Source organism: Papaver somniferum, chromosome 11, assembly GCF_003573695.1.
Source record: "Papaver somniferum cultivar HN1 chromosome 11, ASM357369v1, whole genome shotgun sequence".
NCBI lineage: Eukaryota > Viridiplantae > Streptophyta > Magnoliopsida > Ranunculales > Papaveraceae > Papaver > Papaver somniferum.
In genome coordinates this window covers 108,204,907-108,276,995 of record NC_039368.1, presented here as the reverse complement: position 1 = coordinate 108,276,995, position 72,089 = coordinate 108,204,907, and the positions used below count along the sequence as shown (strand labels likewise).

General features: G+C 35.4%; 5 protein-coding genes and 1 long non-coding RNA gene across 6 annotated transcripts; 2 read left to right on the top strand and 4 right to left on the bottom strand.

The window, feature by feature from the left end:
• Positions 1–21,120: 21,120 nt before the first annotated feature.
• On the bottom strand, positions 21,121–22,428 carry LOC113324887 (epidermis-specific secreted glycoprotein EP1-like). The gene has a single exon (XM_026573168.1). The coding sequence runs from the start codon at positions 22,426–22,428 to the stop codon at positions 21,121–21,123; it is 1,308 nt and encodes a 435-aa protein (XP_026428953.1).
• A 10,612-nt stretch (positions 22,429–33,040) lies between these two features.
• LOC113324886 lies at positions 33,041–35,105 on the top strand. The gene is made up of 4 exons (XM_026573167.1): positions 33,041–33,371; positions 33,551–33,775; positions 33,872–34,042; positions 34,252–35,105. The coding sequence occupies exons 1-4, from the start codon at positions 33,041–33,043 to the stop codon at positions 35,103–35,105; spliced, it is 1,581 nt and encodes a 526-aa protein (XP_026428952.1).
• Positions 35,106–48,947: 13,842 nt separating this feature from the next.
• Positions 48,948–50,198, bottom strand: LOC113324885. The gene is made up of 2 exons (XM_026573165.1): positions 50,151–50,198; positions 48,948–49,417 (listed from the first exon to the last, which is right to left on the bottom strand). Exon 2 carries the CDS (start codon positions 49,380–49,382, stop codon positions 48,948–48,950), a length of 435 nt encoding a protein of 144 aa, XP_026428950.1. The 5' UTR covers positions 49,383–49,417; positions 50,151–50,198.
• A 424-nt stretch (positions 50,199–50,622) lies between these two features.
• Positions 50,623–52,033, bottom strand: LOC113324884. Its single transcript, XM_026573164.1, has 4 exons — positions 51,995–52,033; positions 51,558–51,893; positions 50,700–50,996; positions 50,623–50,655 (listed from the first exon to the last, which is right to left on the bottom strand). Exons 1-4 carry the CDS (start codon positions 52,031–52,033, stop codon positions 50,623–50,625), a joined length of 705 nt encoding a protein of 234 aa, XP_026428949.1.
• Positions 52,034–53,212: 1,179 nt separating this feature from the next.
• Positions 53,213–54,612, bottom strand: LOC113320842. The gene is made up of 3 exons (XR_003346313.1): positions 54,362–54,612; positions 54,219–54,263; positions 53,213–53,784 (listed from the first exon to the last, which is right to left on the bottom strand). It is a non-coding gene; the product is annotated as an uncharacterized LOC113320842 (long non-coding RNA).
• Positions 54,613–56,987: 2,375 nt separating this feature from the next.
• On the top strand, positions 56,988–61,581 carry LOC113320149. Its single transcript, XM_026568088.1, has 3 exons — positions 56,988–57,293; positions 58,210–61,024; positions 61,112–61,581. The coding sequence occupies exons 2-3, from the start codon at positions 58,346–58,348 to the stop codon at positions 61,307–61,309; spliced, it is 2,877 nt and encodes a 958-aa protein (XP_026423873.1). The 5' UTR covers positions 56,988–57,293; positions 58,210–58,345; the 3' UTR covers positions 61,310–61,581.
• Positions 61,582–72,089: the final 10,508 nt, after the last annotated feature.

Sequence of the window (72,089 nt, the reverse complement as noted above, 5' to 3'; positions counted from 1 at the left end):
TTCGGCTTATTCGAAAGTATTAGTTTTGCGCCGAACCTATACATATGACAGTTTATTCGTTAGTAATATTAATGATATGCCCTTCATTACAAGATTGTGCAGAATATACCCTTTTCATTCATGAACGTTAATATGATTCGGCTTAGATCTCCAAATTAATATGCGCCGAACCTGTTAGAAGTTTTAAAAATTGAAATGCAAGCCGTTACTTTTACAAATTCGGCTTATGTTCATAACCTTATTATGAGCCGAACATTGTCCTATAGGTTCGGCTTATTCGATAGTATTAGTTTTGCGCCGAACCTATAAATATGACAGTTTATTCGTTAGTAATATTAATGATATGCCCTTCATTACAAGGTTGTGCAGAATATACCCTTTTCATTCATGAACGTTAATATGATTCGGCTTAGATCTCCAAATTAATATGCGCCGAACCTATTAGAAGTTTCAAAATTTGAAATTCTAGCCGTTATTTAAACAGATTCGGCTTATATTCTAGACCTTATTATGAGCCGAACATGATCCTGTATTTGCACAAAAATCTATGAACGACTCTCGTTTGAAATATATAGCCGTTGGAACCTGTATTATATATAGACATACATGAGTAGGATGTATCTTCAGAGCATATACCTAAAAAAATGGCACCCCCAACTCATGAGTTTACTTTAGAAGAAGATTTGTCTCTTTGCACTAATTACGTAGCATACTATCCAAAGAAGGGTGAATAACGACGAGTGAAGGGTTTGATGAGTATGTACTACTTAGTTAGAATTCATGAAGCCTTCAGCACCGAAACGGGTAATCCTCACAACCGGGATAATGCGGCCTTGTTTTTCCGAATTGAAACTATTAAAAAGACGATCAAAGACTTTATGGCTTTAGTTCGGATTGTGAGTCATATCGTCTCAAGGGTGAAACAAACTCTGAGATCGAAGATCGAGATCTACAGGAATCATGACCGGCATCATGTTGTCCCAAAAGATTTGTTTTTGAGCTCGGAACATCTTCCTATACATCTCCGCCAACTTTTTCCCATTTATCGTGTCCCAAATTTCTAGATCATCCTCGTCGTCTTCCGTTGGGAGAGGATCGAAGCTTAATTGTTTCCAAAAATGATCAATATCCTCTAATGGTATAATACCATCCTTGTTCCGAAGTATGTCGTGGCGGCATGGAAGTCCCATATATGTTTTCATTTTACAAACACATTCTTCCTTCAAGTTGGCGCCTAACATCTCAATCAACTTTACTTCTTTCATCAATTTGTCAATGCATAGATGGGAGACTCTATGACTTAATCCCCATATCCATTTACTATTATAATTCTTGTGTTTGAACATAAGGTTATGTTCGAAATCCGCTTTAGTTCTAACAACATCACTTTTGAAATATTCATCAATTGCGTTAAATACCGTGGCAAACGTGTCAACACATCCAAAAAGGTTCTTCTTCAACCGATAATGAGCCGACTCCACCGTACTTGTGGCTTGGTTGTCGAAGTGTTTGTGTCGATTTGTGAAACAAGACACAAACCTTTCTTTATTAGGTTCCAACACATCTTTCAGCAAGTAAGTAATGACGTCAGGGTAGTCGGTCCTCTAATGGTTAATAAGCATTTTTACATTTTCTTCCTAAACATCCTCGGTGATTGACCATACCAAAGCGTCCCATTTGCCTTGGAAAGAAGCCCACAACATCTCATTATGTTCATATTGTTCCAAGAATTCCTTCTTTTTCTTTACTCGTGTCTCCACCGGTAGTTTAGCAATAATCTCTAATTCTTTCATCTTAAGTGGTTGAATTAACGGTTGGCATTTTTTCCTAACATTGCACCATATATGAAACGTACAAAGAAAGTTGAATGCTTCCGGAAATACCTTGTTAATAGCATACATCAACGATGAATCTTGATCGGAAACGAACACTTTAGGAAGAGAACCCTCCGGGAAGATTAACTTCAATTGTTCTAACCCCCAAACATAACTTTCTTTCTTTTCGTCTTTCAAGAAACAAAAAGCCACGGTGAACGGTGCCTTTGTCGATGTATGCCCCACAATGTTCAACAACGCCATCTCATATTTGTTAGTCTTATACGTGCAATCCAATATAAGAACTTGTGGGAAGCATAGAGCCAATTGGACGCATTCCGGGTGGGCAAGAAAAAGGTGTGTGACTTGACCAAACTCATCCAAATTCTTTTGGAAAGCATAGTTATGCTTCACCCCTAACCACATCACTTGTTGCATCACCATCCTACCTTGAAAATTAAGTCTTCTAATCTTATTTCTTGCATTGTAGATAGTTTTCATAGTCGACTTGTTATTCTTGTCGTCCACCTTCAATTTACTAAGAATCCTAGACGGTGGAAAACGTGCTTGTGTCATTTTATCCACTTCTAGAATCTCGTTGGGTTTGAGTCGCGCTACTTTTGCATGTCTATGAAGATCACGTGGACGTGGGTGGTTATGACGACAATCCATTTCTTTATTCATAACCCAATATTCATCATCTTCGTTCAAAGACTTATTCTTGTTCTTGAGGTTGAAAACGATCTTGAAAGGGCACCTTGTTTTCTTCGTCTTTGTCCTATTCTTTCTCCCGGTCTTCCCAACATATACAGAACCTGTTTTAGCCTTGCTATCGCCAGTTCCACTTCGTTCACAAATAAATTCAAACTGATTCCCTCCGCTTTGTCGTCCTTTAACTAGTACGCAATTTATCTTCATCGCGTGTTCCTCAGCCCAAGCCAGAGCTTCGGGTTTAGTTTTTCATCTCTACATTCATTCAAAAACAAATAATTAGTAAGAAAAACTTCGGAATATTCCTACAACATTAAGGTAAACACAAAGTTCTTACATACCAAATCATTTTGGAAGTGATCCTTGGTATCCTCGTGAATTATCTCTACTGGAACAGGTTGATTTTCCATGGTTACAGGTCCGGCAAGCGCGATCTACAAAGAATATCACAAGGTTAAATACTAGAGAAGGAATATAATATCAATGTTCGGCTCATTCGACAATCATATTCTGTGCCGAACCATGAACATTTAAAGGTTTCGGCTTATTCGACATTTTGAATATGTGCCGAACATGGAACAAAATTTTAACCCAACAAATAACAAATTAATGTTCGGCTCATAGAATAACAATATTATGTGCCGAACCTTGAACATTAGGAGGTTTCGGCTTATACGAAGTTCTCCATATATGTCGAACCAATAAAATTATTTTTAACCCAAAAATTTACAAGATCATGTTCGGCTTATAAGATTTTGAATATATAAGCCGAACTTGTAATAATTTTTATTCCGGGTTGTTCAGGATGTTGTTCGGCTTACTATGAAACTTTCATATAAGCCGAACTAGTGTCTAGCAAAAGGGTTGGAATTGAAAATTATAGGTTCGGCGCATGTTGTAAACAGATTCAGTGAGCCGAACCGTTCATCATTTGGGTTGAAAGTGGAAAATATAGGTTCCGCGCATGCTGTAACCACATTCAATGAGCCGAACCGTTCAACATTTGGTTGATTCGGCTGATAGATGTCAGCCGAACCTGATCCTGGTTCGTCGAACCATGAAGCAAAAATCCAAACTTTTGATAATTTGGAGCTATAGAAGTGAGATTGAGCATAAGATAGAAGTGTACCTGTGTATTAGAAGCATTGGGTTCCTCATATATGTACTCGTTTGGCTCATAAAAATTATCACCTTGAGTTTGTTCTTGAGTTTGAGTTTGAGTTTGTGTAAAATCATTCTCATAATATAAGAAATGAGCCATTTGGGAATCATTGTTGTAGTTGATGTGTATTTTCCTAGGTTTTTTTGGTGAAGATTGACCCTCCTCATCCATTGAATCAAAATACAAGCTTTTTTCTCACTTACCCCTTCCCCTCCAAAAAAAACCTAACTTTTTTTTTCTTCCTCAAAAGTTTTCATCTACTCAAACATATATAACTAAATTATCTTAATCATTAATCATTAATCATTACTCATTAATCAGAATTATTATAACTAATCATTAGTTAACACTAATCCTAAAAGTGCAGATTTTCCATTACAAAAAATATTTGGCTAAGGGGTTATTGAATTTGATATTTACATCCCTATTTTGTCTTCATTCAGTATGCCCTAAAAGATTTATGTATGCCCTAAAACAGCCTTCAAAAAGATGGTTCAAAAATTAAATGGGCTGAACTCTGTAGTACTGTTGCCTGGCATATATGGAAGGCCAGATGTAACAAAGTTCTAAAAAAAAAGAACAAAATAACTAAACTACGGCCATGAAAATTTTCAAATACATAAACTCCACCTTGACTGTCGACCAAAAGAACTATAATATTACTCATAACCTATACTATAATCCTCTCCAAGATACCTCTCTCCACATCACCAAACTCCCTTTATGGAAGAAACCAGGTTTTATGAACTGTATGATTAATATTGCAATATCAATGCTTCCTGACGTTAGTGATTCTGCTTTTGCACTGACACTAATTGATGATGCAGGAAACTATAAGGAGGCAGGAGGAGAATCATCAGGATGGAGGACTAAAGATTTGCTAGAACTAAACGGTGATGAGGCGACTTTCCAGTGAGCATTGGAGTTAAGCGGTCACAACATCGAACTCCAATGCGATTCCGAACCAATTATGCTGCTGCTCATTGGAATGTATGCCACGTCCAAAACTGAAAGATTCAAAAACAACAATTTCTTTTGAGATTCTACCTATAAACTCTCAAATTTTAAAGCAACTTCGTTTATTTTAGTAAACAGAATTCGGAACACTACTACTGCAAACATTTCAGTGTTCTGTAATAAGTCAATTACTATAGGAAGATGGGAAGGGACTCATGTAATACAACTGATTAATCATCTCAGCATGAGAAATGATTTAATTACAGAACTGTACAAGCATTATACTTCTGGTTAGAAGTATGTTTCCTTTTAGCAATATATTTTCTTATAAAAAAAGTGGACAACATATAGTATCATTAAGGGGCAGACACTTTCTTCTTTCTTCCTATTTCCCCTCTCCTCTCTCTTCTCTCTCACTCCTTCTTCTTCTGTAACAAAACCATCAAAAACAACCCTTTTCTACTAAGATCTAGTCCAGTTTTTGACTAGATCTGAGCAGATTTCTTCATTATTCTTTGCTTTCTAGGATAGTTAGTAGATTAGTTTAGTTTTTATTACGTTTTCAACTTATCTATACCGTTTTGGTGGATTTATCTACTCTTTTGAGGTTTATCTTCGCTTTAATGGTGATTCTGGGTTATTGGGTTGGGTTTAAGATCAATAGTGATGCTCTCCAACGACGAAATCTCCATCTTTGTTATCTTCGGCGACGAACTCTTCATCTGAATCTTCATCATCAACTTATCCGGCGACGAAATCTTCATTGATGGTCTTTTTGACGGCGGAAGCGTCATCACTAGTTACAAGAGATTTGAGTAAATCACTCCTACTTTGGAAGCATTTCTTTCTAAAGAAGAAAAACAAACTAAATGGTTGGAATTTAATTTCGAGAAAAACCATCCTTCTTCCGATTTAATCGGATCTTATTCGCACTTGTATTTTTCTTACTCCGGTAATCCTTCTCTTTCTCTTGTCGGATTTCTCGGTATTGTACACTTAAAATATGTTCTTGTTACTTTGTATTCTCTTATTTCCGATCTTAAACTCATTGTAACCTTGAAATCTCATTAATGAAAAGGTTCCTTGTTTATCAAAAAAAAAAAAAAAAGACTCACAAAATGGTTGAGCTAAAAATACATAATAAATGAAACAAAACCTAAGTACAACTCTTATACGAAAATAAACCCTGAAAAAGAAATATAAAAAAGATCTAATGCATTATCGCATCCCAATTATACAATGTGGTATTCAAAGTGATTCCCTCGAAAAATTTTGTTTCAATTATCGCATCTCAATTATTCCTAGAAGGAATATTTCAGGCCTATTGTTTTCTTCTTCAACCTAGAGAGGAGATATGACGTGTTTAAAGTGTAGGAGTATACTACACTATCCTCTAAATTAACCTTAATAATTCTACTTATCTAAAGAAAACACAAAAACATAATTCATTCATAATAATAATCTTTAATCAAAATATTGAAAGTTAATTTTTGTTTCAGTTTCCATGAAAATCAAAAACTAAAACATCATTTTGAAAACAATTCAATTTTCCTTTCTTTAGTTACAAACAATATTTTCGGTGAAAAACATTCGAGTATTGAGTTAAATCCCTTGAATTTTTTCCTTTAAAAGGATTCATCAATATATGAACTATGAAAATCAATCAAAAAAGGTTTATGTAGATCTACTACATATAACAATTGTGGTTAATTTGCATCAAACACGAAAAACATTGCCCATAATTGGTAGACAGAGTACACACATCAACCGATTCCGGTTTGATGTTCTTCGTGTATCATGAACGTCAACAACAAGTGGTATAAAATACGAGTTCAAATTCGTAATTTTTTACCTGATATAAAAAAATGAAAACACGAGTTCAACACAAAAATGAATGAGATCATTCCGACATCTGACGAAGAAGTTTATGAGAAAAACAGTCGAAGAAATTAAAATCAGTTGATAAGGGCATTTATATAAACTGATTCTAGCAAGAAAATTTTGCAGAAAACTTTTGAATTTTCGTTTTTTTACAATCGGTACACCTAGACTATATCCACCGATTATAGACATATTTTTGTGTAAAGATTTATCATTTTTGAGTTTTCTTTTTTTTCTAAAATGGCACTTGTGGGGGATTGTATCAACAGACTGGCGATCAATCGACCATAAAATAAAAATATATGTTAATTCTAGGTTGATATTCTTCACGGATCAAGAACATTCAGAACAATCGGCCATAAAAATGACGAACATACACCGATTATTCTTGAACCCAAAATTTTAATAACTTTCAAATAAAAAAAATTAAAATTTTCATGTTTTAATGATCAATCAACACTAATTAATTGACAAATGGTCTATGTAATAGGTTATGTACACCGAATCCTCGTTTTCTTCGTGAATGAAGAACATCAACTCAAAGTCGGTCTATGAGTGCATAAACATTCATGGATTCTAAGTTGATGTTTGATCAAATAAATCAGAAAAAAATTCATGTTTTGATAATGAATTAACATTAATTGATTTCCAAGATAACAAGATTAAACATAAATTAACCACCCGAATTAACACTAATGAATAAAGGGTTTCTTATTTTACTTCATAATGACTCGATTTTATCATCTAGCGATAGGCGTCAAATAATTATTCTAGACCCGAAACTAGCCAGGTTACATAAGTTAACATATTTTGTAAAATGGTTTGTATTTACCAATTGATACTTGTGCTATGGATTCTTCTTCTGGATCCACTTGATTAAGCCATATATATAAAAAATTCACAATACTACTTTCTTCAAATCTTGGGTTCTCACTTGATTGTTTCCCTTTGATTTTATTTTATGTATCTTGTTGTTGATGGTAAAAACGATTTGCTAGTTTTTGAGGAAAAGTAAAGAATTATGCAGCAAGGGGATCCTCAATTAAGCAAATTGCATAAACCTTTAACAGATGCACGACACAAAAGTGCTTTGAGTTTGAGATATCGATCGGTATCCGTCATAAACCAAGACAATGGTCGTCCCAGAGTCAGTTGGGCCATAAAGATGGATGGGGAGTGATCAGTAGAACGAAAGCTAAGAATTGTATGAGATCAATGGTAATTGATGGATTGTGGATGTGTCGAGTTCTACCTGTTGGAGAGTTCTACAAATTTGATAATGAGAGACTGTCAAAAATTGGATTATGGATTGTGGATGTGTTGATTTCTACTTGTTGGTGAGTTCCTATCAGATTGATTGAGTTCTGTTCACTTTAGTCGAGATAAGTTAAATTATCAAGTCATGGGTTGATGAACCTAGATATTTATATTGTAGAAGTAGTTAACACGTTGATCTCTAGTAAGTGCAACGGTTGAAGAGAAGTAGCAGAATGAGGAAGTGAGAAGTCGTGGTTGAACCAGTTCCACATTGCATAGGAGACTTGGTTGATGTTCCATCCATTACTTCACTTACTCCTTCAACTGTCAACATGACTTACTCACATTTCTCATCATGGATGTATTGTTATATCGAACGTATTGTAGGTCGCCTGAACAAAACCATAATGAATATCCCCCATGTGGCATAATTGATGTCTCATGAAGTTTGCAAGGCAAACGTGTATTTAATTGGTAAATTATTGACTTTGCTAGACTTTGAATCTTATCCTTGATGAGTTGAGCATGATTGTCGAGTGTAATATTCTATGTGATTCACCATCATGATGGATTGAGCAATAAGGTATCTGCTGGGACATCAATAGTGCTTAGACGTCGAGTATGATGAATTAAAAGCATATTATTGTGCTAGTAGAGGTATCAATAATACTCAAATGATTTGGATTGACGAACGTTGGTCAAATGAGATTGCTAGATCATGACCCATTATGATATGTCAAGTAAATGAAAATAAGTCAGATATTTCCAAGTTATTATATAATACTATTTCTTGATCTACCATGTCATGAGTCGTCGGAGGAAAAAGTAAGAATTAGAGTATTGGTAAATATTGGATGATCAACCAAGTAGATTTCAATCCAATGAAATATTGGATGATCGACCAAGTAGATGGTCTTCCAATGAAATATTGATTCTTAGAAAATTGAGCAACAAAAATATTAGTAGCATGGACTGAAAATTAAATATTAATTAAAATATTGATAGTTGGATCAATATAAAAATTATTGGTGCTCAGACTAGATCAGAATAAGTTTGAAACCCAAATTTTAGGAAGCTCTAGATCTCCAGAGATGAATGACTGTCCAACATGAGTAGTGAGATCGAACAACCAATGGGTATGAGAACCGGACATTGATGGTGGAGAGACCAAATAGGCCGTGTCTGGAGGATTTTCCAATTGGTGGAAAGAGTATTCACCAAAATATGAAGGATTATCAAAGTGGAGGATTATCTAAAATATGGATTAAAGAATGTGGGAACGGACGGCCATGTGGTGCATGGATCACCATGTCAACGTTCGTCCATTCCTGATAAGTTTGATCAATATTTGTGCAATATTTTGTTAGACATTTGTGCAATATTTTGTATTTATAGATGAGTTTGATCTTGATTGAAACTCTCAATTTTTCTTCAATGAGAAAGTAGGGTTTTGTCCTCAAACGTCCAATATTTGAGAATGTTTTTGATATTTTAATATTTATCGGTGAAAAAAACCAAATGGTTGTGGGACCATTTGGTTTGTAGGCCTTTCGGAGAATTGAGAGATATTTGACAAAATATGGAGAAACAAGAGTTTGCTCGAATGAGGAAACTATGGATTATGGAAATACTAAAATAATAATATGAAATATAAGAAGTGTAGGAACGTCTGGTGGTCCCGGGCCTGCACCTCTTCTCTCTTCCTTTTCTTTTCCTTTTCTTTTTTTTGCTTAGCTCTCAATATCCTCATTCGCCCATATTTTGAGTGTTCGTACTCGCACCATTTTCTCGGGGCATACTCGATGGTGGCTCATATGCCCGAAAGGTGAATATTTATTACTAATCCATGGAATTCAACTAAGAAAAACCGTGAATTGAAGTAATAGAATATTGTGGTTAAAATTAAATATTTTCTAGGAACTCAATTAGATAAGTATACCATGCAAGAATTAATTAATTGATGGCTCTATACTAGCAGATAATTTGTCTATGAACATTATATTTATTCAAGAATCTAGGTATAAGACGGTAGAAGTGTCGTACTCGTTTTAAACATTTATTATGTATAGTCAGGGAACATTGCGACATCCTGAAGATGTTATCGCTCTATACTAGCATTCAATCTGTCTAGGAGCCGTCCAATCATTAAGATTATATACATATGTATTCTATATAGTCAGGAATATTTGCGACATCTTCAAGAAGTTATCGCTATACACTGGTATGTAATCTGTCTAGGAGTCGTTCGATCGTTTTCGATTCTATACATAAGTGTATACTATAATTGAAATTGCTCAGTGTAGCTGAGAGACTTCAATAATTGCATATTCATGCATGATATGAAGAGGCTACACGATCGTTCAAAGATCATCATGACATGAGATTTCATGTCTAGATCATAAAATATGAATTTCATATATTTGTCTGAAGCTATGTCATAAATATACAAAATCATGATTTTATAATTTTAGAAAACCCCACCATCAACACTTGCCTTCCATGTAATTTCCAAACCAATCGCGCATAATTAATTCAATGATAACAATATTGGTTTGTCTATTTAACGCCCCTTTAAAATTTATTTTCAACATATGAACCGGTGGTCGATGTCATATTACATAGTTCGCAAAAACATTAGTTACAGGATGATTAGTGTGATTTGAAAGGTTCTTCCTTGTGCATGTTTCTAATGTAAGATTGATTTTAAAAGCAACTTGTTTGGGGTTTGGATTCGGTCTCTATTTTTATTTTTATTTTGAAAACCTAGGTTTCCAAGTGTGTCATATTAGTTGTGCATATGTTGCTCCTAAATCTTTACATTTCTCCCTATGGATTTTATTTTCCATCTTCACACCTAGTCATTTAGGTTTGGTGGGTTTAAGGAAACAGATTATAAGGAAAATTTAATCGGACACTGCCAGCAAAAGGAAGGTGATTAACATATGCGTTGGAGTTTTCACTGCAGGGCACGTGTTCAGGATCGGTGTTATTTTATCACTTATGAGGCATGTTATTAAGGAATTTATTGACGAATATTTTAACTCTTGGCTCAACATCTAGAGACCACACTACCTCCCATAACCTACTATTGGACGAATTGGTATTCTTAGTGCAAGGATTTGCTTTTGAACTATCCTGTCAAAGTGTGGTTTCATCTTAATATATCCTATCTCCCTAAGTCTGGTTAAATGCATTAAATTTTTGAAATAATATTATGAGGGAATGGCTAAATAGGTTGTTTATAGTGCTGACATACAAATATCCACTGGCATTAAAAATATATTTATCTGTGACTAGTTGGTTTTTATTGTTACAGCCGTCCTACAAAACATGAATGTTATTATTCCCTTTCCTAACTTCCCAAATTGAGTTAGTTTACATGAATGTGACATTTTATGGAGACCTTTTGTTCTTTCTAAGAGTCAGTCATGCATATAAACTCCATTAATGATTTATTCTAGAATCATGAGAAATACACAACATAATATGCTAAAACTAGCAAGTTTGAAGCCATAAGTTGTCCTAAGGGTACTAGAAGATATCCATAATTGAATAAAGTTTTAACTATATTCTCACTAGCTGCATTCCACCTGTGTTGATAAAACACGGGAGGATATCAAATGGACTTGGAGCAGTCAAATATTACATCTGGCAAACCTAGGTAATATCTTCATAGCCAATACCATAGCAAATCCAGAGGTACGCCAAGCGCCATCACCTTGTGGCCAAGGCCGCCAATGCAAAGATCATAGACTACTCATGCCTCTTTCCAAGGTCAGTCGAATTTTTTCCCGGCAATCTATGCATGTATTTCTCTTTTCGATTTTTTATCCTTATATGTCACCATCTCATGCTTACCCCGAAACAGTGCCACTATTACGTGCTAAGCAGGGGACTTAATGTTGATGGTGGTTTTTAGTTAAGGGATAAATTTGTAAAACCATGCATTTAATGTGTTGTCACTCTGCAAAGAAACGGAGCCATGCAAAAGTGATGAGTGTCCAACCTCTCCACTGGCGCATTTATTGTCCACTGGCGCATTTATTGAGCAGCTCAATATATTCACCTGAAATTTATCCAGACTGGTGCATGTAGCAAAAATCCAGAATACTTTGTAAATTTCGGCACCCTGCTTGTATTATTCAAATAATATAACTTTCTTTGAATACTTTCTGTGATATGTTCCCTGGCCGAACCCTTAATATTGATATTGCATGAAAATTTGCGTTCACTCGCAGCAGAGTAGCACGAATTTATAAATATCAAGGTTAAGGTCCTTGCATAAAAGTACTCAATCGAAAAGCATACTGCTCTCTGGCAATAAACTTAAAGAACTCTGTGTTAACACATAGAATTCAATTAATTTTGTGATAATTCACAAGATTCAAATATTAACCTGAATAATTTGCAAATATTAGGGTTTTGCGCTCTCCGCAGTATATTAGACCCCGACGGTCGAAATTAAGCGTAGGAAAACTAGTCAATTGATCTGCCATGAATTAGTAGGTGAAAAATCCTACCAAAAATCAAAAAACAAGGAATAAAAGGAGACGCGGAGTAGGATCTTCAACAAAGGGAGGTGTGACCATGCCATAGGCCAGACGGCGCCACTTGCAAGTGTCCACACCCCATGTTTCCCCACCGGCTCCTATTTCCCGTCGACCAATCAGGTCGTTTTAAACCTGCCATACACATGAGTTGTGGCTGGGCCCATACTTGCCGGCTCTATTCCCCATCGACCAATCAGGTCACTTTAAACCTGTCACACGCACCGGAAGTGTGGTCGCGCCCATGCTTGGCCGTCCCCTTTTTATCGACCAATCAGGTGGCTCTAAACCTGTCACAGTATTAAAAGAGGCAAAATTACGTCAGATGGTCACAATGGAAAATTGACACTCCAAAACCGCGCTGACGTGCCAATGGCATGCCAAACGTACCATCCCGCTCCACATGCTAATGGCATGTCAAACATGCCATGCCGCGTCAATACACTAAACGTGCATGCCAAACGTGCCACTTTACCACAGCAGCATACTGAACGTTCCAACGTGCCATAAATAGTGCGCATACGTGCTAACTCACCTTCTGTTCGTGGCCAACGCCATAACGTACTCCAATTAGGGTATCCTAATCAGAAAAATGACCTTGATTTAGTGGCGTTAGTCGAAACCCTAATTTCCAGTCGTAGCCCAAATTACGCCACTTCGGGACCCACAACATTCCACGAGCCATGTGGAACCCAAGAGACCCTAAAAGTGGCTCCATGCTATGTCCACTCATAGCCACCCTTGTTCCTGTGGCCATCCCCATGTTATGGCTCTGTCATAATTCCTTTGGCGTGGCCATGGCTCCGTTTGCACAAAAAACGTCACCATGTCGCCAAACCATCGCCAAATCCTAGCTTGGCCATGCTGTCGAGCCCTAATTTTGGCCACGGCGCCAAATCCTAGCTTGGCCATGCCGTCAAGCCCTAGTTTTGGCCACGACTCCAAATTCTAGCCTTGGCCATGCGCCAAGCCCTAATTTTGGCCACGACGCCAAATCCTAGCTTGGCCATGCCACCAAACCCTAAGTTTGGCCACATCGCCAAATCCTAGCTTGGCCATGCCGCCAAGCCCTAATTTTGGCCACGACGCCAAATCCTAGCCTGGCCATGCCGCCAAGCCCTAATTTTGGACACGACGCTAAATTCTAGCCTTGGCCATGCCGCCAAGCCCTAACTTTGGCCACGACGCCAAATCCTAGTTTTGGTCATGCCACCATGTCACTGGCATGTGCCAATGGCTCCACTATGCTATTAAAATATGCCAATATAATGTGGCCATAATCAGTGGCCATCCTTTCTCATGAGTTACAATCTCAGCCGTCCAAATTCGCTACCGAATTGACAGGCATGTGGCAAGTCTTAGGCGACCAACCAAGGCAAGCCTAAATAGCATCACGTGTTATTTTCCTACGGCAAGTCTTCTGACTTTGACATGCCATACATAGAAATCTGCTACACGTTTTCCACGAAAACACTCGAGACATCAAACATGTCACAAACTGGGGGATGCTCATCGGGGTATTGGTCTGGCGGTTTACAGCGTGCAACACGCCCATAATAAAAAAGTGTCATAAAGCATGGCAGTTGGTGGCGGCAAGAAGTAGTGGGTGAAAACTAACCCGGCTCCTTCATAGTGGGAACATGGTTTCTGGCTTTTACACATGACCCCAGTTCTCCATCACTCCGTCATTCCCACTTTCTACGAGATCAAGCGCGTTTAATATGACTTGTATAAATAGGTTTTACCTATTTCAACCAGACAACAAGTTTTGGTTAGAACAACAACACAGTGTCCAGAAAATACCAAAGAACTGATAGCTTACATTCCGCAAGATAGTTCCATATTCTGATACAAGTCATAAAATAGCCACACCTTCAAAATTAACCATTCTGTTCTCAACACCTTCTTCGCAAGACCAACCCTTCTCCTTCACTTTGTGACTGAAGCAAGACTAGAACGACCATTTCTTGATTTAGTCCAGGATTGTACATATTGATCTCTCGAATCGAAAGTACTCCTGTGCAGTGCATTTGTTTTAGGTTTAGATTCGTTTCTCATCCAACACACCCAAATTTACCAAAACTAGCAGAAACAATTTTTACCCATAAACACCCGTATGCGTATTGACGTAAAGTTCATGTCCGGAAATTCAACTGAGTTTGGAAGGTATGCATACCCGTTCACATACTAGCGAACCCAAACATAGTACGACCACTTAGGTATGTGTACCCCTTTGCATACTTGAGTAGGTGTTGATGGTGGTTTTTCAGCAAGGGCTAAAATCGTAAAATCATGACACTGCATGTTTCTGGCCCGCCTTCAGGAATGTATGTGACAATTCATATTATATGATCTATGAACCATTTCACGATCTCTAACCGAGTGAACGTTCCTCTCAGAGCTATGATGAATATGTTTATCGAAAGGCCTTTCAGCTGAGCTTTCGATGCTTCACACATTTCATCATCAGTTCTACATAGAATCAAAATGATTAGGCGGCTCCTAGACATATTTCATGTTAGTATAGAGCCTAACGCCTTCAGGACATACGTCACGCTGCTCGTTGTTCCCTGACTACGTAGAGATGCCGTGTATAGAATCTCTTAATAATTGGGCAGCTCCTAGACATATTGTATGATAGTATAGAGCCTAACTCCTTCGGGATGTCATGTTATTCATTACTCCGTTTCTTGGCTAATCCTCAACTGGATTCCATGGATTAGTAATAGATACTCAACTCATTTACTCTGTTTCATGAATTATTCTCAGCTGAATTTCGTGAATTAGTAATAAATACTCAAATAATTATTACTCTGTTTCATGAATGATTCTCAGCTGAATTTCATGAATTAGTAATAAATGTTCACCAATCGGGCACTGGGCCACCACCGAGTAAGCCCCGAGAAAATGGGGCGAGTGTATTTAGCAATAATGCACAAAGAACACCCGAATGCACGAACGATTATGCAAAAGGAATTGTAAGGTGTGGGACCGGTCATGGCTAGGGCATGGTCGGACGGCTAGGTGGCCCGATCCCGTGACACCTTTTCCTATTTTTTTACTATTTTTTCATAGTTTAAAGGAAAATACGGAGAAACTAAGAGTTTTGCTCAAACCAAAGAGTTTTCACAAATGAACGAGTCTTCATGAGATGAGGAAAAATAACAAAATAATATAAAATAATGGAAAGAGGTGCGGGACCGGCCACGACGGCATGACCAGCCGGTGGGCCCGGTCCCCTTAGGCGCCTCTTATTATTTTATTGATATTATTTTCCTCCCTATTTTGCACAGGTTTCCTCGTTTGTCCATATTTTTGAATAGGAAAAATTAGGCTAAGGCTAGACCCATGGGTTACCCATAATACCAAGCCCATAATTGAAAGAAGTTTAAATCTAGGCTCCGAAATATTTAAAGACCTTGATACCCTTATGCATATTGTCAAGCCCATAATTAAATAAAATTTAAATTTAGGCCCAAAATTATTAAAATATAGTGTGATGACCAACCACCTCCGCCCACAACATCCACCGCCAACCACCTCCGACCACCACCCTCACTAACCACCACCTCCGACCACCACTGTCACCAACCCCCTCCGACCACCACCACCAACCACCTTCAAGTACCACCACCACCCTCCAGCCAACCACCACCTCCACCCACCTCCACCTACTACCGCCATCCACCACCCGACGTCGCCGCTAACCACCATCAACAAATTGATGTGTACACAGAAGTTACAAATGCTTATGGCATGTGTATCCATAAGTTTCACATTCATATGACATGTGTAATGCAAAGTTACACATACATATGGATATGTAGTCATTAATTATATGCATGTGTAATGATAATTTACACATGCATATGCCATGTGTAGTCCACATTTACACATGCCATAACAGTTGCACATCAAAAGAAACATACAAAAGTTACATGTATTATCCTTAATATTTATTTACAATAGTTTCTCCGTCTATCAATTACAGTAATCAGTTATTATTGATAACAATACACGAGTTAAAGCACTTGATATGCAAAACAAAAATCCTAGAAATGAGCCACCACATCCTATAATAGAACTATTCTCATCCATTCTTGCCTTCCTCAATACCAAAATGCTTGCATATCTGCAACAAAATAAACATTTGTGGGATTAGGTTAGATGAATGAAAAGAAAGAGACAAAATTATAGAACAATTTAAAAGCGAATAAAAAGATCATAGAAAAGAATCTAATAACTCATCTTAGCATGTGTAAGTTACACATGCACCTGTCAAGTGTAAGTTACACATGCACCTGTCTAGTGTAATTAGGAGTTATATATGCATCTGTCTAGTGTATCTAGGAGTTACAATGCATACGACTAGTGTACCTGGCATGTAAACTATGTTAACTATGTAATATTCAATCACAAACCAAAAAACATGAATCACATACTCCAACAACACTACGATTACCAACGTGCCAATACGCATACAAAATACGTGTGTAATCTGCTGGTACATATGCAAAATACACGTGTAACCATCAGTTACACATGCATCTGACTAGTGTCACCAGGAGTTACACATGCGTATATCTTATGTAATCAGGATTTACACATGCATTTATCTTGTGTACTCTGCAGTTACACATCCACGAACAATCTATCATAGGATGAAGCCAAACAAAAATCCAAGGAGAACCACAACCAAAAGAATTAACAAAAAAAATTGATTAACTCGATTGCTTACCCTGTCAGAGTGAGGCAGAGTCTTGTAAGACTATCTATCGTATAAGGAGTTCTAACAGCACTACGAGGTTGAGGACAAAGAACTTACCTTCACCTTGTACTGGTTGGCGTGTTACTGCATGTTAATTTTTCTTCATGTCCAAATCACAAGATTTAGCACTTCTCAATGAAACCTAAATGGACCTCCTTGCATCCATTTACATCTTTAATAGCTCCTACACATATTAAAATGACTCATAATATAAAGACAACATATTAACAAAAGTAATTTGTTTACAATCAAACTATTCTTAATGTAACAGTGCTCCTTCAGAAAAATAATGCATAAAGATAAGATACAAGCAACAAATAGTGTCAGCGAAGAAGCAAGAGTCTCAATTTTTATTCTGAATTCTCCATCTATAAACTACTTGCAACAACATCAACAAGTACTCGATGGGTTAGATAAACGACTCATCAGATGATATCACATCAACAAAAAAAGTTCCTGTGGTACCTACACTATGTGTATTGATGTTGGAAATAATGGTGGCCCTGAATGTTCCTCACTTGATTCCTGAAGAAAATAGACAATGTTTATTTTTCTAAAAATGGCACGAACAACTCTTTAGCACGTGTAATTAAAAGTTACATATGTAAGTGTAACTCTTGATTACACACGCCGTACAAACCTTGTAACAAAACAAATTACATATGCTGGTAGACGAGCTTTATTTTTCAGCATTTTCATGAAATAGATGCATTATGTGCACACATATATGGCATGTTATTTGTTGTTTCATTGATATTTAAGAGTAGTTTGAAAATCATTAAGTTACTCAAAAATCATATTATTGTGTAACTAACAGTTACATATGATATATGCATGCGTAACTAGGAGTTATACATGCATCTGACTTGTGTAATTTGGATTTACACATGCATATAGAATGTGTGACTAGAAGTTACACACATTAGGCAAGATAACTAATGATTTTAACATCTTATAATCTTCCGTAGCAATCTCGGGCACAATCCTAGCAAGCCCAACTTCTTAATAAAATGACAAAACTGTAACAGAAACAATACTACCACAATACAATTTTAGATTGAAATTGAAAGTACAATACTACCATTTTATGAAATTGCAGAAGCAACAACCTCTTTAATATCATCCCGAATTATATGTCAAGTAGCATAAATCAGGAGACAAACAAAGACACAAAGCAAAGATGAAAAAGACACTTGAAATTAATAAATTTTTGTTTCATAGAGAATGAAAAGTAAAAACTTGAGATAAAATTTCACCTCAATGTCTACACATCTTGCGTCTAATGGCAGTATACTTCCAACAGCACGAACATCAAAGCTCAGCACTGCTTGCAGCTCATACGCACACTGTTGCAGGTCTATTGAGTGAGATGTTGATAATTCATTAATTAGGGATCGATATTACAAGATATGAAAGAAGAGTTACCAGTATTACTACGAAACAACAAAAAGAAAAAGAAAAATAAAATGAGAACAATTTGGATGATTCGCCAATCATATGCCTTGTGTAATCGGAGCTTACAAATCCATATGCCTTGTGTAGCCGGCAGTTACACGACCAATTCAACAATAAAATTGGCAGTCACGCTATAAGGTTCAAGCTAACAATAACCAGTATTCAATCAACATACAAAGTGGGCATTCATTCTCTAAGCAAACACAACTTCTACATCAAACTAATATAAATAGTGTAAGATAGATGCAAACCTTGACGAAGTTTCCAAGGGTTTTGGTAGATCCACGAGAAGAAGTGAAAATATCATTAATACCGGAAAACCGCAAACCTTCTTAGGAACTCTAGCACCAACAATACCAGCACCACGAAGAGCATGAACCATTCTTACATTAACAGAACCACATTTCCCAGTAACCGGCAAACTACAAGACCTTCTTAGGAACTCTAGTAGCAACAATACCAGCACCACGAGGAGCAAGAACCATTCTTATAGTAACATAACCACATTTCCCAGTAACCGGAAAACCAAAAAACCTTCTTAGGAACTCTAGCAGCAACAATACCAGAACCACGAGGAGCAGGAACCATTCTTCCAGTATCAAAACCACATTCCCAGTATCCTTACAAGGAGCAGTATATGGTTTACCAATCTGGTTACCCCAATAACCTCTTCTAACAGGTCCACCGACAACTTAGCAAGAATAATCTCACCATGAATAGCAGTAGCAACTTATTTACTACATTTTACTCCCAAACCAACATGACCATTAGTTCACCATATAGAAATGCCTGCACTATGCAAGTTTAGTGAACAGTAAAAGCAAGTGGCTCGGGCTCAACTCAAACTGATTTTAAATTTGCAGCATTTTAAATCAAATTAGTATGAAGCCACAACTGTAATAACTTTCAAATCACATAAACCCCCGTAAAAATAACCTAGCAAATCAACAACTGAAATCAGCTAATTACTTGTGACGACCACCACCACCATTAGCACCAGCAACAGAAACTTAAAAATGGTTCATCCTCCTTCTTCTCACCATCTGATTTCAAATCTTCTTCCAAACCTGCTCCAACATCACCACCTTTACCACCACCGCCTCCTCATCCTCCTCCACAACCTACACCTCCACTGCCAATACCACCACAGATTCGTTAATCAAACTCAACATCAGTAGGCCACCACGGATTCCTTATTTTTGATAGTAATTTATAACCACTATCATACATACATATGGATGGAACAAGGATCTTACTTCTACCACGAAATATTCACACATACAAAAAAATCATCAAATTCCTACAAACATACTTGTTTTATCAAATTGAATCAACCTAATTCGAGAATCTTCATCAATCAAATCAAAATCACCTAACCAAATGTACAAAAACTGAATCGAAAAATAAAAAGATAGCAAAGGACAACAACAAAAATGAATTATCGAAAATTAAATCTAGAAAATCAAAATGGAAATAAAAAATCAAACAACTAAAACAACATAATCAAAATGCACCTAGATTCAAAATACGAGAATCGACTGATTTAAGTTCTTCTCACCAGATCTGAATAGATATAATCAAAAACAAAGAATCAAAACCTAATCAAACTAAGAATGGAGAACAAAGAATGATGAAAACCTATTTCAAATCGAAAACCTTACCTAAAATAGCTTTGAGCAAATGAAACCTAGATTAAAAATCGATTGATTGAATCGAATTAGTAGACTAATCAATGATTAATATTGGATTCGTAGTTGCTAAACCTATTCACCTCAAATCAATATGGATCTGTAAATTGTTTCAATTTAGATGAAGGAGAAGAAAAATCCTAAAAAATATCGCAGGAGCTCTGGAAGTTTATCAAAGAGGAACGAAGAAATGAATCTGGTTTCTGACTCGGCTCTAAAAAGGTATATATGGGAAGGACTAGTTCTGGTATTTTTTACTATTTTCTGATGACGTCAGCAATCCGGATGAATTTAAAATCTGGCCCTCAAATTAAAACTTTTGGGCCTAGAAACATCAAAAAGTAAAAATACGGAGTTGATAGCGAATGATCCATTTTGTAGGGCTTCTCTATATTGAACCCATATAGTAGAGGGTTATAGTAGTTTTCACTTCCGAACAGCTAACGGGTCGCCGACCCAAATACTGAATTGGACGAAATTACAAAATCCAAACGCGAACACATAGTACCAATACTGAAGACCCTCTCTGCACATAATAATCCTGTTGCACACTATACAAGTACTTTAGGTTCCCTTCAAGAGAAAGGGTATCACTAGTATTATCATATTACTAGCATTTCCACACTTAGGCAAGCGCGCTGATACATCGTATCATTAATCTGAGTCTAAAAGTTACCGAAGGAATACAGATTCCAAAGCCAAATTAAACACCTTGAAAGAACATAAGCAGAGTTGGTTGATTTGTTACCAATGCAGAAATCATTCATAGCACAAGGAAAATCAGTTAGGGATTCAAATCCAGGCTCAATATTACATGATACAAACGAACTTGTACAAGCTGATTACTAATTAACTTTGCACACACAAGCCTGCTTTCTACTTATTTAGCGTACTTGATATAGGTATCAAACTCAGGATCTATTATGCCGATTTCATGGCGACCGTTGTAGTCACTGGTCAGGGTAAAGATTTCAGTAGTAGCGACCAAGCAAGAATCTTCATTTTTTCTGTAGAAGAAACCGGTACACTTGTAATCCTTGCTACATATCATCTTACACTCATCGATAGTCATTTTCTTATAATCTCGGTCCTTAAAACTTCGCATGGCGCTTGACACATCTTCCAGTTTGTAGTAATCTGCCAGCTTCGAAGAATCGCAAAGAGGTATCTTTTCCCGTTTACACTCCTTGCTCCAACTATCCATTAATCCTTTAGACGAAGGACAAGAAACGCATTTGGAGTTCTTACAAAGTCCAAAAACACCACATTTCTCGGGCAAGTTGCACTCGCTCTGCATCGAAGGGAAATATGAGAATGTATCCTCCCAAGTGTTCGCATACCAATTGTAAGTGTAAGCACGAAGATTACCATCTTTGTCTAGCCGAAGCATCGACAAAGTGGTGGCGTAACCTGGTTGTGCCCATACGTGCTTTTCACTTCTAACTGTATCACTAGTAGTTTCATAAAAGAGACCAAAGCCCTTGCTGTTGGTGAAAAAGCTTACTTTTGCAAAGTCGCCAAAGAAATAGGTTGAGGTATGGTAAATGACAAGTGGTTCTTTCTTATACTTGAAGGAAAGAGTTAGATAATACTGCCAATCCACAACCATACTATAGGATCCGCTAACTAGTTTGTTTGAACCATCGCCATTGATTGCCTGACCATTCAAGAGTGTATCAGTAGGGTAATCAAAGCTATGCCAAACAAATCCAACATTTTTGTCGAGCAGGACTAAGTTTCCATCTGAAAGTAATTTGATATCAGTTACGTTTTTGTTGGCAGTTTGAGTTTGCCAAACGACTCGCCCATCAGTGTTGGCTAAGAAAAGGTTCCCATTGCGGCCGAATGTCAAGGTAGCATTTTCTCCAACTGGTCTGTTTGTGTTTGCTGCCCACACCCAACGCCGCAGATCTTTTCTTGCTTGAGCACCACTGCTGCCAAAACCCATAGACAAGCCAAGAGTAAATACGGATTTGCCGGTGGTGAAGAAACAAAGTTGGAAAGGATAATTTGCAAGTTGTGGAACTGAAAGAAATTGTGCATTATTTTCTGTTGAGATTCCATTTGAAAGCTCGCCTTGATTTACAAACTTGAAAGTTTTAGAGAGAGGAACTAAACCTTCAACTACTAGGGTGATGTTGATTAAAAAACAGAGGAAGAGAAATGTTAATGATAATGAGTTCTTCATTTTGGAGACTTGAGTTAATAACTAGAGTAACGTTTGTTTATATACTACTAGTAGGTAGGTTGTCTTTTTCTTTCTTTTTTTTCAATAAACTTTGAATTACTAGTAACAAACTAATCCATTTCAGAAGAATCTTTGTTCTTGGCAGAAAGAATGTACTATTATGTTATACACCGTATTATATTACTAATTCATATCGAAAGAACCTTTGTTCTTGGAAGGATGAGCTCTGAACAGTGACCACCGGCCAGATATATATATATATATCTTTCGACCTTCGATTCACAAAACGTGAACAAAATTATACTGTATAACCATATAATAAGAGTATATACAATAGTTTTAACTTTTCAGTTACACTTTTGACTTGTATCGAGATTTGTTGTCTCTCTATTATATTCTCTGAAAACTTTGATAGGAAGGGAGTAAGATGCGCGTATCCACCACCGACTCCTATTATCATTCACATTCAATATGATTTTAAACCATTTTCGTTTATCGGCATGTGTGATTAGTCTTGTTTGACTTTAGGTTCATCGAGATGAGTCGGGTTCATCTATTTTAAGTTCGGAGATGACGCGGGCCACTCCTGCGGGTTATTCCGCGGATCAAATCCAACGGTAGGGAGGGGAGCGATTCTAGCACTAAGATTGGTAACGGGTCAGAGTTGGGAAATGGGGGCCACTCCCATCCTCACACGGGATAAACCGCGGTACCTAACTCACGGTAGCTTAATCATTCTCATTTTAAATTTGACGTATTAAAATTACTTTCTATTCCCACAATCCCGTGTACCGTGAAATTTGCTAATTGTTTTGAAAATGAGAAAAAATATGTAATTTGAATTTCCTGTTTAAGGAGAAATATAGATGAAACAAGCAGAGTAAAAGGAAGGAGAAGGACAATCCATGGGCCGTAAGCCCTGTAACACTCTCCCTTGTGCGGGATCAATAACAAAATTTATACATAGTGCTTCACATATAGTTCTTCAAATGTCGTTCTTCTTGATGACTTGTGCCGAAGTCCATTGCCTCATTAAAACTTTGATAAGGAAAAACCCAGTGGGACAAAACCTTGATACAACTCTTCACATGTAGTAAATGTTGTTTCGTAATTTACATGAAGTTCATCACATGCAATATGATCTTCAAAGACCGATGAGTCTAAGTTAATTGCCTCGTTAAAACTTCGTCGGGAACAACCCAGAGGAATAAAACCTGAACTAAAGAAAAAGAGTACAATATTAAGCAAACTCAGAACATAACTGGACTCGAATATGTTTCCTTATTAAAACCTTGTCGAGTAAAAAAAACCTGTGGGAAAAAACAACATCGGTGAAGGAAAATAGTTCAACACACCATTAGATGCTCCCCTGATGTAAGACAATTTTCATTAGTCTAATGCAATCAAAAGGAGTTTATCACACTTTACTTTGGTGACTTGAATGTTTATAAGGCCTTGTTGTTGATTCTGGAAGTTACATTGCTTAACAGACTACCGCGTTTCATTTCTTTGATCCATATATTTTTCAGTAATATCAACGCGATCTTTATGTCTTCAATGTTCAACATACTTGATGTTTTTAGAGTAGTCTCGCTAAAAACCTTGTCGAGTAACAAAACCCTTTGGGAAAAACTATTCTCGATCGAAGGGAAAAAGAGTACAACACAACTTCAATTTCGAAGTAAAATATGTCGACATCATATCCTTGGATCCTCCTCCTGATGTCGGCATCTCCCCCTGATTACTTTTAGAGTTGTTCCATACAGTTCCTTTAGTCATATACTTTTCGATTTTAATATCGGTAATGACTTAGAAAATAGTCTACCATATCTCCTCCAGATTACTTTCATTGGAGAAAAGATTATTGTTCTTTCATAATCGAAAACCTTTGGATTGCACTTTCGTTAGCATTCTTTTTTATGTCTTTGCATGGATAAAACAAATTTATGTCAATGGTTACTTTTAAGTACATGATTTCATTCACTATACCATTCCAATGACCTTGCGTTGGCGCCGAGCTATATCTATCTAACAAGTTCATTGAGGATGTAACATTTGGTCGAGTACATTATGCTAAGTACAATAATGCGTCTATTATACTTAGATACGAAAATTTCATCTCCCGACACAACTTCGTTATCTTCCTTTAGACGAATTGGTCATTAATGTACATTTGAAACTCGACTAATCGTGGGAGTGCTAGCAGGATGCATGTCCTTGTTAAATTGCCTGATAATGGACATTTGCAAACTGGTGGAATAATATACCACAAGCTCGGTCTTCTAGTTCAGAACATAGATAAGATCGATATTTCCCAGTATTTTCATTTCAAATTCATGTTTTAAATAGCTTGTAAGATCTCTTATTCCATTAAGAGTACTTATCGTGTCCATACCGTCGACATAGATAGATATAATTATGAATCAGGAACTTATCTAATACGCATGGCACAAAACCTTACTTGTTTATCCTTTCCCAATCAAATAGTCAGTTAGACGGGTATACCACATCCGCCTGATTGTTTAAATCAATAAGTGAGTGTTCCAGTGTAACTACAAACGCACTCCGTGGTTTAGAGTCATTCGACTTGGAAAGCAAAAGGCCATCATGCACTTTTGAAAATATCTTTGAGTCTAAATCTCCAGAGATATAACCAAATCTATTATGTTTCAAGTTCTTTGAAAACTACCAAGCAAACTAATTAATTGAAGATCATGATGTTCAAAAGAGTATGTGATCCATGGGTTTGTGAGAAACCTCGCACCACAAGGTGATTCTTTATACTTTAAGACCTCATTATTCTCAGTACACTTTGTGACAAATAACCACATATGTCACACATGCTTTACACTTGGTTGGTTAGCACTACCATACCAAATACCCGTATATTTGTCAAAGAACTAAGTTCTACCTGGATTGCATAGGCCAAATATGTTATTTATTTGAAATTAATCAAAATAAAGCATGGTTAGATATCATTGTGCGCTACTTCTGGAGCAACTATTTATGGATTATATCATCACTATGCACGCATGATCCTTCCATTAACTCATTTCATTTTCATAATCCGTCAGGATTTCACTGTTCTCTTGAATCATTTAAAACTTCAGAGCGTCCTCCCGTTTGATTCATGGACATATTTAGAGACAATCTTATGAGATTATTTCAGATGATATAATTAGGTTGTGCCTAACTCACCTATTTCGTTTCTAGGTGAATACTGATCAAACCTAGTGGTCTCTCCATCTTCCTTTACGGAGCCACGGCCTCAACCACACTTCCACCAAGTGTAGTTGTACCACCATAGTTTACGGTGCATGTCCTTTACTAAGGATTTTTAATCTTACAGGCACGTTTGTAGTTGGTATGTGTGATCCCGTCAGTTAGCGATATCAGTGTACATTCCGAAAATCGATAAAAAAAAATTCACTCGCATTTACATTTGTGGAATATAGGAGTCTATATGAGAAAAAATGGGAACACACCACGACATTCCTTGTCGTTCCCTCAGAAAATACTTTTTCCTGTCTCCCCTAACAACGGAAAGAATATCCTATTACAGTGACTATCCGCAAATCAGCGGTTGAGAGATCGCCTGTCAAAAGGTTTAAAACTGCGGATAATTGTTGGAAATCTTGTCCAACATAGTCACTTAATCATTTTGATGACATGGTACGATGTGTATTCGTAAGGGCACATATATAATGCAACCAAAAATGCGTAAGAACAAAAAATGTTAAGCTTATATCCAGTTACCAACCGGTAGCAAATAATGGTTGACCAATTGTGAGTCTAAAACGAATAAGTGAATATGCGTGTAATATTGCATATTCCCCAGGCAGTTAAAGGTAGGTTTGTACGCATAACCATGCCTTAGGCACCATATGCAACCTTTGATGATAGCCTTTACGATACCATGGGGTATAGGATCTACATTGATCCTATTAAACATGCAATAACCATCAAGTCCTTTTGATGTATACTCTCTAGCATTTACAAGGGGTGGTGAGTCCTTACATGTATAATATGTGCTAGTAGTTTTCCAAACGCAACATTACTTCAGAAGTATAACTAATCCAAAATGTAAAAAAAAAAAAAAAAAATCACGAGAGCCATAAGTCACTTTAATGGTCCGCATTCTTCATGGATGTTTTTCTAAATATCACCTCGTCTTCTTTGTAATATGGATTGTTTACCATTTCCATCTTAGGATGGTCTCGATCCTGTTTTATTGAAGACTTTGTAAAATGATATGCTCTCTTACTTAAAAGTATAACGGGAAGGGTGTGTGTGTGTGGTGGTGGTGGTGCTGGTGTGTGTGTATGTGTATCTGTGTGTGGTTTTGGGGGGTGGGTGGGTGGGTGGGGGTTGTGCAGAACTTTATAAAACACTTATTGAGAGATATATATGCCATCACTTCGCATTCTGCCAATATTTTTCTCGTTGTCTCGTTCACTCAAATAAAGTGATGTACGTATGAGTCCTTTAAAAAATGAAACATCATGTCACAACCAAAGTGTCTTTATGGTTATGTCACAGCATGTATGAGTCAGTTCCAAATATTTCATCGTTGGAGTCAATATGGATTCAATAATCCAAATACTATAGTGATTTACATTTCACTAGATTGACTTATTAGTTCCTCTAAAATATGTTTCCTTTCACATGCATTAGAGATATAATAGATGCGATCAATTACATTCTCATCAGTGTGAGTTACCATATGATATCCACTTGCATGGGTTTCTTTGGAATTTAACAAGGTGATTAGCTCTCGGTACATATAGATCTTTTGTGACTTTCTTCTTGGAAACAAAATTTGAGTAGTGCCTCGCTCGATGATCCAATCATCCTAGTCACATTATAAGGAACTAGTTGAACAACTAGTGTATATTTCTTAAATTAGTGGGAGAAAAAAAACCATTTTAAAGACCCATATTATTTACATACCTCAAAATATTGGTCCGCACTAAATATACATAAAAGCGAAGCTGACTTATTTGTGCACCACTCATAAAAAATGGAACATAATAGGACAGCCCACGACCGAGCCGGGTGGAGTTGGACCGGACCGGGTTAAGTTCTCGTAAGATTTACTTTCTCCTTCGTTTTATTTCCCACCTACGGAAGCATAACAACATACAAAAGGTTTTCCTTCCCACGAACGAAAGCATACAACATACATAAGGTTTTCCTTCCCACGAACGAAAGCATAAAACATACAGAAGGTTTTCTTTCCCACGAACGAAAAGGTTTTATATATATATAAAAACGTGTTAGTAATCACGTACGATCGAATCGGATCGATATATATATATATTGATTCACAATTATATTTGATATGCCAAAATCAGAATCAGGGACGACAAAAAATTAAATGTATAAAAAAAAAAATAGATCCAACTTACCTGATTCGATTCTAGCGATTTCAACATTAGCTTGACGATAATTGCATAACTGCGTTGGTGTAAATCATCCATCTAGAAAAATAAATCAACCGATCCAATTTAGCTCTGCGGTATAGCTTCATGCTGATAACGTGTTTAAAGAGAAATATAGATGAAACAAGCAGAGATAAGAGGAAGGAGAAGGATAATCATATTAGGAGATTAAAGTATAAGCATTATATAGTTTCCTTTATATACAAACCTAGGAATCTAGTTGGACCGCACATCCAAGGGCCGTAGGCCCTGTAACATATCCGTTATTTTTTCTGTTTTATTCTTTATCTTATTTCCAAAATAAGAATTTTTTTTTTTTTGATAAATCTCTTAAAGTTTTACTCATGATAAAATAAAGATCACATGGAAGGAAACATTTACTTGTTTATTATAATATCCATGCATAACAAATAAGGGAATACGTGAAAAAAACTCTCACCTTTATATAATGGACTGATGGAGTATTTTATTTATTGGACGAAGATAAAAGCATGATTTATACAGGGTTGCCGTTGGCACCATTTGAGTGATCCGATGGTCAACATTAGTTAGTATTTGTTTGTCTGTAATGGTGTGTATCACCCTCGCTAATAATGGTATCCCCCTTTATAAATCTTGGACTGAAGGGAGGAGTTCTTTAGTGATGATAATTGGTGTGCGTCACATTTCCGTATAATAAAAAATCAGAAAAAATTTCAATTTCTGGAATTTTCATAAACAAATTGAGAGGATTTCGGTCAATCACATTTTTAGTTCAAAGTACATCAAGAAAATATATTAACTCCATTGCTATCAATCAATTTCATGACCATATTCATTTAAAATACAAAACAAATAATAAATTAATAAATAAACTAATGTTAGGTTTGAAATCCAGTCAATCAAGACAATCATACTTCGTCTAATTTCAAAGGAACCACTGATTTGTACCACGAAACACAATCAAATTAAAGAAATTCAATAAGAATGGTGCATCATCAATCAGCCGAAAAAACATTTTTTCAATGTCGGGTACAAAAGACTGATTTGCGTGTCACGTAATTCCAAGGCTTGTAACCAAAATATTTGATATAGTTCTTATTTAAAATATGTCTGATATGATAGAAAATGCAAACACGATTCTTGGAACTCTTTCATCTATGGACAATGAGTATGTTAATTGTAGTTTGTGGAAAAATTGAACTAGCTCAGAAGTTGTTTGATGAAATGAATGACAAGATTTTTTTTCCCATGGACATTGTTGATTGATGAGTGCTCAAAATGTAAAGAGGCTGATATTTCACGTGAAAGTGTTGTGTGATATATATATATATATATATATATATATGTATGTATGTATATATGTGTGTTTGTTACATTTTTGAACTAAAAGCTTATACTATAAGGAATAAAAGAGGTAAATAATTGTAATTATAAGACATTCAAATTAGTAGCACCAACAATTTCTTAACTGTATCTAAAATAACCATAGAAGTATTAGTAGGACATTCCCATCTTCCCGTGAGAGCCCATGCTTAGTTATAAGGAACATGGTTTTTGAGGTTTTATAACTGTGCATGTGAATATAATCGAGGATTTGATGATTCATTTGGAATTTGCATTTGTTGATGTCATTCAACTATATGTGGTATATTTTAATTTACTGCCTCTAATATTTTTGAGGCAAACCTTTAGTATGTTGTGCATCTTCAAAACTTTTTTGATTCATAAAATGTATGCATTCATTTGTTCAGATCATAATGTTACCATTTTATATATATTAACCCACTTTGTGGTATTATTTGACTTATAAATCAATTATTTTAATTTTTGATCCTACGCTACTGTGTTATCTAAGGTGATCTAACACATAATGTAAGTTTTGATCCTTCAAGTTGCTACTATGTTTTACATTAAATGAGTATACTCCAACCATTTTATGAATATAAGAGTTACTTATCTTCCTTGGCAGGAAGCATTATAGGACAGTAAAAACTTGGTAAGACTACCATACACACACATAAAAAGAAAAAACATTTAGAGCACAGAAAAGAGGTTCAAATAAAGACTGATATAAATTTATTCAAGCATAAGATAATGTTGTAATAAATATCGGGTTATAAGTTTACTTTATGCTGTAGCGTTTATTTTTGAGTATGCATGCCATAACCGTTGTAAAACCGTATTAACATGAAAACACCGACTTAAGTGTCAAATGAGAAGTAATAACCTTTGTTTGTCTTTCCATTTAAGATAGCAGTAATACATAGACCTGAGATGATACACTTGAATTTTTAAATATTTGAATTGTTTTATATGTTTTGAATTTCATTTTGATGTTTTCATTTTTGCAGGTATTTTGAGAGCAATGCAGCCTCCGGAAGACAAACGTGTTTAATAAAAATTAGTAAATAATTTTGACTAAAAGAGATTACTGATGAGATATCATCGAAAACATGGTGTTGGAGTAAAGTTTCCCATGGATGAGTATTAAAGCATTGCTCGGTTGAACCCACCAAGAGTCGGTATGTCAAGTTTTGAAAACGCGGGGGTACAACAACCACACATAACTATTTCGTTCAAAAATCTGTATGGATTAAACTCAAATATAATGCACCAAGTTACTGAGTCTCAATCAGGATATATATCAAAGAGATTTATCTCTTTCTCAACACAATCAGTAAATCAAACAGATAGAAATTTGTGAACCTGATTGTTATGAGAATTACTCAGATGGTACCAAAGACCAATGGTCGAGTGGCAATCAAGTCATATCCAACAAATAAGGTCGGATTTATCAATTGTGATTGAACTATGCATAACCTGTGATATTTCAATTATATAAAGAAATATAATGCGTAAAATAAATAATAACGAGGAAAACGCAAATGCAGAAAAACCTCGGGACCTAGTCCAGACTTGAATACCACACCGTATTAAGCCACTACAGAATCTAGTCTACTACAAGTTAACTTCGGACTGGAATGTAGTTGATCCCTAACCAAATCTCACATCGATTAAGATACAATCGAGTTCCTTACGCCTCTTGAATCTTGCAAGACACTGCGTACTGGATTCCCCTAGATGACGTCCTTTACCGCCTAGAAGTTTCTACGACCCAAAGTCGAAGACTTATAAACAAATATGTCTCCCACAGATAAGTCTATTATACTTGTAGTTTCTGTCATAAGATAAAGATCAAGGTGAACATGAAACTCAACTAATAATCCGGTCTTATACTCCGGAAGAGAAACCTAGAAATATAAGTCACCTCAAAATAACCTAACTGATTAACAAAAGTAGTTATTGCGGAATCACAAGATTCTAAGACGAAGAAATTGTTGTGATTAATTTTTATATCTTACCTATCGGAGATAAATCTCTAGAAAATCTTAGAGAAGATTAAAATCAATACGAGAGAAAAGGTAAGATCAGGATACACAACTACAGAGAAAATAGTTGGACCTGGATTCACAAATCCCAAATGAAGTCTTCAAGTCTTTAACCCTAATAATGATTTTCAGAAGAACTTGAAACCTAGGTTAAGGAGAATCGACTCTAGTTTGTAACTAGGACACATGAGAGTGTCGGGATTAGGTTTCCCAGATGCTAGAGTTCTCCCTTATATAGTATTTCAAATAAGGGTTGCTTATAATCAAATCTAAGATAGCTTAGTAACAAAGATTAACTCTTGATTTAAGATTCAAGCTAAGTCTGCTTAGAAAATAAGCAATCAATCTCCACTGTTAGATGGTATTAGCTTGGTACACACAAATGAAATATACTTATATTAAGATATGGGTGAACCGTACCTAAACGTGTATAACAAGTTGGCTCAATAATAGTCAACCGAAGTTAGCCATATGAACATTTTTAGCTTAGATATATTCATCTAACACTTCTAGATCAAATATGATAATCAATCAATCATGATAGATAATCTTTTTTTTTTTACTCAAAAACTAAACTTTTATTAAGAAAAAATAAAAGTTTAAGGTTACAATCCCAAAATAACAAAAGACAGAAAAACATGAAAAAGAAAAAACAACAAGCTAGTCAAATCTATAATAAGGTTGGTCAGGAACCTCCATTCTAACCAAGATGTTAGGTCTTTCATCAAAGCATAATTTCTGCCCCTTACCAAGGTGAGCTCCCTTCTTTGCAAAATGATCAGCTGAGAAGTTAATCTCCCTGTAGACATGCCTGTATTTTATAGTTTTAAATCTATTATAGATTCTTTGCCATATAGTAAGAAGAAACCAAGGAATTTTTTGTTGCTCAAGAGAATGTATACAGATTTTTGAATTTGATTGAAGAATGATTTTGAAATGCTAGTTCTCAAAGGCCCATTCCAAAGCTCTGATGCTGAAACAAACTCTGTAACAAAATTAGTAGCAACACCTAAGCCTCCAGTTTCTGCATACATGAATTCCTCATTGTGATTTCTGACAGCAAACCCATAACAAGATATACCAGGGTTGCCTCTTGAGGCTCCATCACAACATACAAGAACTTCATCCACACCAGGCAAAGTAAAATATAACACTGTAATTCTAACCCTTATTAGTTTTCTATGTCGAATTAGGAAGTATTTCATAATATCAGTTTCAACAGTAGAACCCCACATTTTCCCTTTTATTTTATATTCATAGTCATGAGCCATTTTCCTAATCTTGTTTTGAATCTTAACACAATAAGGTTTCTCCTCCCCCCCCCCCCCCCCCCCCCCCCCCTCTCTTCAATGAAAGTTATTTACTAGAATATAAGGGGCCTAAAAAGACAAAGGGCCAAAGATAAACTCAAATCCCTAGTAAATACCAATAATCCTTCTCTTGTTTGGGTTGCTGAACCTAAAATTAAAGTTAAAAAAATATTATTAAACTTCCTGGTATGTGTCATAAAATCATCCATAATTCTCATGATGATAGTAAAGGTAACATTTGGCTTTTTTGGAACTGTTCCATTACTCCTCCAAATGTAATAGCTACTTCAAAACAATGCATTACTGTTGAAGTTGGTGGAGTTTTAGTTACTGGAATTCATGCAAATTCTTATACTGTCAATATAAGGGAACTTTGGCAAGAGTTATGTGACATTATCTTACTAAACAAACCATGGTTGATTTTGGGTGATTTTAATTCTGTCTTATCTGTGGATGATAAAAAGGTGGTAGAAGTCCTCTTCCTTTTGGAATGAGAGACTTTCATAATTGCATTGATTTTTGTGAACTTATTCAAGCTCCAAAGTCTGGTCTGGAGTTTTCCTGGTGTAATGACAGATTGGGCACAAAGAGAATTCTTTGCAACCTAGACAAAGCTTTCTTTAATTTGAAATGGCTTGAAACCTTTAATGGCTGGCACTATAAAGTAGGAGCTAGAGGTATTTCTGATCATGGACCTCTTGTTGGATCTGATACTGTGATTCCTAGAGCCCTCAATATTTCCTTTAGATTCCAAAAAATGTGGCTTTCTCATCCTTCTTTTATGCAAGTGATTTTTGATTCTTGGAGTGAAGAAATTTCAGGTAATCCTATTTATATTTTCATGAAGAAGCTGAAGAGACTCAAAAAGATTTTAAAATCTTGGAATTGGGAGGTTTTTGGTGATGTCAAATTTAACTTAGCAAAAGTTGAAGAAAAGTTTTAGAAGAGACTCTAAAATCAGATAATGATCCAACTGATATTACTCTCTTGAACAATTTAGTTACAGCAAGAGGAGAATATGACATTGCTGCTAATAATTACCATACTTTCTTGAGGGACAAAGCTAGAATTAATTGGATTAAAGAAGGATATATAAATTCTAAATTCTTTCATACAAGCATAAAACTGAGGCAGAGAAAAAATTCCATTGCAGAATTAGAAGACAGTTCTGGTAATATTATCACTGATCAGAAAGGAATTGCTGACAATCTTATTGATCACTTCAGTAAGAAGTTTGAATACCAATCTGTGCAGATTAGAGATTCAATCTTTGATGTTGTTCCTCAAGTTATTACTGATTAAGATAATTCTCTTCTTTAAGGCCTTCCAGATGAAAATGAAATTAAAAATGCTATCTTTGATCTTAATCAAGATAGTGCTCCAGGTCCAGATGGATTTACTGGAACTTTCTACAGAGCTGCTTGGGATATTATCAAAAGCAATCTGGTGGAAGCTATTCATTACTGTTGGAAGAACAACATAATTCCCAGTGGTATGAACTCTAACTTCCTTGTCTTAATTCCAAAAATTAAAGGTGCTAAGTGTGCTAAAAACTTTAGACCCATAGGCCTTAGTAATTTCTGTTTTAAAATCATTACAAAGATTATTACCATGAGACTCACCAACCTTCTTCATAAAGTCATTTCCCACAACAAAGTGCCTTTATCAAAAATATAAACATTCATGAACAGATTCTTCTAGCATCTAAGCTTGTAAATGAAATGGTCACCAAAAGAAGAGGAGGTAACTTATCCCTTAAACTAGATATTTCTCAAGCTTATCATACCATGAGTTGGGAATTCTTGTATAGAGCTATGAAGCAATTTGGTTTTTCTGCTAAGTTCTGTAACTGGATTTTGGTTTTGCTCAAATCTTCCAAAATTTCAATTATGTTAAATGGAGGACCTATTGGATTCTTTGGTGTTGGAAGGGGACTTAAACAAGGTGATCCACTTTCCCCTATACTTTTTACAATTGAAGAAGACATTCTTAGCATAAATATTCATCATATGATTCTTGAGAAGAAAATTCAGCCTATGGTTGTAAGAAATAGTATGCATCCTTCCCATTTATTATTTGCAGATGATATCCTTCTTTTTTGCAATGGTGGTATGAGAAATATTACAAACCTGAGATCTTTATTAGTTGAATACCAAGATGCAACTGGTCAAGTTATTAACGCTGCAAAGAGTAAGCTTTTTATCAATGGTACTTCTGAATCAAGAAAAAGACAATTTGTTGATTTCTTTCAAATGAACTTATCTACTTTTCCTGATAGATATTTAGGAGTGATGTTGGTTCAAGGGAGGGTTAAATCTTGTCATTTATGGCACATTGTTGATTATATGCACAACAGACTTGTTTCTTGGAGTGGAAAATTCTTAAATTTCCAGGCAAGATTGACTTTGGTAAACCATGTATTATGTAGCATTCCTATTTACAATATGTCCATTTATAAGTGGTCAAGGAAGATTATTGATGCTTGTGAAAGAATAATTAGAAATTATTTGCGGTTTGGAAATGCAGAAGACCAAAAATATGTTACTCTAAAATAGGAGAATGTTTGTACTTCAAAAGAAGAGGGTGGCCTTGGTATAAGAAATCTTGAAGACTTAAAAAGCTTTGCTTATGAAATTTTTATGGAGAATGATGAAGTCAAATGAAGAATGGGCTAAATTTTTCCTTTATAATTACACTGACAAAAATGGAAATTGGATCACTTATTACAAGAAATCCTCTGTATGGCCTGGTATTAGATGGGTAATTAAAGAGTTTGATGAAAATACTAGATGGATTGTAGGTACTGGTGAGAAAATTTCCTTGTGGACTGACAGCTGGATTTATGAAGAACCTATTAGTAATTTATTCCCTGATCATCCCTTCATAGCTTCATACCCATTCTTAAAAGTCAGTACTTTAATTGTCAATGGCCAATGGTGTATTCCTGTTGATTTCTTACAATTTTTCAGTCATCATTAATTACCTATTCTGAAAGAAGGAGAAGACACTTTAATTTGGTGTAATAACCATTCTGGTTGCTTTATTGTTTCAGAGGCTATGAAGAAAATAAGTTCTCCAAAACCAAAACTTTACTGGTACAAGAAAATTTAGGCGGATGTAGTTCCACCTTCTACTGCTGATAACATATGGAAGATTACCAGAGAGGTTTTCCCCACTGAGGAAAACCTGAGAAAAAAAGGTTTTCAAGATTCTTATTCTGCCACAATGAGGAAGACTCCATGAAACATATTCTATGGAATTGTAGTTTCAGTTAGAGACTTTGGAGCTAGCTAGGAGGTATTTTTCATTACAAAAACCCTCTTTCCTTTGAAGATACTCTAAAATTTTGCAAAAATTCTAGCCCTGTCATAAAAAAATATGGACTGTTTGTTCCTTTACTCTCATGGTAGAAATATGGTTCATGAGAAATGATGTTTAGTATGAGGAGGAGAAACCTGATTGTGTTAATCATGATAGATAATCAAATGAATCTAAATGTGCTTTCAGAGAGTTGTTCAAATGTTCATTATATCATAGAAATATTCATGAACAATTTGAAGCATATTTGGTTTGGTTTGTAATTGTACAAGGTAGTTATACAAGAACCAATTCATGAACATAATGCCACGGTTTTCAAAGCAAGTTCATATACCTTAAATCATTAAAGTTCCAGGGACTTTAGTTTGCAAACTGAGTTAGCAAACGAACCTGAGTTCATGAGTATGAGTTGTCATACTTATCTCTTTTAGAACCTAACCACTATGTTCGAAAATTGAGTACGCGAACCATAGTTCCGGACTTGCCTAGTCTTGTCGTTCTCAAACACTGTTCGCAAACCACGGTTCCAGACCTATCCCAGGTAAAACCCTTTTACAAACATAGTTCGCAAACAAGAGTTCCGGACCTGAACTAGTACTTCACAGTTCGCATACTAGGTACGCATACCGTGTTGTATCCACACAGTGGTAGTAGTTCTAAAACTCTCATTCAATCATTGAAACATCCTTGGAAGACAACAATGGTGCTCTTACACATACCACTAGCTTCAAGGAATTTTCAAGTGATTAATTGATAAATACGAAATTTCCCAAGTTAACATCAAATGATTGTCTCATACAAATCATGCAAGATGTTCAAGGTAATTTTCACATGATCATCTTGACTCAATATTTAGTTTCCAACAAATAAATTGTTTACAACTAAACTTGTCAAGCAGATGATGAATCTTTCTAAGATTTAAACTTTTATTTCGAAAAAAATATAAACGAGATAAACTCGGCTCGAAATTTCAAATGTGTATAACACAAAATCTATATATCTATACGACTTAGTCTCATTAGAAGATATAATTGAATAGACTTCTGAGTGACATATAATTTTTAGTCTCCAGTACCTTTTTTCGACGAAGTTCCTCCAAGTTCTTCAGTAATTATTCTTGGTGAACGTCGTTAAGTATAAAACTCAACTACACACTTCTATCCTAATTCGAGACACAACTATAAGTGAACTAGAAATCAATTATATAGTTTTGATCAACTGAACTTGACAAATAAGCTTGAGATAGAAATGCTTGCGAGTTCGACCGACCACTGCTCTAACAATTTCCCCATTTTTCAATTTTAGTGACAAAACTATCAATACATATGGAATACAAAATAAATAAACTTTGTACCTTCTGATCGATCATGCTTGATTTTCTTGTCTCTTCAAAATCCTTGAATTCTTCGTTAATCCAAGTTCTTTATCGATTCTGAACATGTTCAACTTAGTATCATTGTTGTTGAAAATCCACAAAAATAACAATACGAAAAAAAAATTCTCAATCATTATTATTCAGTGTCATAGTATTATCATATAGAATTAAAGTCCAATTGCATCACAACTTTGAAATAATACTACGGTTATATGTATCACTCCCCTTTAGTCAATACTTCCATCTTAGAATGGAATCCACTCCCCCTCACATAATGATCCATAAACCATATGTATTTAGTGTGAACTACTAAATAATTCTCCCCCTTTTTGTCAATATAAATTGGCGAAGGTACAAAAACTATGTGATCATGATGAATTCTCAAAAGATAATTCATGACTAAAAGAAAACATATCAACTTTCTTTCGATGATTTCACATAGTCGAAACTTAGTGTATACATCAATGAGTTTCTAAGATACAAGTTAACCCCTTCAAATTCTACAACCGCTCTCTCCACAAAGATATGAAAATTAAACACAAGTTCATTTAAGAACTCTCTCTCGTTATGATGTCATTCCCAAGAGAACAACATGAGGGACCTTACTTTTACAAGAAAAGAAGGATTTCTTTGGAAATTAACAGATCACATGGATTTGTATCCAGTAAACCTCGATTAAATTAATCACGAGAAGATCTTATTGATTAATTTAGTCGGAAATCACTCAACATAAGAAAATCTATGGATTAAATACAGTACTTTCACACAAAAGTGGAAGGGAAAGATCAATACTGCGGAATTTCTCAAAAAGTTCATTCTATCTTTTATCAATATATGCACAAAGACATAATAGACTTAACTTTTGAGCATATATGAGATCATAGCACAATCCACGAACGTAAAGGCACATATATCTCATAATACATTTTCAATATATAAAACCAATAAGATTAAATACTGCGAGTTCATCTTCCAAAAACTTAGAATCTGAATAAATAAATCTAAAAACATTGCAAGATGAAAATCGTTGGAAATAGCTATGTGTAATCACAATATTTTCTATACCATACCCTAGTTATCCTTCTTAAACATAACAATAAATTCTCATAAGAAGTTTCGTAGACATTATTTAAAAAAAACAGCTAAAATATTCTAAGAAACTCAAGAATAGTCAACAGTTAGAGATCGAACAAGAGTAAGATCATCAATTGCTTTCATAATTTCAGTCTCAGAAAATCAAGGTTCTTTGTTGCAATTGCAAGTTGATCAGATACAACCTTAAAACCTCGTAGAAGATTTTCAACCAAATAAGATGATATTTCAACATGTTTATTGTCTTCATGATCACATGCATAGTAACAGGTTATGATGAGAGGATTCTCATGAAACTCAATAAACTTACCATCTTCAGTTTCATCTTCCTTTTTGCTTCTATTCATAGTGTCGTTCATGAGATCACAAGAAGATTTCTTGAGGCTTTGGAACGTACATATACCTTAAGAGATCAGAAAAAACCAATCTTATATATACATTTATCCTAGGAATAAAAACGTTAGAGACACATATAATTTTTCCTAACCAAAGTTGGTATTGGAACAATACGTCCGATCATGAACCTAGCACTTGGGCCGTTTGTGGGTGTGCATAAGCAAAACTATTCAGTACCAACGAACCAACGGATCCTAACAAAAACATGTTTTGAAAATAAAAACATTTTAGCTTGATAAATAAATTTAGAGCGCAAGGGTTTTATTGATAGACAAGTCAACTGCCTTTTTAACAAAACATGTGTTTAAAGAAAGACTTATTTGAGCTTCTCATATTTTGCGATAAAGATTATTATATAAATAAAAATTTGTTGATCATACACATTATGAGGTGTGAATAATTACCGGAGCAATGCTCAACAGTAAGTTGATCATTTTTCTTTTTATATATAAAATGAAACACAAGTACAACAAAGACAACTTTGTCAATAAGGAGGCACAACCAAAAGCAGACAAGTTGTTCATTATCTCATAGAAATATCCATGAACAATTTGAAGCATATTCGGTTTGGTTTGTAATTCTACAAAGTACTTATACAAGAACCAATTCATGAACATAATGCCACGGTTTGCAAAGCAAGTTCGCATACCTTAAATCATTAAAGTTCCAGGGAATTTAGTTTACAAACGAACCTGAGTTCATGAGTATGAGTTATCAAACTTATCGATTTTAGAACCTAACCACTGTGTTCGCAAACCACAGTTCCGAACTTGACTAGTCTTTCCCTTGTCAAACATTGTTCACAAACCACAGTTCCAGACCGACCACAGGTAAAACCCGTTCACAAATACAGTTCGCAAACAAGAGTACTTCCGGACTTGAACTAGTACTTCACAGTTCGCATACTAGGTACGCATATTGTATCCATACATTGGTAGTACTCTAAAACTCTCATTTCAATCATTGAAATATCCTTGGAAGACAAAAATGGTAATCTTACACATACCACTAGCTTCGAGTAATTTTCAAGTGATTAATTGATCAGTACTTAGCTTCCCAAGTTAACATCAAATGATTGTCTCAAAAAAATCATGTAAGATGTTCAAGGTAATTTTTACATGATCATCTTGACTCAATATTTAGTTTCCAACAAATAAATTATTTACAACTAAACTTGTCAAGTAGATGATGGATCTTTCTAAGCTTTAAAATTGTATTTCGAGAAATATATAAACGAGATAAACTCGGATCGAAATTTCAAATGCGTATAACACAAAGTCTATACGATTTAGTCTCATTAGAAGATAAAATTGAATAGACTTTTAAGTGATAGATAAGTTTTAGTCTCCGCATAACTTTTATCGACGAAGTTCCTCCAACCTCTTCAGTAGATATTCTTCTTCAATTGGTGAACACCGTGAAGTCGAAATCTCAACTACACACTTATATCCTAATTTGAGACATACCTATAAGTATACTAGACAACTAAACTTTACAAGCAAGATTGAGATAGCAACACTTGCGATTTCGACCAACCAGTGCTCTAACAAGTTTGGTTGTCAAGTTTAGTTCCAGAACCCCGAGTCGCTTGATTTGATTATTAAACTCAACTTCATTTGGTTATACTAGGAACATAGAAATTGATACTTGCTCTTGTTACTAATGAAGAACCTGAAGACATATCAGAAGCAATGAAGACATTATCCTTCAGTTTGATGTTAATGATTACAGACTTGAGTTGTTCGATTTCTATCTTTTATTCTTTCAAGTCACTGAAACATAACATACGAAGTGAGGTTTGTTCAAAATGAATTTAGTATTGGTGACTTGGTAGTTATACTGTGACCAGAGTATTAATAAGAGATATGTTAATTGTTTTTACAACCTGAGTATATGGAGTCACAAAGTATAATTTATCTATGAACTTCGTGTTATCGACATTGCGTTAATTGGTAATTCCTTATTATATAATATATGGAACTCCTGGATGGATTCAAACCTTGGAATTATGTTTGAAAGAAATATCAGAAACAAAATTTAAGGAAGTAGACTTATGAAACTTATTTCATAGATGAAATCTTAATTCAGGATCGATCCTTAATATTAAAATGATCTCATGACCAATCCCTATGGCAAGAAACGATCCTAGTACCGATCTTGTTAATGTTTAACTTGGTTTTACATTATATATATGTTAGTTATCTTCATATTTATGCTAACATCAAGTTGTATACAAGTTAAACCGGTAATGTTCTTAAATGGGGATATAGTGATTTGAACATGTTCTAAACTTTAACATCTTACCGCTCAAAAATATTCCTTTTATACTCAAGGTAAGATCCTGAAACCGAACACCTTTTAGGACTCGAACATATATGCTTACCATATCCCTGAGGCCTGCATATTTCTAGTTACCATATTAGTAAAGTACATGGATGTGTGGTAGATAATATTAGTTATCAACTATGAGTAACATCGGTTTAATAGTTCGGATACAGTTGGTATTTTTCATATTTGAAGATACATCGACTCGTCTGAGAGGCATACCTTCATAATATTTTGATTGTTGTCCTTAATTTAGAATCATAATCTTAATCTATCACTATAATCTTAGATCTCCGATCGGATATGTGGTGATTTTCTACCAAGTCACGGTTTCTTTTTTTTTCCAAGTCGGTTAAAGAATTTAACAACTTGAACATTAAGAAAATCATCAGAGAAAAATATTCGAAGTGTAATTTATGTTAATGAAATATCTTTTTTAGAGGCTATCTAAATTTTTATACATAGTGTGAACAAGGAGTTTACATATAAATGACTTAAACCTTAAGTAAGCATGTGACAGCTGGGACCCAACTAATTTTCCCGCCTTGCCCTTGTTTGGACCTGGGACAGCTCTCCATAATGACTATCTAGCTTTCCAGGTCTTGACTCAGCTGACAACTTTTAGGTTCTTCTCAATCGATTTTTTTTTTCTCTGCAATCGAGTTAATCAATCTCGTGATACTCAATTATTTTTTTAACATATTTTTTTTTATATTGTCACTCATTATTATTGTAGTTTTAAATTTTTTAAGTATTGTTCACCTCCTTTGGAATACCAAACTTCTGGTAATTCAATCAGTTTACTATCACCTGCTTTCAATCATGCATTTTATTAACCTGTAGTAGTGATTTACCATTATATGTGTATTAAAGCGTAGAGACGTGGAAGTGATTTACCGCTTTACCGGCTAGTACTCTTTCTTTTTGCTTTCTATTCATTTATTTAATATAAAAGTACAATTATGTTAAATTTTAGGGTAACTCTTTCATCCCCTTCCTTCAAAATTTAAGTTTCACTTTTTCTCGTCCACTTTATAGGTTCTCGAGTCCCTCATCCCACTACTTATTTTCATGAGAGTTATTCCTCTGTTAAAGGTTTACAATTCACCGTCCTAGGATTTATTTTAATTCAGTATTTGAATCTTTCGGCAGGTAAAACCCTGATTTATGAGTTTCACCTTAAAGTCATTATTCTCCCTATCCCAAAGCTTATTTGTGACTATCTATTGTTGATGGATTGTTCTCCAAGACAGATGAGTAATCGTTTTTAAGCCTCAATGGATAAGCAATAGAGTGTACTAAAGGTACCAAATATTAAATACATTCAAGAGATATGATGTTATCTCTAGTTTCAGTTTTTCTATATTGAAGTGTATTTCTCCCAAGGCTAGTCATATTACTCTTGGAATTGAAATTTTTTTCTTCCAAAGAGGATGCATATACTGAGCAGTTCTATGTTTATATTCGATACCAACCCCATAATCATTATTGGTGACAGGTAACAAGATGTGGAACGCAAACCTAGTGGTTCCAAGCTTTGGATGTATCCCAACCTTGATTCTTTACAGATTCATATTAAATTTAACATTTATGTTTTGACCACTAACTTGTATTTTAACTTTTTCTCAAGGTCAGGAATAAAAGAAAAGGTCGTCAACACTCCATAACCACCATTTTATTGGCTTTAGCATCAAGGCTATCAGATTTAAAAGAAAATGGATCCTTTTAATTTTCTTAATTGAAGAAAAAAAACTAAAGAGTTTGGTTGAAAATAAAATAAAAGCAGAAGTTTTTGATTGAACATTTGAACCAAGGATGTTGTCAATAGCGTCGACCCCGTTTCTTCCCCTCTATGGATGTTCTGTTACCTATACTAACCAATAAGAATGTAAATCAATAATAAATCAGAAAAGAAAAAAAGAAAGAAAGAAAAAAAAAGTCAAAAAAAATTCATGCACAACAAAAACAACAAATAGTGAGTGAAAAATACAAAATTGTCATTAGTATAATCTCTTTGATTATGACATACTTCGGCTGATGTCACGGAAGGTGATGGTGTAGGCTAAGAAAGAAAGAAAATAGTCAAAAAAAATTCATGTGCAAAAAAACAACAAATAATGAGTGCAAAATCCACGATTGTCATTAATTTAATCTCTTCGATTATGACGTGCTTTAGCTGCTGTCAGGGATGGTGATGGTGTAGGCTTTAAATATCAACGTTTTTCACCATGTTTTCATTGAATCAGGAGTGAAGACAATTACGGATTGCATATTAGATAACAACGACAGAGCAATGATCCTTATGTGTGATGTTTATGCAAATTGCAAAATAGAATGAAATCCTCAATTCATATTGGTCGACGGCTACGAGCTCCAGAATTCAAGCTTTCGGCTCAAATTTCAACCATAGGCTAGGAAATCGTTCTCAAATTATATATATAATGGTATTCCTTCATATATAATCCCAAGGGTTGAATTCATCCTGGAAGTTCAAACTCACTAAATAACAACAAGTTACTGATTAACATAACCTCGGTTCACGATGCTTATAAATAAACTATACTTCGTAAATCCATATACCAAAGTTATATAAAATGACTAGTATATATTTCCTTGATACTTTAACCATAATATAATGACTAAGTTATTGATACTAAATACAAGTAAACAAACTATACTTCATATGTTATGTTTCAATAAATGCTAACTTGAAAACAAATTAAGTATGTAGTTATTAACCTCGAATTAGAATGATGTACTCATTGATTCCAATACATCTTCAGGTTCTTCATGAGTAACAAGAGCGAGTCTAAACATCAATATGTTCCGAGCCTAACTTGACGAAGTTGACTCTATTAATCAAATCAAGCATCTTTGCATTTTGGAACTGAAATATGATAATCAAACTTGACATGCCAACGTTTGGTGAGTTCGACCAAGCAAAACACTAACAACTATAATAGTCAGATTATGATGGGATGGGGGTGGAAGTTGATCTTCATTTTTATGCTTTGATGAGTTACCCTCGTATCGATGATATTATCAAGGTTAATCATCTTGATCCCCTTACTGCCGAAGCTCAGATATGCTCGACTAATTCTCAGGTGAATTACCCTCGTATCGATGATACTCTCAAGGTTAATCATCTTGATATCCTTAGTGTCGAAGCTCAGATATGCTCAATCAATTCTCAGGTATTTTTGCTACCTTTTTATTTAAAAAAAAAATATATTTTTGATCGTATTAGCTTTGGCTATCTCGATCATATTTATTACTTTCGAGTTTGTCTCTCTTTTTAGATGAATATTGAGCTTGCCATGTTGTCAGTCGTTACAAGATTTTTTCTGCAAATTTGAATAAACTTCTAGACGATAACGACATGCTTTTAAGGTTCCACAACAATTATGAGAAATATCGAACTAATTTTGATCTTAAATCATCTCTCATGAGAACCCATAGTCGTTGTGAATCTATGAAAATAGATCATGAAAAGAAATTCGTTTGAAAGACGAAAAGATACAATCTTTCTCGGCAGAGAACAAACTTGTCGCTTTTGGTATAGATGATCTTAGAGAAGAGATTGAACAGGGAAAGACTAAGAATCTCCATTTAAAGGATAAAATTTCCTATCCTAAGGTTAAACTGGCTACTTTGAACCTGGTTTAGCTTGTTTACAAATGCATCCTTCACGGACCTTTGCAAAACTCTGGTTGTTCAACCTTCTTTTTTCCTAATATGTAGTTCAAGAACTATAATAATCAATAAGAATAAGATATGGATAACAAATAACTATCAGGTATAATATAGTTTGATCGGGATTCACGAATCTCTTGGTAAAGACTATAAATTCGTAATCTAATACAGTCTCTCCATAGAAAACCTAGATTTTTAAAGGAAGACTCTAGCCACACTAGGACACAGAATGCCGAGATTATGATTCTATTATGCAAGGAATACTTTTATATTGATGAAAAGGCTTGGTTTCTTATAAAGAAAGCTGAGTTCGTTAAATTGTTTCCATGTTTACGAATTACTTTGACACTAAGAAATATTAACTTCTCCACATATATTGATCATGTAAGCATGTGAGACTTTTTACTTAAATTACAAGGAAGAAATATGCAACTGTATACTAGTTGAAATACACATTTTGCACCAATTGTTTAAAAAGAAAAATGTTTAAGTTGTCCAAGAAATGACAAGCATAAGTTGGAGTATAATATATCACAAGATTAAAATATTTCGTGAAGATTTTGTCGTCTCGTAACTCAAGATCCTTTTGTATTTATAAGTTTGTAAATTGTCCAAATAAGTTCTTGTATTCAATTACAAAAAGTCTACAGAGGACTCTTAAAATCAACCATTCGAGAAATGCATAATCAATTCATATACCAACTAGCGATACCAAAAGTTTTGTAGTAGAATCTCAAAATCAACTAGTTCGTGAACTGACAAAATGAATTAGTGTATGCAAGTTAATTGAGAATAATTCATCAAGTCTTATTATTTATAAGTTCAAGTTCTTGAACTGACCAAATCAGTTTGTGAATATAAAAACTAAGTTGATGACTCCTTATAAATTGAATATGCATTTTCAATTGTTTTTACAATAAATTTCTCTCGACATATTATGTGATAAGCTCTATACTGCTTGAATTCTTTTTAGCAATGTTCATCATAATACTAAAGTCATACGACATGTCTCGGCAGATATATATATAATGGTAGATAATTTGAGTAAATAGGTTAATCAGTCTTCACATACCTTTATTAATGAAGTTTTCATTGACATCGTTGTTTGTCAAACTTCAATCTTCACATCGATTGGCGAGTTCTGATGCTTAACTACCATACTTTATTCCAAGTTTGAGACTGACCTTAGACTATAAATCGAGATGTAGTTTTCATCGACTAAATTTAACAACAAGCTTGAAATCTAAAACTTGTGAGTTTGACTGAACGATGCTCTAACACTTATTATAACAATTCAAGACATTGAATTTAGTTCCTACCTTGTTATAGGAATCTAAAGCAGCCAAGTAACCTAAATTTTTACCACTTCAGACTCTCTTATCTGCCAGTCTAGTTATCACTAGTAATTCATCATGAAGAATAACACTCTGCTAAAAATCAGGAGTTAACCATTGATTATCATGAATCAGGCCTCGAACTTTCATATTCTTGTTAGAGCACAGAGGAATAAACTCATCCACAGAATCCATGCGAATCCCCTCGCCATTTTGTCATTTTTAACAGAAATAGGTGAACCAGACCATATAACCCATCTAGTGTCTTCCAATATATGCAAAATCCATTTGATACCCAGCTAAATATAGGCTTTCATATAATGATTTATCCGCTTGTTATTTTCATCTTGGAATTTGGTAAAAAAAAAAAAAGAATTTTACCCATTCTCCTTCACTTGTTTGGATTCTCTATAAAAGTCTTGTGAGGAAATTTTTTTTTTCTTTTTTTTTATATCTTCAAAGTCGCCTTATCCCCAAAGTGCCCAAACCACCTTCATCCATACGGGTGCACACTAAACTCCACTTTAAGGTTGCTAATTTCTTAAGAACCCTGTTTTAGGGCATACCAAAAACTTTTAGGGCATACAAAACACTAGTCCCATCTTGGGTGACCTTATAAGGGGTATCTAGTGGGTAGTTCAATTACCTATATACCCTAAACCGTTTTAGTTACTAATCTACTCTTACCTTAACATAAAAACCTAAAATCAATTTAAAAAAAAAAACATAATCTCTTCTTCTTCCTCCTCTACTCTACTCTAGCCGAACTCTCACGAAGAATATTTTTTATCGTTAGTGAAAATTTTAACCGTCAATTCGTGAAAATTTGATCGTCGATTAAACTCAACTACATAATGATTCGTACAAATCAAAAAACAGGGATTAGGCATTCAAAATCATCTTCTAATCCATCAATTGAAGAAGAAGAATTAATTAAAGGTGTAGAAACTGAAATTGAACCACAAATCGAACCATAAATTCAACCAACTGCAGCTCCAACTCCGGAAATGAGGATAAGAAAGTAAGTTCTACAAACCCAGTCTCTTATTTGTTGTTTTTCATCAATTAAATGGGTTTAATTCCTAAAAAATTAGTGTTTTTGACAGTTACATTATTCGGTTCGGCTCAAAATTTCTTAGTATTTTAAGCCGAATTGTTCTTGATGTGTCTCCCTGAAAGTGTGCATGAACAGTTCGGTTTGAAATTTCATGCGAAATTTACGCCGAACCTAGTCACATTTGTCGTTCGGCTTATTCGATAGTATTGAATTCGATACGAACATTGTTCGTCCAGTTTTTAAAATGTATATGGTTTCATAGGTTCGACTGGTTATGATATTTCCATTATAAGCCGAACTACTCTGTGTAATGGATGGTCAAATGAGTGTTACTGGGTTCGGCTCATAATGGGTATTTCGGGGTAGCCGAACCTTGTAGAAATGTATATAGGTTTTTTGGTTCGATTAGTTTGGCTGATACACCAAAAATCTAACAAGACGAACATGCTATACTCATATGGTTCGGCTTATTCGATATACAACTCATGAGCCGAACCTTAATTAAAAAGTGACTGAACTTATTTTTTCTTTTGTAAAATCAAATAAGTGTTCGGCTGGAAAAAAATATCAAGCATACAAACCGAACCCATAAAAATATAAGGTTCGGCTATTTCGATATTCATCATATAAGCCGAACCTTGTATAAAATACAAGGTTCGGCATATAATGTTAAACCTTACAGTAAGCCGAATTGTTCATCATATGTAAATCACCAGGTAGGTTCGGCTGATAATTACAAGCCGAACCTATTCCTGGTTCGCCGAATAATGGTGAAAAAAATCAAGTTTTTGATGATTTTAAGCTACAAAAATGAAATTAAACATAAGATAGAAGTATACATGTGTATTAGTAGCATTGGGTTCTTCATTGGTGTATTCATAATCTGGATTTGGCTAGCAAAAATCCAGATTTTGAGTTGGAATTTCAGTTTGAGAATGAGTAAAATTATTCTCAGTTTGTCCCTCCTCCATCGAGACTTGATGAATCAAAATACAAATTTTTTCCTCACTTTTCCTTCTCCTTCTTAAAAAAACCTAACTTTTTTTCTTCCCAAAATATATCAACACAAGATTCTTAGAACTTAACTATTCCTAATTACTAATCATTAACATTAATCACTAATCATATTTATTAACAACCAATCATTAATCTTAATACTAATAATTAAAAGGGCAGATTTGCCATTACTAAAAATACCCGGATAAGGGTATTTTTGATTTACTAATGACCCTATTTTGTCATTACTTAATATGCCCTAAAAGATTTTGGTATGCCATGAAACAGGGTTCTTTCTTAAAATCTACGTCACGTCACCGGTCCAGAATTTTTTTTCTGATACCCAGATAGTCAAGTGAGGAAATCAGGCCCATCGTTTATGTAATTGTTTACTTTAATCAGACAGGCCCATCATTTTACTAAACCTACATGTATGGTTTGCAATTTCCACCTAACGGGTCTGTTTGGCAGCTTGGAAACCCAACAACATATCCTAAGTAGAGATATCAGTTATCTAAATAGGAATTGGTTAACTTGAATTATGTTTGTCTCAAATTTTATCTTATCCCAGATTAACATAGAAATTGTTTGGTTAACATCTCAATCACCCAACAGAAATCATAAGTATAACTTGAATCATGTTTGTTTCGCTCTCGAATTTAAACAACAACATGCAAATAACAGTATCCAAGTATAACTCATCCAATTTAAACAACAATATGCAAATAACTGTATCCAAGTCTAACTCATCCAATTTAAACAACAAAATGCAAATAACAGTATCGAAGTCTAACTCAACAGTATGCAAACATTAGCCGCGGCGGCGACGCTGATAATCATTCCACATTGCATCTGCGATTGAAGTTCGAAGTTCTGAAGCTACTTCTCGTTGTCTATTTCTCCCAAGTGTAGGGTATTCACTGTCTTGTTGCATTCTTGGATCGGTTTCTAGTAGGTTTTGTAAGTTCTCATCATCGAAAATCAAGTCATTAATGCACTCTCTGCGGATGTGGTTATGAAGGATGCAACATGCAAGTACAATTTTCACTTGTGATTCGAATGGATATTGAGGCTGCAGTTGCAAAATAGTGAAGCGTCTTTTAAGTATACCGATAGCACGTTCAATTGCATTCCGTAACGATGCATGTCGGAGATTGAATAATTCCTTTGCATATTTTGGACGATTTCCACCAAATTCCTTCAAGTGATAACGGACACCACGATATGGAGTAATAAACTGCGGCATATTGGCGAATCCTGCATCAACGAGATAAAATTTACCTGTACAAACAAAAAAAGGCTAAGTTATCAATCAATCTCTCCGTGGGTATAACATAAATGTGATTATAGACTCTACTGCATATAGGATCTTCTTCCCCATTCTAAAATGAAGTACAAAAATTGTACAATTTTCCCTGCAACAGTAGGAATAGGAATGGAAGCTATTGCAATGCAGTGCTAAAACCAACAGTAACTACCAAAACCAAAACCCTTGTTACTGCCCGTATTTTACTCGTTTACCATTTGGAAGACCACTGAACTGAGAGCCACCCATGAGTTATTAGCTCTTTTCTGAGAGCCAACCGTGAGTATCAATGAAATGGATTCACAGATGAGATTAAGTGGGTCTCGGAAGACCACTGAACTGAGACATGGGAAGTGTAAAAAAACAGACAAATAGTTCCCAATAATCATTAAAATGTCATGCTCACAGATGAGATTAAATATCATGCTCTAGGAATAATCATTAAAAAAAACAGACAAATAGTTCACAGATGAGATTAAATGTCATGCTCTAGGAATTCCAAACACATAATTCAACTGGAGGGTTTCTTTGATAGTAAATGATGAATTGAACAAATGATGAAAAATACAGCTTGACCAGCATGCCTATCTATCTAATTAAAAAGTAGTTGTCTACCTGAGCTTCCCGTTAAAAAGATGTCAAAGCTAGAAACATGGGTTGGCAATAGTATTTGGAAGTAGAATGAAAAATATATGATAGACGTTATACCTTCGGGCACAATTAATCTATCGCATCTTGTTAGAGCTGAATCTAGTATGCGTGAATCAGCAGCCGAGCCTTCCCAACCAGCTAGAACATACTGAAACTATAAGTCAAAGGAACAAGCTACTAAAACATTTTGCGAAATGAACCCTTTTCTGCACCAAAAAGGGACTTGTTCGTCGAGACCAACCATTGCTGGTATTTGTGTTCCATCAATGGCTCCTATACAATCCTATAATGAAAAGAATACGAGTAAAAATTAGTTGGCTGTGGATACAAACATATTTATATATACAACAAAAACTAATTGAGTTTATGTGATAAAGCTTGGTTGAAGATATGCAATACCTTGAAGTATGGATAAAATCTTGGGCTTTCTAAGATTTCAGTGGGGGTATCAGGCCCTGATGGTACAAGAAAATCATCTTCCAATGCAACAATAGCTTCCAAGACTGCATTAAAATGTCTACTAATTGTCTCACCTGAATGCTGAAAACGCTCTTGAAGTATCCTGTTACGTTCATTATGTCCAACAGAAAGCATAAAAATTGCTACTTTTTCTTCAACACGAACTCCATTACTATGACGAAGTAACTCCTTTTCTTTCAACATATCACATAATCTTAAGAAAACATGTTTTTCCATACGAAAACTATCCTGACATCGTGCATCATGACCATTTAAGACTTCATCTACATGAGCTGCACCACTAAGAATTGAATCATGGCATATTGTTTTCTCCAAAAAATATTGGTAATAAACATCAATTAGTGTTGTTGTGGTTGTTGTTACAACTACTACCAAATCTTCTTCATCGTCAGAACTCGCCATATTACGATATCTTATATGTACCTACCAACAGAAAGAATATAGAAGATTAAAAATCATTATATCAATAGAAAACACACAGAAAATTAAAAATCAACATGGAAACTTTAAAAATAAAAACATTTCAATTTAATTCATAGAGCAGGAACATAGTTCATAAAAAATGAAAGGAAAACTACTATTACAGTACCATAACAACACTAAACTTAAACATTAACCAAATTAAATCTCTGACACAAACTACTAAATGAAAGAAACTTAAACATAACCTAGTAATTCGAAATCCCTGAGAATACTATGTGGCCAAACTTCACCCTATCAGACACCTAGTCACATAAAATTGGAAGGATAATATGCGGGAATATTGAGCTTCGATAACAACCATTGTCGTTTCCTGTTCCCAGTCAATGCAATGAAAATCTTAGCTTTCTTTTCATCTTCCAATAAATCTAGCGCCTGCACAAAAGTATCATCATCCAAATTTGGTATATCCTCGAGTGCGGACACTAAACTTGCCTCTAAAGATGATGAAATTTTATTTTCTTCTTTCTTAGTCGCAACATTGTTCACAGCCGCTGCCATTACCTGAATTGCATCTACCATTCCTTCTCCTGTACTCTTTTTGGTCTTTCTAAAAGGACGTGAATTCAGACCTGTTGAGGCTCGAGCCCTTTTTTGAGTGTCAGATGTACGCAAGTCCTCATCCTTATATTTATATCCATTCTCATTCTGTTCTTGAGGGGTATCTGGAGATTGCGTGTTATCTAAATTTTCATTATCATGGTCATCATCATCTTGCACAGTATTGTCATTCCTACAACGGCTATACCTTCCATTGGCCCTATTATCCCCAAATATAATAGCTAACTCATCAAAGTGAGCAAGGGTCTTTGTCCTCCAGCATTTGACATCAGGATGCTTCTGCAAGTGGAATTATAAAATTTTCCTATTAGCATATCTTCTAAATACAAAACGAAAATCAAAATTCATTCAATTTTTAAAGAATAACATAAATTACAAACCTTGATATAATCATCCCATACAACATCATTGATAGACATATTTTTGTGTCTAATTTGTCCTCAATGTCCGTATTGTTGGAACTCTATTTTTGTACTAATATTGTGTTTTTATGTATTTTTAGGAAATAAACATTTTTGGAAAATTTGGCTCGAAAAGTTGATTTTGGCACCCGGAGGACAAGTGTTATTCGGACTCTCGCTTTTGGATAAGGGGTAACCTAATTACTAAGGGGCACCCCAGGACACCCTCTTCTTCATTTGAATTTCGATGTTGGCGGGAAAATTGGTTCATCAACTGGCAGAATTTCAATCGACAAAATGAAGGTGTTTTGGTGCGATTCAATGGCTCAAACTTGGTAGGAAGATGTGATATAGCCTAAGGAAGATAGTTTGGGTGTCGAATTTGATTGGAATTGGCTGGAAAACTCGTGATGATTCACACACCCAAAACAGAGCACGTGTACTGTAACACGAGCAAAATTGAAGTTCTTGTGTGCATGGAGGAGTTATACTAGCATTGGACGAGTGATGAGGCGTGGAGAAGGCAATTGGGAGTGTGCAGGAAGAAAGAGTACGTAAGAATCTTCTATTTTTGGCAATTATTCCCTATTTTTGGACAGCGGCAATAATGAAGATTATCTCGAGTTATGGAGAGATTAAATGCACCTGTTGGGTATAAAAGGACCCCTTGGATTTATTAGAGAGGCTGTCGAGAGTTGGGAGGAGAGAAGGAACGCTGCAGATCGAGAACCATGATTTCTCTCTGCTGCTGCTGCTGCCATTGATGAAGATGAAGAACACGAAGAACGGACTCGCAGGAGCAGTCGTTTATCAACAGTGTCTAAGACGCACACGCGTGGGTCGTAGTTCTTCGTACAACAGCAGTTATCATTTATCGTTCTTTTTGTAACAGCTGAACAGCGCCTTTGCAACAGTTATTTCTGTTGCGATTTTTCTGTTCAATTGTTTTACTCATTTTTATCATTTGTAAACAACTTTTTGAGCAATAAATAATTATTTTGAGAGCATTTTTACTATGATGAGCTAAAACCCAACACTGGGACGACGGAGGAGGCCAAACTTCATACTTGGGGTAATTTTATTTAATTCTATATTTACTTTTTGCACCAATTTTAATTGAATTAAGATTTTAATTAATTGTTTGTGATTTCATTTGATGGTTTATGCTTAGTCCTAGGGATTTTTGATATGCCATGCTTAAGAAATACAAGTAATATTTTATAAAATCTACTTTGGCAAAGAATAGAGTTAATATTCATTTTGTTTTAAACTATAATCGCCTAGAATTAAATTCTAAACCACTTGAAAATGAAAAATGGCTGAATCTTTAGTCCCAGTACTCTCTACCAATTTGTCAATATTTTTGTATATAATTTTTATAAATCTAAAAATCCTTCACCTTCACAAGTCTTTGAGTTCGAACCTTCATTACTACAACCACGAAAAATATTCATTCAATCATCAGAAATCACAATTTCTCGTGACTGATCCCATCCAAATCCACTTTGACCTCTAAGAGTACTCACAACAACATAGTTCTTCTTCAAAGTTTTCATACGATTTTTCAACACATCCTTGGTAAAAGAAGAACCAAAACTCTGCTTGAAATTATGAACAAAGTGTGTTCAAGCATATTTGCTGAATTGACCATCGAGTAGTTGTTCTTTCTGTACTTGGTCTTCCATTAGACCTATGAACAGTCTATCCATGGGAGGAGTCCAAGTTGTCCTTCCAGTTTGGGGGTTGGATGATTGATCACTCTCCATATTCTATAATTAACTGAATATGTAAGCTATTGCTAAACAAACTTTTCAGGAAAGTTAAACAATACATCATTACTGGATTCTATATCACTAATTTTGTCACCATTATAGCTAACAAGAATAACCCTGTGAACTTGGGAAGCTAGTAATGCCTCAAACAAAGCTTGTCATAAACAAAATGAATTACCTACTAATTTAATCAAATTTAAAAAATTCCTTTCCCAAATTTAAGTCATACCAACCACTATCAACAGACAACCTAAATCATTAATCTGATTACGATGATACCACCAACATGCAATTGATAAAAACAAAAGAAAACATATGTAGTAATGAGAAGAAAAAAAGAGGATGAAGATGATACCAGCAACATGCAATTGATAAAAACAAAAGAAAACATATGTAGTAATGAGAAGAAAAAAAGAGGATGAAGATGATACCAGTAACTTGCAATTGATCTGTTGCAGATTTGATATGAAAGCGCTCTGTAAGAAAAACCAAATCAGATTTGTAACAAACTGAATCGTAGAAATTACTGGGATGAATTTGTTAAACTAAACTAGTTGAGAAGAAAAGAGAATACCTTGTGCCAATTTTATGTGGAAACAATAAGCTTTGCATCAGTATATATAGGGAAGAAATTGGAAAATTCACAAAGGTATGAAAAACCCTATCGTGGGTTTAGTAATGGTGATACAGGTATCATGGATTCGTGGGAATGGTAATGGGATTGTGGAGTTCTATCCTTGATGAGGAAATTGGAAAAACAGGTATCTGAGAGAATACCTTAATCACACCTTTTTAGCATACGAAAATCACGATGGGTTTTCTTATTCTTATCGCAAGTTGGAAATTGAGGGAAGACAAACACGATATAACCGTTTTATCTAGATAACCCATCCTAGGATAAGGATATCCAAGCGGCCAAACACGACCAACAACTTTCTTTTGTGGGAAAAGTTTTCCACTTACCGGAAAATAATTGCTCCTTTAATTTGATTGAATTTTAATTCTCAAAAAAGTAGTATCATTGAATTACTCGTGATAATGATAATGGATCATGATAAGATCTACAATTAAACAATTTGACTAATTAATCTTAATTCTTTCTGATTTTTTTTTGTATGATAATAGAGACTTTTTCATCTAGTAAACTTCATTGTTTGTAGTGGTAATGCAGTAGGTTTAGCGAATTTTACTTGTGCCTATCCGTTCATAATTGGATTTAAAACTCAAACTACAAAACAAATAAATAGCATTTATAGTTTACACGTTTGGAATCATTTTTTAAGCTTTCATCATGGTGAATGAGTATCTAGGTATGAACTATGAAACACCCCAGGGATTACTGGAGAATCATAGGAAATCAGGTATAGAAAGAACCAAATACAAACGTTGTTGGGATATATGTTTTAAAACATTTCTTTTGCACATTTATTTCAACAATATGAGTTTGGCCCAGTGGTTAAGTATTTTGGGCCTTGAGGATGAGATTTCAGGATTAAATCTCTCCCCTTACTGATTGGGTATATATATATATATATCATTAGTCCGGGAACGGGCTTTTGAGAGGTCTCTTGAATTTTAAAAGTATTTTTTTGATGTTTTTAAAAAGATTTTTTCAAAAACGTTTTCACAGGTGGAAATTTTAATTACAACAATTAACTCAATTTATTTCCATTAATTCATATCGATCTCATTGTGTGCGTGAGAAATCGAAAGAGAGTTTTTCTCGACTGTTTTATCATGGGGATGTTGTGACGAAAAAGGAACTACATACACAAAACTCAAGACAGAGTTACGAAATATCTTAAAAAGAACGAACTGGCCGTGACTCAACCGTCAATTTGTTTTGTGATTAATCTTTATTTTACAGGTGTGAAATCGATAATTGTTCCAGCAAATGTAGGGGTTGCAAGCTTTTGTTTTCAGGTGGGCAAGAAAATTTTATGACAAAATCAAGATTGAGATTCTGAGAGAATGTGAAAATTAAAATACTCAAATTAATTAAAAACAAAGGAGGGAACACATATTCTCTACCTTGAACTTGAAGCTAGGAACTATCATCCTAAATCCTAATTGATTCTCTGTGTTTTCTACAATTTCTTAATAGTGCTAGAGCTTGTATTTGTTTGGGGAACATGTTGTCGCACAGTATTTAATAGTAGCTGCATACGACATTTACACGCCAAACACCTGCAGAATTATTGCACACACAACTACCACCCAATTTTACAGCGCAGCTGCGCAGGTGTACTATAAATTACTATAATGGCATGACATTTAATTTCCCATTGCATTTCTGCTTTAGTCTTTCCGGCTAGCACCATGCCGGCACACTTGACATCTTTAGAAACGCTATTTTCCGGACCTTTATTTTTATTGTGCAGCCGCCTGCAATCGAACTCCAGAACACCATGATAAATCCAAACTGTAAATTTTTTGCCAGTGTGAAAATTTTGTTGGATACAGCGCACGCTTTTCCTCCTTGGATCTTGTGTAGTACCAAGAGGTCAAAGGTAAAAACCTCACCACTAGTGGGATAAAAATAAAAATGTCGGTGAGACCATCTGAGGTGAAAAAAAAAATATACCCACACAAAAAAGTGCAAGCCACAAAAAAACAGCGGATCACAGGATAAAGTAAGAAAATCACAAAATTCAGAAAAAACGAAGACAATTTACATCCATTTCTTTGCGATGGGACCACATTAATCATATTATATTCCTCAAATACCCCTCCATTTCCTAATAAAGCACTTCCCCCTTTTCCACCAATTTACCATTTATTCAACTGATGATGTCATTTATAGTAAATCCAAAAGAATCTCGATGTCACTTTAGTAATCTACAGCATATTCTATGCTAATCTTTTTGCCTTTTTCTAATCAAAGCCACGTCGGCTGTGGCCGACTCCATCATTCTCATAAATGAAGACTAGACCAAATACAATGAAACAAACAAATCCCGACCCTTGAACGAAACGCAACGGCCCTACAGATATATCCTAAACCGTCCATCCGTGTATTCTGATTTGGTCTATGAGAAAAACTTATTTGGTTAGTGGGACCCACTTAAAGCAGTCCCGACAATATTTTAGCCGTTCGATGATAATGATGGGATAGCCAATCCCATGCTCCTCTTCTTTAGCCGTTTGATGTGAAAACGAAAGCTAAAGCCTTTCACACACACACACACACTATCTCTCTCTGTTTTCAGATTTTGCAGTGTTAAAGAGTGTGAGACGCGAAACTGAAAACCCCCTTTTTCACTCTGTGTATCTAGTTTTCTGTTGCTGTGTAAAAAGAAGAAGAAGAAGAAGAAGGTTTATTGGGTTTTGGTGCTAAATTGGATTTTGTTGTTGATCTGTGATTATACTTATCTTTGCTTTTAATCAAAGTTATTATTTTCTTTTCACCAACTCTCTCCCCCTCTATCCTTCCATTGGTGGTTACCTTCAGAAACGTAAAGGGATCTGTGAAAAATTGGACACAAGATTGAACTTCATTTCTTCAGGTATGTTAGAAATTATAACCAATTTTTTCGTTTTTGTTTTCTGATTACAATTTGTTATTTTCATGCGTTACTTAATTTGTAGATCTGTGAGCTCTTCACGTTGTAATTTGGTTCCTGGATGGATTTTAGCGAGAACATTGAATGTTTGGTTACAAGAGAAGTGAATTAAGCTCGAATTTAGGCAGAATGGCTGTTGTGTTTGGATTAGAACATTTCTGTTGTATAAATCCTGTTTCTGGATGGCCTGATCTTCTTTGTTACAAATTTGTGTTTTTCTCTTGAATTGGTTTGATATCGCTATCATGGACCACTCAATTTCACATGCTAATTTCATTTCTCTGTCATCTTGGATTAGTTGATACCCCTGTCGATATATGTTCTTGCTGTGTAGAATGAATTTTGCTATTCTTGCTCTGTTTGCACTACAGTCTCAACCATGTATCCTAAATGTGTGAGGTTGTACTGAAAAGTGCCCTTGTGGCCGGTGGTGGTTGGGACGCCGGTAAACAATTTTAAGTAATGTGAATGACTATCTCGACCAGCAGTTTTACCTGTTCTCTCAACTTTGCCACTTTAATTAGCAAAAGTTGTGAAATATTAAAAAGAAATGGAAACTCCAGTTGGATCATTTTGAAAGGAAAGCAACTTCTTTGAGACCCATGTATGAAATATTAAGAACTTCCCCCTACTTCTTGTTTCTGTTTCATTTTCTTATTTTTCTTGTGGTGTGGTTTCTTTTTTTCTTGTTTTATTCTGCTATTTGCGATTTAGGACTAATCTTAGAGACTCATACCAGCCAGCAGCCGGGTTCACAGTAGAAGTGAAGATCTTGAGATTGAACTCTCTTAAACACATACTCCTCTCTAACTTAGTTTTTTTTTTTTTTATGTCTGCCTTTCTTTTTTTTCTTTGGCAGATGTCCATGTGGGTTTTTTGAAGCCATGAAGTAAGAAAGTGTTTGGCAGCTTCTTCACAAGCAAGGATTTATAGGAGGAAGGGATACTGATCAGTTTCTTGAGCTCTTGATACCAAGTGCTAGTAATGCAGAGTGAATGGAACCTACCAAATTTGTGGGTTACCACACTGATGACAGACACAGTTCAAGGAGTTATCAGTTTTCAAGAGAAATAAGGGAGAAAAACCCAGCTAGTCGAACTTTCACACTTGGGGACAAATTGAAGATAGAAAGACCCAGCGCTCGTCCATATGATGTTCTTCAGCATGATATAAAACATGATCTAGGGGAGAAGTCTTTTGCATCTAAATCCTCGAGGAGTCACCGAAAACAATCGTCAGACAAGAAGTCAATCAAAGACGACGAGCTTGTGAAACACATGTCCAAATTGCCAGGTTATTTGCAGCATGAGGAGAATGAAGAAAACCTCCAAAAGAAGGTTCTGAATTGTGGTGTCCTTGACTGGAAGCGTGTAGAGAAGTGGAACTACAACGAAAAGCAAGTGCCCCACCGAAGTAGAAAGTATTCACCGTCAACTAGTAGTACTTCATCCCCGTTCTCTACAGTTGGGTCATCTACACTCTCTACTGGAAGTGACAGTGGTCCTCTGGCTCATTCAAAGAAAGGATCATCTTCTTTGAGCTCTCATCCGACCTCATCTTCCAGTGAAATCTATTCTCGGGGTGGGAGGCCATGTAAAAGAAATGTAATACCTGCTCAAGATTTTAAAGCTCGCACCAAGAAAGTCTCAGTTGGGGGGCATAAACTCCATAGAACCAATGTCACCAACAGTTCCATGATAGATCTTCAAATGGGTAATGGAAAAGGTTCAGGTTCAAGGCCCGTTACAGAAATCCGTACTTCACCAAGTTCAGAAGATAGTGAGATCTTGTTCTGTACAGAGGGAAAGATGAAGGATTCAGTAGATACAAATACTCTTACAACAAAGAAGTTTCAAGAGTTCACATTTCCTGACCAAAGTTCCCCTGGCAGAAATAAAACAATTGTTCTCCTTTTGCCCAGAAATTCAAGCAGAAAAAGTTGGTCAGGTGCTTCTCCGCGGTCAGAATCAGCAACCTTAAATGAGGGAAAATCTACTACAGAAGTTCATCGAAGGAGATCTTCAGACAATTTTCTTTCGGATGAGGCTCAATTTGTGGAGATCAATCCTGTTAGTCCACACTCAAGCCCACTGTCTTCTGGAATTAAAAGCAGCAACCATGATGAGAAATATCTTACCGAACATTTGGATATGCATCAGCAATCTGAATCTACAAGGTTAAGCATAGGGAGATCAGCAGAAGTTAAAAATAGAAGATTATCCGATAGTCATTGTGGTGGTGAAGCTATGTATGGTGTAATCAAGTCTGACAATCCACACCCAAGCCAACTATCTCGTGGTGTTGAGAGCTGCAGAAATACGAAAACCAGCTTTGTTAGTACTAAAGGTGCTCAAGATCTAAAACCACATTCTGGTTCAGCTGAAATGCCATCTGTTCACTCTGTAAATAAATTGGCAGAAGAGACCAAGTTGGCTGCGAATAGTACCAAGATAGTAGTAGTTGAGCCTACCAACGGACCAGGCCTCAAAACAAGAGAATCAGCTGCTTTAAAAAGTAGATATCAATCACCTAACAGTGGATCTACTGCTGGATTGGGTAAGATGAGCAGAAGTTTCAGTTTCAAGGAGGCTTCAGCGTTGCCACCTCTTGGCTCAGATTATATCACTGCCAAATCTGGTCCAGTAGGATCAGACTATTGTGTGGAAAGTTCAAACAAGGAAAAGACGAATGCTAATGGTAAAGCTAGATCCAGCCCTTTGAGAAGGCTATTAGATCCGTTACTGCGTCCTAGGTCAGCAAACCGTGTGTTGTTTCAAGACGAACCATCACCTACACAAAGTACGTCTGAAACGTCTCATCAAAGATCAGATTCTTTGAACTCACAACCAGTTAAAAGAAACTTGGATTTCTCAAATTGCAGACCGACCAGCTCTGATGGCTTACATCAGGATGACAAGCATCAAACATCAATGGTGCAAGCCCTTTTACAAGTCACTGTCAGGAATGGGCTACCTTGGTTTACATTTGCAGTAGACAAGAACAAGGATGTCCTTGCAGCTACAATGAAGAAAATTAGTGTATGCGGCAAGTATGATTGCAGTTGGATATACACATTCTACTCCTTTCACCAAGTTACGAAAAAGAGTGGAGGGTGGATCAGTCAAGGAAGTAAAGTTAAAAATCATAAATATGTCCCTAACATTGTTGGTGAAATGAAGGTGTCTGGTGCCCAATGCCCGAATTCGACCAGGCATAAAACGAAGGATCAGTGTATGGTGCGAGAGTTTGTATTGTCAGCCGTGGAACCCAGATCTAGTGAGGATACTCTAGATTTTTTTCAGAAAAATGAGCTTGCAGCCATTGTTGTCAAGGTCCCAAAAGAGAGCATTGGATCATCAGTTAGTGATGGATGGCAGAAAGATAAACATACAGAACTATCTAAAATGAAGTTATCTGAATGCATGCCAGACGTGAAATGCTGCTCCGAGACAGCAAGTACTGTTGTTTTACTCCCTAGTGGTGTTCATGGGAAACCAGCTAGTGGATTACCTTCACCTCTGATTGATCGTTGGAAATCAGGTGGAGCTTGTGATTGTGGTGGTTGGGATGTTGGTTGCAAACTAAGAGTACTTTCTAACCAGGAACAACCAAGTGAGGCCTCATATTCATCCAAAGCTTGTGATGGTTCCGATCAGTTTGATCTTTTTATTCAGGTATCGTTTATTTCTTCCTGTGCTTTTCTGAACCTTCTTTACTGCTTGATGGTTCAGTTATCAACTTTTTCTGATAAAAATTTGCAGGAAGGAGATAAAGGAGACGGGCCTTTATTCAGTTTGACCACTTACAAGAAGGGAATCTATTCAATAGATTTCAGTGCTTTCATATCTTCTCTGCAAGCATTCTCTATCTGTATAGCATTCCTACATAGTAGAAATCTTGCAGAACTTTCTGGAGTAGGTAACCTTTTTGAAGAAACAACAAACTCTGTATTTAGGTAGACATTACATAATGCCCAAAGCAGCAAACGCTGTTTTGAAGTGTGTAATTTATAAATTTGAATGGTTTCCATGCCAATAGCAACCGATCCGAAAATCGCATAATGATAACCGAAACATGGAATAGGCATTAAAACATGTATTGCAATACATGGTTTCCATAGATAAATTTCTGAGTTGAATGATGTATATGTATATATGGAGTATAAGTGCATTGATAAATATGAGTTTAGTATTTTCTTTACGTTCCGTGAGGAAAATACTAATTGCAATAAGGATTTGCATATAGCTAGAAGGAAAGAAAAATGAATACCGGAAACCTAATAAGTTTCCGAGATTGACCATGGTCCCCTACAGAAATAGATCGATTCAATATGGATCGACAACTTCAACCTCCGACTGACCATGGATCCGTAACAGAAATAAATCAATTGAATTCAGTTGTGGATCGACAACTTCAACCTCCAATCGACAATGGTATCATCGAATGAGAGTCATCCCCTGGATGGGCACTGAGTTTGCAAGCTCACCAGGTTCACCTACCCCACAAACTACTCGGTGATTTGAAATGTGCATCTTGGATTAAAATCTGTCACAACCACGAATTCTGCATCAAAATTGTCAAAAGCATTTTTAGCTTGTGCACACTCCTTTAAAACAAAACAACCCTATTGGTTGTTCTAAAACAGAAGTTTGGTAAAATGAGTTTTATTTTAATATCATTTAATCATGGTCTTGAAAAAGGAAAGAATACATATATCCCGTGATTTAGTTTTTGGTATATTCTTTTGATCTCGCCTTGTGAAAAAGCTAATTAGCGTGGTGTAATTGTGAATCATGTTAGTAAGAACCATAATTACCAGCATGCTCTATTACCCAAGCATTTAAATTGTGTGCTTAATAGTGAACTGGACCGTCAACATCCCGATGCACCTGAATACAAACACAATTCCAAAGGAAAATCACGTACAGTTATGGGCAGGCAGCGACACTAATAAAGAACATGTCCTGTTGGGGTGCCGTTAGTAAAACAGTTGGGTGCCTTACCAAGTCCTGTTGGTTAATTGGTTGAGTCTGTAGGATTGCGCCACGTGCGTCCAATCGGTTGAGTCATTCCTGGGTTAAATCATTGGTATTTAATTGTAAGAGGAACTCGTTTCCTTTCCCACCCGAAATTAATGAAACATAACTTCTTGGTTGCGCTCTTTTGCATAGATCTTGGCCTGAGTCTTCCATTCTGGAGGTGTTTAACACCAATTTTATCCCAATTTCCATCAATCTGTTATCTAGTCGTTGTGTTATCACAATAATTGGCATCAGAGTCGTTCCACTCAAATTGATCATTTTTCTTTGAGGAATTTGCTATTTCATCCAGAATACCCGACTACGTTTAACCGGTAGTCCAGCGCCAAAAGGTAATTAATCGGAGGTCCAAAAAGCTTTTGAATAGTCAAAATTACTTGTCTATCCTCACCACTCACATGTGGATGCATATCTCGTTCTTCTTCTTTACCTATCTACCCATAGACACGTTAAAAGTAATTTTCAGTTTCATTTTCGATTCTCTCTCTCTTGTTTCTTCAGTTACAGAACCGCTCCTTCAATTTCTTCTTTACCAATCGCTTCTATCTCTTCTTTCTTCTCAATCAAACTCATCTGAAAAACGATTTCGGAAATCATTAATTACAGGAAAATCATCAGTTCCTGACCTAATCAATTACATAAATCATCAGTTCCTAACCTAATTTTTGTTCATTCAATTGAAGAGAAAAAATGGTTAGAACTATCAAGCGGACAATTACAGAAGAAATTGTAGAAGAAACCCAGGTAAAAAGAAGAAGAAAAATTGTTGATGATTCACCAACACAATCCTCCCCTGCTGCTAAATCTCCAACAACAAGGAGTGTGAGTAAAGTTGGTACTCCTTCACGAACAAATGTTCCTCAGGTAGAAGGTAAGCAAAAATCAGAAGAAAGTAAAGCCTAATTTTGTACTTCATATTGACATGCAATACTTAGAAAACTGTTGTTGAATTTCATATTGACATGCAAATACATATCAATATGTAGTGCTGATGAAAAACTGTTGATATGTAGTGATGTTCAACTAATATCCTACATATGCTCAATAGAATCACTACATCTCTGTATGTAGTGTTTGTTTTACATGTTTTCAACTGTTGTATATGCAATTTACTCTTACATATTGACATGCAGTGTGTGTTTCTATGCTCAATGGAATCACTAGATATTTGTATTAGTGTCTGGTATACATGTTTTCATATGTTGTATATGTAATTTGAGACAACATATTGACATGTAATGTGTGATTCATATGTTTTTTGTTCAATAGAAACACAACATCTCTGTGAGTCATATGTTTTACATGTTTTTCATCTGTTGTATATGTAATTTGACACAACATATTGACATGCAGTGTGTGATTCATAGTTTTATATATGTACTACATATCAATATGTTGTCTGCATTTTGTAGTTATTGATATGTAATGATGGCATATCAAATTGATATGTGTGCTACATATTGTTATCTGCCTGTAATATGTAATGGTACAAACTTTTGTGTTTACAAAAACAGCAAAAACCAAAGGAAAGAAAGTAGTTGCTGCTCTGAAGCAAAAAAGCAAAAGAAAAACAGCAGCGGCAACTACTAAAGCAAAAGGAAAAACAGCGACAAAGGCTGCTACTCCTTCACCACCAGCAAAGGGGAACAAAGCACTTGTCCTGAGAGCTGCTACTCCTTCTCCAAAAGGAAAGGGAAAAGCAAAAAGGGGGAAAGCAAAAGCGCTCCTGAAAGAAGGTTTGTAATGTTAAAACTGAAGATAATTCTTAATAACGAGGGGGCAGTTGTGGTATTTGATATGTAGTTGTTTCATGTTCATGGTAGATACATTACCTACATATTTGATATGGTGTAGGGGAAGAGAAGGGGAAGAAAGCAGCATTTGCCTTGAGAGCTGCTACTCCTTCACCAAAAACAAAAGGGGGGAAAGCAAATGTAGAAGGTATGTAGTACAACTACATATAGAACAAAGCGTATGAATAATATGTATCCTTAATAACATATGTTTATGAGTATGTAATGATGCATTGTTGTGCTTGTTTTTGGTATTAAGTTTTTTACATTTTTACTGTATCAAAGCAGATACATATGCCATACGTACTATTACAAATCGATATGTAGTTAAAATAATACGTAGTGGTATCTACTATTATATATCAATATGTAGAGGTAAATACTTATACTCTGATAACATATTACATATAAATATGTAGAGGTAGATACTTATATTCTCGTATGTACTGTTAATAATATGTAGTTTCAAGACTTGGTAGATATTACAACTACATATTGATGATGTAACTACATATTTGATATACCATATTGATATGTACTGTAATAGTTTTTGGTTCTTGTTATTGTGTAGGTGCTAATAAGCGTAAGAAAGGAGATGGAAAACCACGAAGTTTATACCGTGGCGGTTTCAGGGGCTTGTGGGGGCTTGCGAAGACTATTAGGACCACTAAGAAGGCTATTGCGAAGTCCACTGAAAACCTTGAGTTGAGTGAGTTGCAGCTGAAGATGATTTCTGAAGCATCATTCGGTAACCTGTTCCTAATGTTCTGGTACACAAGATTTGAGTTGGAACATTGGTTGAAGATTGAAGATGCAATGACGAAAATGTTACGCTGTTACGTTAGGGGTCAAGATCCAAACAAGCTTAGATTTGTCTTTAAAAGGCATGGCCAACCGAATGAGCTAGTATCCACACCAGAAGAAATGCACTTATTTATGGGATGCCGAGAATTCCAAATAGGGAATATCTTGATTATAGGCTTACACAAGTCAATAAAAAAAGTGGATGGCGTGAAACAGAATTTTTCAAAAGGACTTTTCCCACTGATATGAAAGCTGGTGATAAAGTGACTAGGCCAATGATTGTGAAGGCAATCTTGAATATCCTTAAACGAACACCAATTAATGAAAAAAAGAAGTCTGATGAAGAGTCTCTGCAAAGCGTGGGTGATCAATCAAATGAAGATTCTGAAGAAGACGAGGAAGACGAGGAAGATGCCGAAGATCTTGTTAGGCTTATCTGCTTGTATATGTGCACTTCATTATTTTTCGCTACAAGTGATGCAAACGCTTTGACTGAAAAATATATTGGTTTCGTTCTTGATCTTGAGAAGGCTAAGAATATTTCATGGCCTGACCTCATCCATTCTCATTTAGAGAAAGAGCTGAATGAAAACGTGGAATCCGTAGAACGCACAAATGGTTGTGCTATTTATTTGTTGGTAAGAATCTATTTATTTGTTTATTCTACTTCAAAATGTTTTTGTTTTATGTGTTTTCTACATTTTGATAGTATATCTAATACTGCATATCAATATTTTGCAGCCATGGTTTGCGGAGCATACCCATTTGGTGGCGCCCGAGGATATAGTGACAGAACCTGCAGGAATGTATGTGCCAAGAGTGGCTAGGTGGAATCATACAAAGATATGTGCTGAGTTCCTAAAGGATATTGATCTTTCTGAGTATCAGGTAAACTTGCCGTACATATTTTGTCATAATAAAAATATATATTGATAAGTACACGTAGTTCGACATATTGATATGTAATTATTAGCATATCAATATGTAGTAGTTATTAGCATATCAATATGCTACTACATATTAGCATATCAATATGTATTAGTTATTAGCATATCAATTTGTGGTGATACATATTGATATGTAGTTATTAGCATATCAATATGTAGTTCTCCCTGTGTATCTAATAGAGAAAGAACCACGACATGTTTTTTTTTGGTAATATCTAATATAGTTGCTTTTTTACATTTATTTGATTTGTACCAGTTCCATGTTGATTTCAAAGATGAGATAACACACGAAGAAAGACAAATCCTTAATCGTATTTCAAGAAGGATTCAACAGGAAGCAAATGATGATGCTTTTTGTTTAGATGACAATTCCGAATCGAGAAGAAGAGAAAGAAGAAGAGGAAGAAGAGAAGGAGAAGAGAAAGAAGAAGAGGACTCAGTATTGGGGGAGAAGATTGGAAGATTAAATACGATGATTTGAGGAATACAATATCTGCCAAATGGAGTGAATTCAACACAATGCAGCAAGAGGGCGAACCGGTTGACGCTTCAAAGCTTGAGTTCATGTTGCATGATATTTACCGGAAAGCTTTCCCTTTGCAGAGAGAAGCCAGCCAGGAAGATTATGTTAGCTTGGGATGTACACCTACTCCAAGAAACCCCAATGAAGAGTTGAATGTGGACCAAATAGTTGAGAACGAAATACAAGGTTCTCCGGAAGATCAAACAGATGCTAATGTCAACATTCCTGAAGTTGGTTTGTCAACACCGAAAGATCAAACTCATGCTAATGCCACCTCTGAGGTTGAATTGTCAACAACTTCAGTATTGAAGTTCCATGATGTTGAAGTTCCGCGTTCTGAGGTTAAAAATTGGGCTAAATCTAATTTGGAGCAAAAAGTCAAAGAGATACAAGAGAAAAAGGGCAAAGAAAACACACAGGTAAGTAGCATATCAGTACGTAGTCTAAGTAGCATATTAATATCTATCTGTGACATATCAATATGTAGTGGTATCTACCATTACATATTGATATGTAACAGTACATTCTTGTATACCACTATCTATCTGTTACATATCAATATCTATCTGTTACTTATCAATATGTAGTGGTATCTACCATTACATATTGATATGTAACAGTACATTCTTGTAGTGGAACATATTTATATGTAACAGTACATTCTTGTGGTGGTAGACATAGCAAAAACTCAAGCTAAGTAGGTTTTTGTTGACAGTTTCAATTGATTTTTGCAGGTTGATCAACTTGAAGTTAGGCAGGAAGCAGCAAAGGAGTTGCTTACAACTATGCTAGAAACGAAGTCTTCAGTTGTAGTTAATTCGCAGAAATTTCCAGAGTATAACGCCGGATTGGCGGCGAAGAGTTTCATTTGCTGGATGTACCTTTGTTTACTATGATGTCGAGTTTGGAACACATTGAAAAGCTGTCTATGCCAGATTTTATAGAAATGGCAAACTCTGGCATTGGTGTTTATGTCGAAGAGTTTGCAGACCTCCTTCCAGATAACAACGATGGTCTTTTTGGTATTAACTTACGAGAACAATTTGATAATCTGTTTGGAAGAGATTTGCGGCCTTTACAAATTCCACAAGAAACAACTGAGCAACAAGAACCCATTGAACCGAAAGATGCAGGTGAAGTTACAGGTAAGCAACAAGAATACATACTTACAACCAGTTCAAAAAGTCATTTGGAGGTTGCATCACAAGATCCTTTGGATGTTTCATCACAAGATGTTCTGGATGTCCCCTCGCAAGATGTTTTGGAGGTTCCATCACAAGATCCTTTGGATGTTTCATCACAAGATGTTCTGGATGTCCCCTCGCAAGATGTTTTGGAGGTTCCATCACAGGTGAATGATATGTACTAAAAATCTCATTTTGTGTAGTTAATATTACACTACAAATCACTACATACTGATATGTATATCAGTATGGTAGCACTAGAAATCACTATACCATACAATCATATACCACTACATGCTTTCAAAAATGATTAGGTGATGTAACTATGTTTTATGCAATATAGATATTTACATATTTTTTTACGTTGATTAAAAATGCAGGAACAGTTTAGCCCAAGCCAGAAACAAAAAATGGTAAAAGTGAACAAAAAGCGCGCTTCAAAGCCCGAAAAGCAGCAGGTAACAACACCCACCAGACCTGTTACTCGTTCCCATCCTGCAAAGAAGGTAGATGATATTTATGAGAGTGGAAGTAAGTTCTCACCATCATATAAAGGACCGAAAGCTGCAGCAGCAGAAGCAATACCGCTAAACAAAAAGAGAAAGCTTAAATTGCGCAAGTATTTCCGGAAACTGACTAAATCACCATTCTATAATGACATGAACGATGAACAAAAGAGTACTCTTTCCACATACATCAATAATGCAAAAAATCTTAGGTGGGTTCTCAATTGACACTTTTATATTGATATGTACTATTAGTTTATGTATGTACTTTTGATATACATACATATTTGTATAAAAAATACTGAGAAAGACATATCAGTATGTACTGTTACACAAAGAATACTAACCTTTACGTCGTTTATTTTCTAGCTCAATTGCTTGGAGAGTGGGAGAAGGTGTTCTTTGTGTAAGTGGAACTACATTTGATGACTTGGTGCAGAACGATTTATTAGAACAAGATCTTATCAACTACGCACAATACAAGCTTAACACCAAATTTCAGAATGAGCAACCGATGCACGAAGTATACAGGAAATACTTGCCTGTGTTGCATCTGGATCCGTCCGCTTGGGTAAGTTGTTATCTTACACTGCATATTTACTACAGCACATATTCAAAAATTAAAAAAGTATGTAGGGGTAGGTACACTACATATCAATATTGCATAAAACAACATTAGATATAAACTATTTCAAGTACATCCATGTTTTCAGTACAATGTCGAGTTCCCGGATAACCTCAAAGGAGCAGCACATGATTCTGTTTACAAACCAATATTGGCGATGGATGAAAGTATCAAGAAGATTCTTGTACCAATGTGCCACCACAATCTTCATTGGACGCTACTTGAGTATGACTGCGAAAAAATGGTGTTCAACCACTACAATTCTTCTAAGGCTGAATGGGGAGGTATTTGTTATCCACACGCCTGCAAAATGGCAGATTACATGTACGTACCTATCAACGTGTACTTGCTGGAGAAGAACAAAGTAACAATGAAGAATGTAATAGTGAATGAATGTGAAGCACCTCAACAAGGGGGATCGCCAGACTGTCTACTGTTTGTGATGCATTTTATGAAGATGATGTCAAAAAGAAAATATGTGGGAGTGCCTTTGGGAGATGATGAAGAAGTGCAAGTGAAGATTCGTAACAAAAGGGTCCCGTTAGCATGCAAATTGCTGAAAGCATCTCCACCAGAAATCAGTTGGCAGATGACACAAAAATAGTCTTACTTTCTAAAAGTAATCTGACAGTACATATCACTATTTACCTATTTTCTTTTTTTTATTCTTGGTTTCATTTCATTTCATGAGTTCAAGAATGTTCAAAAACATATATCTAATATGTAGTGATTTTTAATTTGAATTTGGGTTTAACTTTAATGTAGTGATATTTCAGTTGTGTTACTTAAACATGATTTTGTGTTGCCCCCTCGACCCCCATGAAGATGGTGAATCAGCTGGAAAACCAAAAGATGTTCTAAATAATCTTACTGGAAGATGGTTAAACCACAAACCAGTACATATTTAATTGTTTTCTTGTTACAAACATCTAGTATGGTTACACTACAACCACTACATATCAGTATGTAGTGGTAGATACTAACACTACAATACTGACATGTAATTTCAGTATGTAAATACTTCACTACTGGTGATAGATACTGACATTTTGATAGACTTAATAACATATTTCATTATTCGAAAGTAACTACAATAACTACATTTTGATAGACTTATAATGTTTCAAAAACCAAAAGATGTTCTAAGAAACAGCAGAAACAGTATTTTCAGTACACTTGTAATGTATGTACTGTAAATGAAATACTTATTAACCAAATTCAGTTGGTACTGACAAAATCAAAAAGAAAAACGGTAGAATAGAACAAGGGCTAGAGGAAAGAATTGTGGAAAAGGAATCTGGCAACATCATCGATATAACATTCTGCTGCACGTTCAAGCCTGTGATAAAAGAAAAAGAGAAATCAGAACACTACTTGCTTAAAAGTACATTGTATTGTATCAAACTTACTTAATTAAGACATTAATATGTATCTGACGGAAATACATACCTGACACAAAATCATTCTTCAGAAAGTTCATACTTTCGGATAAGATTGCATGTTGCCTTGTTGTGATGAGTCTTAAAATTACAGTTTGAACACTTGACATATTTTCTACTATTCTCATATGCAGACTTAATACGTTTCCCCTTTTTCCTGCCTGGTGGAGACCTAATTACTTCTGCTGGGAGAACGATATCATCTACGTGATACTCATCGGGCCTGTGAGAAAAAAACAGTATCATATAAATGGAATGAACCACAACTACATATGAATATGTACACGGTATATTGTTCCTGAAAAACAAATATAAAAAAATGTAGTGGTATCTACCATTACATATCAGTATGTAACATCCATATGTAAGTAGGTTTATGTTGACAGTTTCAATTGCTATTACATGTGTAAGTGGTATCTACCATTACATATTGTTATGCAAAATATAAAAATGTACTGATTAAAGACACATACCTGTCGTGGTTAGGAACGGGTCTAATAACTATTGAATATAGCTTACGAAAAGTGGTAACTTTGAAATAATCTTCAACGTAATCAAGAATCCTTCCTCCAGATCTAGTAACAGCTGCAGTAGCGTGCGAGCATGGAAAACCATAAACGCGCCATTGTTGGCAAGTACAAGTTTTTCTCTCTAGATCTACCATATGAGATCCGCACAGTACATATTCATGTGTTATTTTTTAGTACACCTAATATACACAGTACATATTTATATGTTCTCACAGAAACATGGTACTTAAAAAAAAGAAAGAGAAAGTAAATAACATTCAGATGATAGAGATTAGGGGTAAACGCTAACCTTGGAGAATGCACTTCATAACGATTAGCATCTGACTGGCTAACTTTCCAGGGACGACCAATTTGGATGTGTAGTTCAAGCAAGGCTTGATACGTAGGGGTTAGCAGTTCTGGGTCCATCAAGAGACTCTCTTCACGACGTTCTGACATCATTTCCATCATACGTATCCTACACGACAAGGGGATAGCAAGTCTGTAATACTAAAAATATATGTAGATTAACATAACATATATGCTAATACTGTTACAAAAAGAAAACTAATATAAGCTTGTACTGTGACTAAGGAAACTGATACAAACCTGATCGAGTCAACGAACGCACACGCAGGTAATTTCTTCTCTTTGTTAATCCAGCTATTGAACGATTCAGCAATGCTAGATGAAGTGTAACCATAACTACAGCCCTTGAAGAAAGCACTGGACCACTTTTCTTTTGGAATGTTGTGGCAGTAATAAGCAACAGAAGGCCTTTCCAAATTAACCATTTCTTGAAGACCTTCCTCGTATGTTGCAGGAGAAAGAGCATATGTCGCCTTTCGGAAAGCATCAGTCACTTCCTTATACTTTTCGTCAGACTTTGCGATAGGTAAGTTTTTGTCCAAATGGAAGTAACAATATCTTTGATGAGAATCAGGGAACTCTTTGGGAATATATTTAACCAACCCTTCACCTCGGTCAGTCATAAAAGTGATTGGGCGATCATCATTCAAGCCTCCTTCAGTTTCTTGAAAAACCATTCCCAGCTGATATTGTCTTCACCAGGTACTAAAGCAAAAGCAAGCGGATAAAATCCTGCAAAAAGGAATTACTAGTTATGTTAAGCAACTAATATTGACACTACATATTTACATGCAGTTGGTTTACCTCTATGTTGATATGTGAAAACCTGACACTACATAATAACATGTTAAGCAACTGATTGACACTACATTTTCACATGCGGTATGGTTTATCTCAGACTCAGTAAGGTCAATATGTAGTATGTAGTATGGTCAATACTCATTGTCAGATAGTGAAGTAAGGTCAATATGAGTGATCTAACTACCAGACACTACATATCA

What these genes read in the sequence shown, in the direction of transcription:
- LOC113324887 (XM_026573168.1), bottom strand. Translation starts at nt 22,428, where the DNA reads ATGAAGAACTCATTATCATTAACATTTCTCTTCCTCTGTTTTTTAATC.
- LOC113324886 (XM_026573167.1), top strand. Translation starts at nt 33,041, where the DNA reads ATGAGAGACTTTCATAATTGCATTGATTTTTGTGAACTTATTCAAGCT. An exon ending in CAATCTTATTGATCACTTCA is followed by an intron (nt 33,776 to 33,871) that starts GTAAGAAGTTTG and finishes CTCTTCTTTAAG; the next exon opens with GCCTTCCAGATGAAAATGAA. An exon ending in GAACAACATAATTCCCAGTG is followed by an intron (nt 34,043 to 34,251) that starts GTATGAACTCTA and finishes AGATTCTTCTAG; the next exon opens with CATCTAAGCTTGTAAATGAA.
- LOC113324884 (XM_026573164.1), bottom strand. Translation starts at nt 52,033, where the DNA reads ATGTCTATCAATGATGTTGTATGGGATGATTATATCAAG. An exon ending in TATGGGATGATTATATCAAG is followed by an intron (nt 51,894 to 51,994) that starts GTTTGTAATTTA and finishes TTCCACTTGCAG; the next exon opens with AAGCATCCTGATGTCAAATG. An exon ending in GAGTTCGTGTTGAAGAAAAA is followed by an intron (nt 50,656 to 50,699) that starts GTAGCAATTTTT and finishes TGAACGTAACAG; the next exon opens with GATACTTCAAGAGCGTTTTC.
- LOC113320149 (XM_026568088.1), top strand. Translation starts at nt 58,346, where the DNA reads ATGGAACCTACCAAATTTGTGGGTTACCACACTGATGACAGACACAGT. An exon ending in AGTTTGATCTTTTTATTCAG is followed by an intron (nt 61,025 to 61,111) that starts GTATCGTTTATT and finishes AAAAATTTGCAG; the next exon opens with GAAGGAGATAAAGGAGACGG.
- LOC113324885 (XM_026573165.1), bottom strand. Translation starts at nt 49,382, where the DNA reads ATGCCGCAGTTTATTACTCCATATCGTGGTGTCCGTTATCACTTGAAG.